This window comes from Mesoplodon bidens (genome assembly GCF_964165515.1).
Source record: "Mesoplodon bidens genome assembly, chromosome: 5".
In the NCBI taxonomy this organism is placed as follows: domain Eukaryota; kingdom Metazoa; phylum Chordata; class Mammalia; order Artiodactyla; family Ziphiidae; genus Mesoplodon; species Mesoplodon bidens.
In genome coordinates this window covers 80,580,617-80,652,705 of record NC_138161.1, presented here as the reverse complement: position 1 = coordinate 80,652,705, position 72,089 = coordinate 80,580,617, and positions in this window count along the sequence as shown.

Here is a 72,089-nt window from a genome sequence, read left to right as displayed (position 1 = left end):
TGTATGGAAAAATTCTTGCTTGTGGAGTCTGTTCCAGGCTTTCCTTTTGTGGTGCAGAATTCAGATTATAAGATAATTCTTCCATAAAATGCAGTATGAAATGGAAACCACTTTGAACATTTCAGAGAACTGATCCATGATCTGGATCAGAGGCAGAGTGTTATTCTGAAGAGTGTATTTTGGATTAGGATCTTTATACTTTTATTTTTATACACATATAAGATATTTTATAATGTTTATAAACATTAACAGGTAAGCAAAATGAAAGTGAGAGAACTTTCTGAGAGGATGTGGAAAAAGAGTTTATGTACTTGCATGAGTTGTTGAAGGCTCAGTGAGAACTAGTGTAAGAGTGAAAAACTCAAGGGGCCACAGTCTTAAGGGGGCCTGTGCTTTAGTGGGTTTTCTTCTAGAAACCCCACAGATTTTGAATTCTCACTATGAGGATCCGAGAACTATTCTGTCCTAGCTCTGGAAAGAGAAGAGGAGAAGTAACTATTGTGAAACAGAGCCAGAGCCTGCTCCATCAATGAAGGACTATTTTCCAGGGGAAAGTACTTTGACAAAGAACATTATGAAACCTTATTCCAGCTGGGAAAAGAGAATTGATCCCTAGTCCAGCTCCTTCCAGCATGGGCTTCCAAAAAGGAGTCAAAAAACAGCATAGTCATTGGAGAACAAGTCTTCAAGAAAATACATTTGGAGCTTTTTTCAGCCAGGAAAGAAAGTAGGAGACAGGGTAAACACTATACCAGTAAGAATATGCTTATGAAAGTCACAGTATTAAAACCTAGACCCTCTAAAACACTGAATCTTAATCATTAGATCATAGAATACTCGTCTTCCTCACCAAATTATCACCACACAAATAGGGCTTCTGTATAATGTAATTATAGTGGGTTTAGTTGAAAGGGGTGTACAATACAGACACTCTATAAAGATTTTATACACACACACACACACAGACACACACATACACAGAGTCAAGACAGAATATAAAAACACCAAAAGAATTTGAAGCCTCTGGTACATAAAGCTGCAACAAACAAACATAGCTCAACTCCTAGCCAGATTAACCTAAATCCTCACACTAAAGGCCTGTTTACCTCATTTCCTATTCCCAATTTCCCAGATAATATGTCTGGTTTTCAATAAAAAGTTGCAAGCATGACAAAAGGCAAGAAAGAAATACAATCTGAGGAAACAAAGCAATCGTCAGAACAAGCTCAAGATATGACACATATGAGGGTTATTAGTAAGGAAATTTAAAACAACTGGGATTAATATGTTAAAGGATCTAATGGAAAGGTTGACAACGTGTATGTATCCTTCTTCCCCAAAACACATTATCCCAATCTAATCATGAGAAAAACATCAGACAAATACAAATTGAAGGACATTTTATAATGTCCAAACTGTCGTGGTCAGAATGCGGGTTGGAAAAGAATTTCCAGACACAAGGCAGAATGTAAAGAAGATAGAATTTATTAGAGGGAACGGTCGCTGCCAGAACAGCAGGCCAACTTCCTAGTAGTCTGGGAGAATCAAGCCTGAACATGTGCTATTGATAAGTTTTTATATCCAGAAAACAAAGGAATGGTCTGAGGTGAAATTTTCGCTTACTGACTGGTCGAGGCACATATAGCTTCCTTCTACAGGGTGGGAGTGGGAGAGGCCAGATGCCTTTCCTTCTTTGGGAGAGGTCCCTTGCCCAGGTGGGCATTGCCCAGGTGGGCTCAGGAATTTCGTAACCATTGCAACATGGTGGGGAGGGCGATTAGGAGTCCGGTAGGGGGTGACGCTGACACTTTTTCAGGCAGAGTCATCCTTTGTCCTTGAAGCATCATTGTCCTTGGAGCACCACACAAACTTCCTCAAAACTATCAAAATCATCAAAAACAAGGAAAGTCTGAAAAACTCAAAATCAAGAGGAGCCTAAGGAGATACAACAACTAAATGCAATGTGATATCTTAGTTGGGACACTGAACGAGAAAAAGGATATTGAGAAAAAGGATATTAAGAAAAATGTGAGGAACTCTGAATTAACTATGGACTTTATTTAATAATGTATTGATATTAGCTCATTAATTATGCCAAATGTCCCATACTAATAAAAGATTTTAAATATTTGTCTTATCCTTCACCTGGGGATATTTATTTGTATTGCAATATGTAAGAATCCTGGATCTTCCCCTTTCTCTTTCCAAGGAGAATTTCTTTATAGTAGGGAGTAAAGGTTTCTCTGTCTGTCTTAGAAGAAAGGGGAAAACAGCTGTCCCACTCCTACATACACTTGTAGATTCATATTTTGGGAAGCCTCTCTGTAGTATAAATGCCTGACATGAAGCTTTTGATTGCTGAGGCATCCATTTCAAAGACATCCATCTAGAATAAGCATATTGACAGCTGTGTGCCTCAGCTACTAGTAAAACAACTAGATAAGGAAGCGGCCTGTCCCCCCCACCCACAAAATTTCCCTTTTAGAAAGCTTGGATAACCTAGATAACTGACCGACCACTTGATCCCTTGAGTGACCTCACTTCTTCCTTCCTGTGCTCTAATTTCAAATCTACTGCTTTAAATTTCACCAATAAAGAATGATCCAGGGAAATCTTAGGTATCCCACCCTTGTACCCTAATAAAGGCAGAGCACCGTAGCTCCCTTCTCTCTCTACCCACCACCTCACTATGTGACCTGGAGCTTGCTGTGTATGCTTTAGTACCTATGGTTTACAAATCTTGTTCTTCTAAGTTTCAGGATAGTTTTCCTGAGGTGTGAAATTAGAACCACAACGTTTGGTCCAGAAACAATACTGGCCTTTGTGGTCGCGGTGGGGAATGTCTGTGGGGCTCCCTATGAGAAATATGAGTGCAGGTGAGTGCCTAATGTATTCCTAGCTGAAAACGTAGCTATCAATGGGCTGACATTCACACAAGTCTCCTACAGTATAATCCTACTACCTGTGTAGACTGTCCCTCTGGCTCATACTCTGCTGCCTGTGGTTTGAGGGACCAATGCAAGAATATTATTCTTCCCCTGTGCTGCTAGAGTCAATGAAGCTCTGATCTCTGACCCAGAGGCCTGGTGTTTCTGCTAGTATGTAAGTGTGTGTTATGTGTGTGTGTGTGTGTTATGCATGTTTTTATATCTTTCTCTATCATCTCTCTATATACATATACACAAACAAGAAAGCAAATTATTCATAAATCCAAACCAAAAGTAGCCACAGTCAATTCTTCATGAGCTTGACTCCATATATACACACACATATATAAACATACACAGATGATCAATTTCTCTATTACTCTCATATTTGGCTCATTTTCTTATCATCTTCTAAGTGTTCCACATTTATTCATGTTTAATAAGTAAGTACTTTTTATCATACTGGTGTACCAGTTAATAATTTCCTTTAAGTTTTCTTGAAAATGACTCAATTTGTTTTTCTTTAGCCTCATTCTAAACAATAATATCCTTGCAGTAGCTAGAATTTATAAGCTACTACTTATAATTTTTCTATTTTACTCTGTTAAATATAAACATTCAATCTTCTAAAGGTTTGTCTAGTTTTTATGAGTCTAATTCCTTTCTTTTTTTCTGAGCACAAAAGTTAGAGCTGAAAGATTTAAACTAAAAACCAAAATTCAGAAAATATTGGGAGATTGGGATTGACATATATACACTATTGATACTATGTATAAAATAGATAAATAATAAGAACCTACTGTATAGCACAGTGCTCTGTGCTACTCAATGATCTGTGGTGACCTAAATGAGAAGGAAATCCGATAAAGAGGGGACATATGTATACATATAACTGATTCACTTTTCTGTAAAGTATAAAATAACACAATATCATAAAGCAACTATATTCCAATAAAAAATAAAAATATAAATATAAATAAAAAAAAAGAAAATATTCACCTCCACAAACAAAATAAAAACCTCGATGGATATAGGGTGTGATCACAGGATTGGAGGAATATGAGATTAACCAGAAGTTAAGAACTGGAAACAGGGCAGACCCATGGATTTCAGCAGCAGGAAATCATGGATCGTCTATGTATGGTTCTAACATTAGATGCTGCTTCTTTGGTAAATTTTCTGTGTCTGGTCACCATTTACAGCCTCAGGTGAGAGATTACAAATAGCCTAATCTAGTCTACATATATATTTTTTACTTTAGGGTCCTGCAATTACCTTTCCTCACGATTCATGCAAAATGGAGGAAGGGTAACTCCCTAATGGAAGAGATTTTTTTTTTTTAATAAAGAAACAGGAAAAAGCAGTGGCTGCTATATTTCACGCCACTGTACATTCAAACTTTCTTTTCATACATGCAAATTCAGAAGAACTTCCCACTTAGCATGCAATTTTTATTCAAACAAACAAAAAATAGATTCACTGCCATCCCAATGAGAGAAAACACAAGGTCACAACTTGCTACTGAATCTCAAGAGAAAGTATCATGAAGCCATTGCTCTCCAAGTCCAGACCACTAGGTGATGGCTCACTTAATTTTCTTTTGAGTTCTCACCACTAACAAATCCTACATAATAGTACAGTGAGAAGGAAAATAATAGTGTTCTTGTATAAGAACAACTTATAAGAACTTTGGTGGCCTTGCCTGTATTGGGTAGCAGTTGTCTTCTAATAATCTTTGCCTCTAAGCATAGGAATACTATGAAGTACGCCAAATTTGTCATAAATATAAATTTCATTCAGATCTTCATTGACTAAACCAGCCCTCTTTCTAATCCATAGTCATGGCCATATACTATATATTTTATTCTCTTTCCAAAGATCCAGTAAGGAGCACTGACCACAATGAGGCAATAACTATTTTAATTTAGGGAAAACATAATTGTGTGCCTTGGTGGAATCATCCCTTCATTGGTTTCTAAGACTGGTAGACTAGGAGGAGAGCCCAGAATCATAGAAGCAAGACATATACCTCTTCAGAATAAGCCACTAGTATAAACTCCTGAGTGGCATATCTCTTAGGAGAAATCAGTAACGCAGTTACTTTGGATTTTCCTACATCATTTCACAAAATCCTTTCCCTCCCTATAGAGAATATTTTTTCCAACAATTAAAGTACCTACTTTGAATAAACATCAACAAATTCATGTTAGCTTATGTTAATGACAAACGATTTGCATTATGATAATACATTCTGTTTGAAACCTGCATTTCATGTTTTTAAATTTGACATTTTAAATACCACTCTTTTAATTACAAAATTAATTAGAGTATAATGCTCTACTCATTAATGATGAAAATTTACATGCCATGGAATATAGATTGCTTTCAAATGTGAATATTATCAGTGTTTACTAAAAACTTAGGTAATTTTCATTTAAAATATGCATACCATAAATGCTGGAGAGGGTGTGGAGAAAACAGAACCCTCCTGCACTGTTGGAGGGAATGTGAATTGATACACCCACTATGGAGAACAGCATGGCGGTTCCTTAAAAAACTAAAAATAGAATTACCATATGACCCAGCAATCCCACTATTGGGTATATACCCTGAGAAAACCATAATTCAAAAAGAGTCATGTACCACAGTGTTCATTGCAGCACTATTTACAATAGCCAGGACATGGAAGCAACCTAAGTGTCCATCAACAGATGAATGGATAAAGAAGCTGTGACACATATATATAATGTAATATTACTCAGCCATAAAAACAAATGAAATTGAGTGATTTGTAGTGAGGTGGATAGACCTAGAGTCTGTAATACAGAGTGAAGTAAGTCAGAAAGAGAAAAACATACTGTATGCTAATACACACATATATGGAATCTAAAAATAAAAAAAAAAGAGTTTCTGAAGGACCTAGGGACAGGACAGGAATAAAGATGCAGACATAGAGAATGTACTTGAGGACACGGGGAGGGGGAAGGGTAAGTTGGGACGAAGTGAGAGAGTGGCATGAACATATATACACTACCAAATGTAAAATATATACCTAGTGGGAAGCAGCCACATAGCACAGGGAGATCAGCTCGGTGCTTTGTGACCACCTAGAGGGGTGGGATAGGGAGGGTAGGAGGGAGATGCAAGAGGGAGGAGATATAGGGATATATGTATATGTATAGCTGATTAACTTTGTTATAAAGCAGAAAATAACATACCATTATAAAGCAATTATACTCCAATAAAGATGTTAAAAAATAAAATAAAATAAAATATTCATAATTGCATCCACTTGTAGGAAAATTTGTTTTTCAGGAAATTACAGTTAGACATTTTTCTTTCTTTGAAAATGCCTCATATTTTTTGAAGAAGTGCTGAAAATCTGATTAAAAACCATGGTAAACTTAGGAAAAGAGATTTTTATCAGCAATAATTCTCCTCTAAGAATCAAGTTAAAACATTGGGATGTTTCATTTCTTTACTTATAAGTTTTCAGCAAATAAATTCCTTTATCAACATTCTTTTCCTTAAAAAAAAAGCCAGCAGGTAAGTTCACAGAAGATTTATGGGTTCATAGTTATAGATGTCAGCTAAATTCTTGGGATATTGGGAGAAGAGATACAGAGTAAGTCACTCTAGTGTTCAGAATCATACAAAGTCCAAAATGTACAAATTCTTAAGAATTGTATTACATATTTGCAGGAGTACTTTTCCATACCTGGTTTCACCCCTACGACCTTCAGGATAAAAAATAAAAATTACAAGTCAAACCAATTTCAGATTAAATGTTAATTTATGGTCAATTTTTATAGATGGTCATTTAATTTGTTAACTCAGTTATCACTGGTTGAAAGAATATATGTGCTAGAGTTTTCTATGACAGTGTAGTAGGCTGATGTCTCCTGTAACAAAGTCAGACCCTAGTTGACTGACCATCTCACCTCTAGAAACACTGTAGATCAAGACACCCTGGTTTCCACTCCAACCTAAAATCTATTTTGGTAATTACTTCCATCTTGCCACTTACCATTGAGTGCCATCTCTTGGTCTCTGTTTTTTGAGAATACTAACAATTCTACCAATACAAAGAAAATCAGCTCTATGCCAATATCATGGTAATTGGAATGCCAAGGTAAATCTGTTTCTGCTGTCAACTCTGGCCTACTAAGCTTCTCAAATACCTTCATGTGTTCTCAGCAGTACATTTCTTATTACCTTGGTTAAAAAAAATTCTTTTGAGCCCCTTCTGGGAATGTAATGCGGTTATTGCCAAATTGGTCTTTGCAGGTGAGAGAAGGACATTGTTGTCTTATAACAAGGAGAGAGTTGTTTCCCTTGACTGGGAATATCAGGGGTATTTTGTTGTCTCAAGGTTCTCATGTTGATAAAAATTTCCACATTCTATGTACCAATACCCTCCTCTTTCCCTATCAGTGTCCTGACTGTGGCATAGATATACAAAGATGTGCATTTGGTGTCCTTTGAAGCTCTGCCATCACTATAATTAAATTTTGGTCTGATTTTTTTTCAGCACACTCTACTTTGCATCTGTAGGTGACAAGGATCTCTTAAAATCTTCTCATGGAGATGTTCTGACATTCGTAGTGTTCCTTGCATTGATAGCTTGCTAAACTGAATCTATCATTTTCTTTTTTCAGTGCTTCTAAAACCAATCTCAAACCATTGACTTTTGTTCTTATAATGTCCATTGTCTCCAAAATGGTCAAGTGTAATCCCTACATTATAAGCCAAAATTCCATACTCCACCTTGTAGCAAGCTGAAAGTTGGCTCTAAAACACAGGTGTCTAAGTCCGAACCCCCTGTACCTGTGAATATTGTCTTACGTGGCATAAGATGTAACTAAAACTCTTGAGAGGAGGAGTTTATCATGGATTATCCAGGTAAGCCCTCAATACATTCACATGTATCCTTGTAAGAATGCAGGAGAGGTTTTACTTTTAGGCCAGATACACAGACAAGATGGAAATTTGAGTAATATGACTAGAAAACAAGAAACACCAAGGAATGCTGGTAGCCCCAGAAGCTAGGAGAGAGGCATGGAACAGATTCCCTCCTTAGAGCACCTAGAGGAAGCACAGTCTTGCCAACTCCTTGATTTCAGACTCCAGGCCTCTGAACTGTGAAGGAATATATTTCTATTGCTATAAGCCATTCAGTTTGTGGTTATTTGTTATGACAGTCATGGGAAACTAATGCATACCTGATCAAAGTATTCCACCAGTAAGATTCTTAATAAGGGTAATGCTTCTGCATGACAGAGGTTATCATGGCCACTACCATCAACATTATTGCTGTCTGACCTTTGGGTTATCTATTTCCAGGATCCCATATTGAAGGCCTGCTTTCTAAGGTCACTACGACATCAATTATCTTATGATACCAATTGTCTCCCCATCTCCCAAAGCAGAGCTATGACAGAGGTTGTCATGCAGGTAGTTCAGGTAAGAATGTTCTCCTAGGGACAAGGTAACAGTGTCAGGGAAGAATAAAACAGGAGTGTCAAACCAAGGAAATGTTATTGAGCTGGTTTCTATTCTGAGCAAATGAGATTCAAACACCATGGGAATCCTACTCAATACTCTATAAGAGCCTATATGGGAAAAAAACATCCAAAAAAGAATGGATACATATACATGTATAACTGAATCACTTTGCTGTACACCTGAAACTAACACAACACTGTAACTTAACTATACCCCAATATAAAATTAAATTAAATTAAAAAACAAACAAACAAATACCATGATGGGCTCCTGATGTGTCAACTTGGCCAGACTGTCATTCTAAGTTATTTAATCATACACACTCATCTAGGTTTTCCTGTAAATGTAGTTTGTAAATGTGATAAAAGTCCACAATCAGTAGACTTTAAGTAAGAGATTATTCTAGATAATCTGGGTGGGCTTGCTTCACTCAGCTGAAAGGCCTTTCTTGAAGAAGAAACTCCATGTGTAGGCAGCAGTTAAGCGCCCTACTGAGGATTCCAGCCTGCCCTTCCTAATGGCCTACCCTATCGACTTTGTGATTGCCTAGCCAGCCCCCTTGATTGCCTAAGCTAATTCTTTGTGAGAAATATCTTTATCTATCTATCTAATCTATATCCTACTGGTTCTATTTCTCTAGTTGAGCCTTCACTGACATGAGCCTCCTGGAAATATTTCAAGCAGCTGTACCAAACGCACCTCAAGATTTTTAACAGAAACAGAAAAAGTATTCATCCACAGACTTCCATTTTCATTTATTTCAAGGTTTCCTCCAGGAGCTGTTAATTATCCTAAATTTCAAGTTTATGCATGAACTAGAAAAGCTAAGCAAATTTTATAGATAAACCATATAGTGATGCAGATAAACACTGGGGAAATGTAAGCAAGAGATACTACATGGACTGAGAAAAGTGACCAGTGGACTCATGCAAACTGCTAGTTCTGAGCCATGGCCTGCTTAAAAAGTGGCTCAAGGGCCTCCCTGGTGGCACAGTGGTTGAGAGTCCGCCTGCCAATGCAGGGGACGCGGGTTGTTGCCCCGGTCCGGGAAGATCCCACATGCTGCGGAGCGGCTGGGCCCGTGAGCCATGGCCGCTGAGCCTGCGCGTCCGGAGCCTGTGCTCCGCAACAGGAGAGGCCACAACAGTGAGAGGCCCACGTGCCAGAAAAAAAAAAAAAAAAGCTCAAGATGATGCAAATATGATGGGTACAAGTAATCGCTGCTTAGCTATCCCTGTATAAAGGCACATTAAACAAATACATTATTTGGAAAGATAAAATTTTAAAAATCCATTTCTACTATTTTTTCTCAAGGATGGTGGTAAAGAAAAAGATGGTTTGGTTTATTATGTTTCTGTTAGACCCAGTTTAGGAAAATATTTATACAAAATGTGAAACACTAGGTACTTAGCCATTTATGTTAATTAAATAAGATTCATTGCTGGATAATACTTCTTTACGTAACCCTCATTTCATTAATGTTAATTGGTAGTAATTATGACATTAATTGAACACTTCATTAAATGATTTATTAGTTTAGCTGTGATCCCTAATACTCAAAAACCATATATGCAAAGAACAAACTACTTTCTTAGATTTAAGAAAAGTGTGTAAAACACATAGTAAATCAAATATTTAAATAAAAAATAACATATATGCATATACAAGCACAATATATACATATATGTATACATACACACATTTGTTGATTATGTGCATTCTCAGAGTAAAAGGTAAGTCAGTACACACACACACAATATACACATATTATGTGTGATATCTGTGTGCACGTATATTCATTAAAAATGTTTAAAGGAAAAACATTTTTCTTAACACAAGCAGAAGCTTTCCTCTGAGCACAATAAAAACGTATTTAGATTTTTACATGATTTTTTACATATTTTTCCTTTTTAAATTAAATAATCTTTCTTTGGACTGTAAGGCTTTTTAAATTTTATTTATTTATTTTTAATTGAACCATATGATCCAGCATTTCCACTTCTGGATATATAGCCAAAGGAAGTGAAACAGGAGTTCAGAGAAATATCTGCACTCATGTTCATTGCAGTTTTATTCACAATAGGCAAGATGTGTAAACAACCTAAGTGTCTGTCAATGGATGACTAGATAAAGAAGTTGTGATGTATATAATTGTGTCACACACACAACAGAATGTTATTCAGCCATAAGAAAGAAGGAAATCTTGCCACTTGTGACAACATGGCTGGAACTTGAGGGCACTATTCTAAGTGAGATAAGTCAGACAGAGAAGACAAATACTGTATGATTATTTTATGAGTGGATTAATCCATGAAAATGCAAATCAATTACTATACTATACCCATATTTATACCAAAGCTATGATGACCTATTTGCAGAGTAATCATAAATGTCCTAGTGATTTTAATAAATAAAATCATTGATTTTCAAATCTCCCAGATCCTAGCAAACTGGCATTAAATGTATATTATAGTTTAAATCATAATGTTATCTCACTCTATTTGCCATTACCTTGATACTTCTAAAGAGTATTGCTGTATCCTTCCCCAGTGATTCTTCAGTCAAAACCATACATTGCTAACTTTTGTCCATAAAAATCAGGTAGAGGGTAAGGTGGTCATGAGTGAATTTTCCCAAATCTGTTTTCTAAAATCCAGAATGAATATTAGCTGAAATGTGGCTTTGTTTTACAGAAATTGTATTCTGGAATTACCAATTATTTCAGGTGGATAAACAGGAGCTGTGTGGAGGTTACTCATACCAATTATGATTATAAATCTAAGACAAGAGCAGTCTTTAAAAATATACAACAGAAATAATACATATATATTATTTAATTTTAATAATGAATCTTATTAATAGTTCCCCTTGAGTGTATATACATGATAAAACATTAAATTAATGCTAAAAAGTATCTATTCTTATCTGATAGGAGTTGTAGATATAAGAGACTTGGTAAGACTATATGTAAGTTTTGAACAGAAAAACAAAAACTACTTAAGATAATTTAAAACATAAACTATAGTGCATTGGTTGATGTTTCTCTAATTCATTAATTATGCATTTTTCTCTGTATACCTCTCTCTTTTTTTTAGGAGGAGGGCACTATAGTGATTAAGAACATATTTGAGACAGTGCTTTTAATTCCCAAGTAAGTGAGAAACCCTTGTTTTATCTTCAACTAACCTCCATAGTGAGAAACAAGATTAGTAAGAAATACTACTAGCTGGTATTGATGAATTGCCATTTCCTGAGGAAGGCCTCTTTCAATTTCTTGTTAAAAAGTAATCAAATTAGCAAACTTTAATTTCTGCACTCAAAATTGAATACAGTTATTCCGGTCTATTACAGAAAGTACCACTGGTAGAGACACCTTTGATTTCCTTGGAACATCTGTAATAAAACTATTGAAAATAATTTAAACTTCTTTTCCCTCATTGGAATGCAAAATGCAGGTAGGCTAGTAATTATGGTTACAATGGCAAATGAAAGTATATTACACAACCTCCTGCTGTTCATGAAAGGATTGTCACTCAAAACTCCAGGGTGATTTCTCCTGGGTAACTTTAAATGGTATCCATCCTACCAATCTTTTATTTCTATTTTATTTCTCTCTTCTTAGAAATGCTACTGCTTCTTAGATTTGCAACTTTCCTAATTTCCATCCTCTGCTTTGTGCTTGATGACAGAGTCTACAGGGACTTTCTCAAGTATCTACTTCTCTTCTCCAACTGAAATAGAACATTGAGTTACTGACCTCTTCACTCCTAAGTGAAGTTCACTCATCTGAAATGCTGGCAGTGATAAACTCCAACTTATTATCCCACAAACTACTAAACCTAAATAATCACTGAAGTTGTTTAAGTCTGTTGAAAGCATAGTAGTATGAGAATTTCACTCCTGTAGGACACCCAGCAGCTGGAAACTGAAACAAAGTCCATTTAAATACAACAAAATGAAGTGGGAAAACATCACAAAAGAGGAAAGGAATGTTTACAGCTTTGTGTAAACCAAGTCTCCAAAATTCTGCAATTTTTATGTCACTGACAAAGGCTCAGTCAGGGTAGAAAAAATGTTACTGGTGACTGATTTGTTTCTGACTTGTTTGTTCTTTGTCACTTGTCACCAAGGCAAAGTAAAACCACAACACTTTCCCTGAAGAATAGCATGTTTCCATTGTTTGACTGTGGCACCATGACGTATTCAAGACTACTCTGTGGCATTGCAAATAACTACCAAAATATATTAACAATAAAATACACTTTAAAACGCACAGAAAAATTGTTCTTGAATATGTCTGCAAGATTTCCAAGATGAAGGTGTCACATCTGCTTGCTTAACTATTATTAAATAGAAACTGAAGAAAAAAGGGAAATGAATAAATATTGCATCTCTTTTTTATATAATTTAGTTGCTTAAATACTACCTAGCAAAAATGTTCATATTCATCCAAAATGTTTTCAAGAACTTGTTAGGTGTCCATTTCTTTGTCAGTTAAACTGGGTAATATGTTCCATTAGGTGGCACTTACATATAAATATTGGTGGTACAGTGGGTATGCCATACTGTTATCAAATTGAAGTTACTGAACCCTCCTTTCATAGTCCAGAGCAGGGGATAATAGCGAGGACTGTGGGACACAAAACTATTTTGGAGAACTGTAGTAAACGTTCAAGGTCTTATTTTTAAATTAATCTCAGTTTCATTAAATGCATTTCCACATTTCATTGGAAGTTTTTTTGGTATGTGAAGAGAATTTAATTAACTACACCCATAGATTCAGGACAGATGATAATGGTAAGTGTGCAATGCTACTTCCTTCTTTTATGTTTTCATTACTTCAAATGTTACTTCCCTTCCCCTTTCTCCACTTCCATACCACTTTCTACATAGATGCTTGTTCTGATTTGTTTAAGCAGTTTTGATAATCCACTTTCACAATAGCTCCTTTGATACATACCTAGTCTCTGTGTATTTAAAATATTAAGTAGTACTGACCTGTATATATTAATTTTTTGATATGTTTCTACTCAAAACATTGAGATTTATTCATTTTGTTATTTGTAACACCTATTTTTATACACCCACCATCCACTAATCTAGTGCTACACACAAATCTCAGGTTGTTATGGTACCACCCCACTTTTTGTAATAATTTCTGTATTGGTTAGGATAATGTAAGTTGGATTTTTTAAAATTTTGATATAACTTCAAACTTAAAGAAACTATTTAAGAATATCACAAGGAATTACCATAGACCATTTTACCCAGATTCACAAATTTCTAATATTTTGCTATATTTGTTTTACCAGTCTCTGTAATTCACTACTGTAGGAACTTGATAATTGTAAATATTATGCTCTTTTATACAAAATAATTCAGTATGTTTTTTCTAAGAATAAGAATCTTAGCACAGTACAACTATAAAAATAACAAAATTTAATGCTGCAATAGTACTAAGATCATACAAATTTTCTAACAATGTTCTTTGTACACGTTTCTCTAGCCAGGAGCTAATCCAGGATTATACATTGCATTTAGCTGTCATGTCTCTTCACTTTCCTTTAATTTGAGTCTGTTCCTCAGCTTAGTCCTGATATTTTTTAAGAATATAGGCCACTTATTTAGTAAAATACCCCTTAATTTGTGTTCTTTGGAAGTTTCTTGCTGACTGAATTTAGGTAATACTTTTTCTTTTTCTTTCTTTCTTTCTTTTTTTTTTTTTTAGAGAAATACTGATTTTAATTCAACATAAGGTAAACTCAGGGCAGCTGTCATCTTTCAGCCTGGAAATTAGCAAAACTGTTGAAACAAGGCACAATTTTTCCCCATATGTGTTATGTGTCTCCAGTTCAAAAAAAAGTATGAAAATGTTAAAAATAGAAGTCTGAGATATTTTTTAAAAAGTGTATTAAAAGCTGCCATGAAACCTGTCAACATCATTCCTTATTCTACAAAATAGCACCAGTAAGAAGAGTAAAATAGTGTTAAAAACCATTACGACAGCATTTCTGAAATTCAGCTTGTCCGACCAGCCGTTCCTGCTAAAAATGATTTATTGTTTTATCGTGGAATACAAAAGGACTTTAAAATCTCTGGAAGTAAGGTCGAGCTTTTATTGCAGTTTTCCCCTTGCAGTCTCTTAGATGAGGGGAAAGTGCGAGGAGTGTGCTTCTACCCCTGGCTGTCACTGCTTGAGTTTAGAAAAGGCTGAGGAATTGGGGTTTCATACTTCTAATCTAGGGACCTATGCCTGTGGAGTAATTTGAAGAGGATGGGGTGGGGAAGTGTCTTACCTAAGCCTCCTCCTCCTCTCCCCTCACATGGGGAAGGAGGGAAGATCATGAGAAGTCATACCTGTCTACATGATACATGGCAGCTTATAACCCAGCCCACCCCTTCCTGAGCTTCCAGCATGTTCTATTGCAGTCACTCAGAGGGATTTAGCTAAGGGTAGCCCTGCCCTTGGGTTTATGGGGGAAAAGAAATAGCCCTGAATGTGACAATGATGTCATCCCTGCTGAAATCATCATCCTTATGGAAAATACTCTAAATGGGCCACGGATCCCAGCCCTTTATACTGAGGCCAGGGGAACATGCCAGGGACAATTGAAGACAGACACGAATATCATGTCCTCTTCTGCTAGCCCTAGAAAAAACCCATCCTGAGCCCTTAAAATGTGCTTTAGCTACAAGTCTAGCTGATACGTTTTGAACTTGAATAATATTATGTCCTCCTCAGTGCATTATTTCAGAAGGCACATGATTTCCCAGTATTAGTGATGTTAACATTAATCAGTTAAAGTTTTGTCTGCCAAGTTTCTCTGTAAAGTTATTTTTCTCTTTTTTTATTAATAAGTAATTTCCTGGGAAAAACAAGAAAATATTTCAATATTCTCTTTCTTATCAAAGTTTCACTGAAAAGTTTAGCATCCACTGATGATTTTCTAACTTCAACATTCATATGACGTTCATTAGTTTCCATTCTACTGTAAGGAACAGATTTCATTTTGTACCAGTTATTTATTACGTCAATATGATTTCATGAATTTTATTTCATTCAATGGGTTATCATTATTTGGTTATTTATTTTCATGCCTAAATTGTCCCAAATTTGGCCAGTGGAGACAAATTCAAAGTAAAACTCTGCTGTCCTTTTGACATATCCTTATAATTCTTTAATAACTTTCTTATTTTAAAGTGCAAAAATAAGTACCAGGTTTATCTTCTACTTTACCAGCCACAACCCTGAAATCAGCTATATCTCTTGGTTTATTTTAGTGGAGAATTTTATTTAGAAACCAAGAATGGAATGCTAGGTATGCTCATTGTCACTGGTGTAGCATTACTTTTGGTCTTTTGTGTAAACAGAGCTAGGAAGAGGTATATAAATGTATACAAATGGCAAGAATCAATAACATGTATATCTATCATAAGTCTATACTGACACCACAATTGCAATGCAGAAACAGGTTTCATTCTAGCCTTTCCACTTTCCATGTCTTTACCTCCTTTCACAATGAGAACTTTTATTATCCTCACTATATTTACTCATTTATTCAAGCCTAGTATAAAAATGGTAGTTTTAGAATTTTCTACCCATACCAATGGGGTAAGCAAACCTAGCAATTAGAGTTAAATGCTTGTTTCCATTCTCTTATGTGAGATTTGTATACACTAAAAAGAACCCATTTAATAGTAAATTCAATGAGTTTTTCATAATTCATATACCTGGGTAAACCACACCCTTATCAATAGAAAATTTCCATCACTAGAAAGTTCTGTCATGTCGCTTCTCTGTCATAATCCCAACCAGAGAGGACCACTGGTTTTTTTTGTTGTTGTTGTTTGTTTGTTTGTTTGTTTTACCCACAGACTAGTTCTAGGACACCATATAGTATGTACTGTTTGGCTTTCATGTTCTCACAATCAGGGTAATATTGTTTGAATCATTTATGGTATTAGTCTTATCAGTAATTTATTGCATTTTAATACTGTAGAAGTACTGAGAAATGATTAGATTCTAGACTTATTCTGAGGTCAGAAGAAAAAAATTATTTATGGACCAGCGATAGAGGAGCTGGATGAGGGAAGTCAAGTTGACTGCCTAGTTGGCTGCCAAATATTTGTTATCAGTGACTGGGAGAATACAGTTAGTCTTTACTGTAATGTAGATGATAAGGTCAGTAGGTTAGAGCCCAGATTTGGGCTCAATGTGAATTTTGCAATCTATATTAGAAAAACAAAATGAATGACAGATTTTGTTTTATTTTAAGAAGCTGAGAGAGATAACAGTATGATAAAGGGACACCAGAATCTGTACTGATCTTTTTTATTTTGCTGTTTTTTTCCCCTTAAGTTCTTATCATGGCCACTTAACTTTATTTTCATAATTTTGTCTTTTTTATATTAATATTTATATGAACTGCTGCATTAGCTTCATTCTATGTATGTTTTTGGATCATTATCATAAGGTTTTCTAATTTTCATTATTATTTAAATAACTCATGGTTCTAATTAAAGTGTGAAGGTATTTAAGTTGAAAACATGGTTTTTGTCCAATTATCTCTTATTATTGATTCATAGTGTCTCTTATTATGATCAGAGAGACTGGATTATATAAGTTCAACTCTATATATTGACACTTGCTTTATGGCAAAAACTATGACTAATTTTTAGAAATAACCTATATCTGACTGTAAAAATCTGTATTATTCAAAATTCAGGATTCTAAATTTACTTGTTATATCAAGTAGGCAGAGACCAGCAGTACTAGTAGAAAGAAAGTTGCTAAGCTATATTAAGTTAAAAAATTAAAAACTAAAATGAGAGAGGGAAAGCACTATTAAGGACATGGCAGACACTACTATTTCTTATTCATTACTAATTGTTTTCTTCTGTGTTTAGTAACAGAATTCTTTGAGTTTTAACGGGCACATAGCTACTCAGTTACATATTACATTCTCAAACTTCTAAGCAGTGATGTATCATCATAATAGTAATTTTAGTCCAATAGGATATGAAAAGATGTGATATGTGAAATATCCTTAAAGATAGGCTGTTTGCCCTAGATTTTTTTCTCAGCCAATCCTTTTGTCTGAAAAGGTGTTAATTAGGGCAGGTGCCTTTGATGATAGGAAGAAGTCATATATTCAAGATAGAACAAACAAACAATTTGATTCAAAGTTCATAGTTTACATCTGGGAATTGGCTTAATTCTGGGAATTGGGTAAATCATGAACTTTTCTCACTTGACTTTAGTAAAAAATTCATATATCTCAAGTCCAGGGTCCCTATAATCAATTATCCACTACCAACAACCTCTGTGTGTCACAGTATTTTGATTACTGCTAGCCCTGCTACCCATTATGATAACCATGCTCATCTAGTTTCTGATGGTGAAGTGATATCTGCAGCCCTGGTATCCTATATACAACTCAAGTCTGAGAACTCAGTGTAATGATAGTATCCTCAGCTGTAATCTTTGGTTTGCTGATAACAGCCAATAAATATAGAGCCTTTTCAACAAAGTTGATACTTCCCACACAAATGTATTACATCAAGGTATTGGTGAAGGATATGTCCTCGGATAATCTCAGTGGACATAGTTAAGGGATGGGAAAAATATCATATATGATAAATTTGTATTTAAACCATCTTTATCTCCTTAAACCTTTAGATTTCTTTCTTTATAGTAAGGAGATTCTGAAATCTGAACTTTGTTTAATTTAGGTTACTTTTCAGCCCAGATTTCATCACAGAAATGAGTAAATTATTAGAGTCATTTTCATATTCTCAAGATAACAGATTTAATATTGCTAATGCCAGAATTTATTGAACAATAAATTAGAAATTCTCACCCATATTCATCAGGTTTGTGTCAATATAACTTGACAAAATTTTGCAATTCTTTGTTGTATCTGGCACATCCCTCCAGGTTAGACTTTGTAACCATCTTTTTGTGGTCTGCTGGGATTTGAATCTAGCTGTGAGTCTAAATGTCAGGAAAAGTAATGGATGTAAGAACTATGAACCATTCCACCTAAAAAGCCACCATCTTAGGTGAGATAGTTATGGGGATGTCAGGCAAGACTCAGCTAATCCTTTAAGTGGGGAGGATCCTGCTACTTCTGCAAACAAGTGAAGCTCAGAGGGAAGCTAAAGGTCTTCATATTCATCAGAAGCCACCCAAATGTCCACACCGTAGTTCTAGACGTGAGTCTCTCCTGATCAACACTGTAATTTTAAAGACATGCTGAGGCTATGCGTTAAACTTACATATGAAAATTCAGTCTATGGGACTTCCCTAGTGGCACAGTGGTTAAGAATCTGCCTGCCAATGCAGGGGTCACGGGTTTGAGCCCTGGTCTGGGAAGATCCCACGTGCCGCAGAGCAACTAAGCCCATGCACCACAACTACTTAGCCTGTGCTCTAAAGCCCACGAGCCACAACTACTGAGCCCATGTGCCAGAACTACTGAAGCACATGCACCTAGAGCCTGTGCTCTGCAACAGAGAAGCCACTGCAATAAGAAGCCCATGCACCTCAACAAAGTGTAGCCTACACTCTCTGCAACTAAAGGAAGCCCGTGCACAGCAGCAAAGACCCAATGCAGCCAAAAATAAATAAATAAATTTATTTAAAAAAAAAAAGAAAATTCAGTCTACTGTAGGATCAAACTTTTTTGGTTATGTGAAACTTCAACCATGTGGTTTCAAGAAATTAAGTATTCTCTCAGGATAATTAGAAAAGCTCCCCAGTTTTCTACTGGAGAGTTTTCCCAACTTGAAGCTGGAAATTTAAAACCTAAGTTTGTTATTTCTTCTCTCAAATTCTTCAGGGGTTTAACTGGTACCAACCCCAAACTCATATTTCTTGTATTCTTATATTCTTTATTTGATCTAATGTTCTTTTTTTTTTTTTTTTTGCGGTAGGCAGGCCTCTCACTGTTTGTGGCCTCTCCCCTTGCGGAGCACAGGCTCCGGACGCACAGGCTCAGCGGCCATGGCTCACGGGCCTAGCCGCTCTGCGGCATGTGGGATCTTCCCAGACCGGGGCACGAACCCGTGTCCCCTGCATCGGCAGGCGGACTCTCAACCACTGCGCCACCAGGGAAGCCCTATTTGATCTAATGTTCTAATTCAAGAGATAATAGGTCTCCCATAGCTTTTCCTTCTATAGGTATTTCACTGTAGGCATTTTTATGTGCTAATTCAAGAAAGTATTTTTCCAGTGAATGACTTGCAATACCAGGATCTCATTTTCCATTAATAATGAATTTATTACTGCCTTCAAAGCTAATCAGAATAGAGAACCCGTTGCAGACTCTACAAATTGAGCTTCTGTTTCCTAGAGCCACTTTTGGTACAAAATGATGTGTTTGTTAGAGTTTAGTTAGGAAAACAAATATGAAGAATTTTAGTATAGAGAATTAGAAGTTTGCGACCATTGGGTCGGTAACAATCAGAGAAAGCAGCAGTTGGTTTTTGAGAACTCTTGCTGCAGAACTCCTGCTATGACAACTCTTAAGAACTTCTGGGAAATTCTCACAGATTTTCACACTGTTTGGCACCTGAAGTACAGCATGAATTTGTATGTAGATTTTCTAGAGGCACAACTGGAAGCTTCTTAGGACATTACATCCACACATCTGTCTACAATAGCTCCAGGGGAGTAATGTCCTCTTTGTCTCTCTGAGTTTCACATGAGAGTCTCTTTGATAAACACTATTGTAGAACTATACACTAAACTAGCTTTGAGAGCAGGCAATCCAGCTCATAATCCGACCATCTGAGCTCTGGATCAGCATGTGAGAAAGAGTTTCTAAGTGCCAAAATTGCCCACTTAATTTTGTAATCTTATGTAAGAGAGAAATAAACTTTTATCTTATTTTAACAGTGATACTGCATTTCTTGATTAGAGCAGCTTAGCATGTATACTAATAAAAATAACATCATTTCTGTTTATTTTTATAGTATTTTTTAAAGTACTTGATATTGTATGAACTTGGCATAAATTTTTGTGAAGTGTTTTTGGATCCAATTGCTTTCCACCTGCTCTTCTGGAATCTCCACACATTTGGGAGATAGAGGTAGGAACATGTACCACTTCACCATCTTATTCTAGCACTTATTATTTTAGTTTTCCTGTGTACCCTTAAGTTCTGATGGCAGGAATATAAATCAGTTCATTATTTCTGAAAATGAATTTAACAATATGCAAAGTGATTCAGTTACACATATATATATATTATTTTTCATTATGGCTTATCACGGGATATTGAATATGGTTCCACTGTGCTCTACAGTACGACCTTGTTGTTTATCCATCCTATATATAATAGTTTGCATCTGTAATCCCAAACTCCCAATCCTTCCCTCCCCACCCCCTCCTCCTTGGCACTTTGTACTTTGCTATACAGCATAAATTGAATACAACATGGTAAATCAACTATACTTCAATAAATTTTTTAAATAAAAGAAAATATGCAGCAAGAACCTTAGAAATGTACAATTATAAATGTTGAGACCTTTGTAAAAAGTATTCTGCAATGTATTTAACTCAGGATTATTTTAAATATAATAATTAAAAATTTTAAATCATGTCCATCAGTAGAGTAATTTTTAGTAATATTGTAGAATATCCCCTTGATGTAACTGCTTGTTATGGAATAACTTGTGTTGCCTCAAAATTCTTGTGTGAAACACTAACCCCCAGTGTCATTTTATTTAAGAGATAGGGACTTTAAAATGGTAGTATATATTAAATGAGGACATAAGGTTGGGCCTTAATCTGATAGGACTGTTGTCCTTATAAGAAGAGGAAGAGACACCAGATCTCTCTCTCTCTCTCCATGTATGCACACAGGGAAAGGTCAGTTGAGGATAGCAAGAATGTGGCCATCTGAAAACCAAGCAGAGAAGCCTCACCAAAAGTCAGCCCTGCTGGTACCTTGTTCTTGGAATTCCAGTCTCCTGAACTGTGAGAGGATAGATAACTGTTGTTTGAACCACCCAAACTGTGCTACTTTCTTGTGACAGCTCAGATGGACTAATGACTATTAAAATCAAGGTTTTAAATAATATTTAATAACATGAAGTGAAGGCATACCTTGGTGATGTTGTGCGTTTTGTTCCAGACAACCACAACAAACCGAGTATTGCAATAAAGGGAGTCACGTGAATTTTTTGGTTTCCCTGTAAATATCTAAGTTATATTTACACTATACTATAGTCTGTTAAGTGTGCAATAGCATTATATCTAAAAAATGTATATACCGTAATTAAAAAATACTTCATTGTTAAAAAATTCTATCATCCGAGCCTTCAGTGAGGCAAAGCAGTAACATCAAAGTTCACTGATCACAGATCACCATAACAAATATAATAATGAAAAAGTTTGAAATATTGTGAGAATTAACAAAATTACAAAGACACAAATTGGGAAAATGATGCTGGAAAAATGGCACTGATAGATTTGCTCAATGGAGGGTTGCCACAAACATTCAATTTGTAAAAAATATGACAGCTGTGAAGCACAATAAAGCTAAACCAAATGAAATGAGGTATGCCTGTAAAAAGGGGAGAGTAAGAATAATATGTCTATATGATTCACCATAATATTGAATATAGAAAAGTAAGTACACATATACTTTTATATTAAAGACAGACTGAAAGAACTACCGTGAAATAATTATGTGTTTAGGAAGAGTTCATGAAAACCACTCTGCTGCTGGGAAGCAAAGTCTTGTTTTCCAAAAGAGCTGCACATTGATGAGTCATGAGAATTTAGCACCATCCTGGCTAACAACATCTGTTCAGAACACCCAAGTTAATTTTGTGCAACCTGTGGCCACTGTGTGTAACCTTGCTCAGAGGAAGCTAAGTTGGTTGAATGACCAGAGGGTGGAGGGAGGGTGGAATGGTAAGAAAGTGAAAGATGGCACTGTAAGTAACCACTGAGGAAGCAAAAATTGTACACGACTCTAAATTTAGATTATGAGATAATGATAAAAATAGATGATAGAGTCTTTATACTTAGAATGCTTCCAGTAGTAAACCTAAGATTTATATTAAAACATGTTCTATTTTATAGCCATTTTAATAGTTAAATAAACATGTTTATTTTATAATTATTTTAATTTAGAAATAAAGAAGAACCTTGCCTGGCCTCTTTGGTTATTCTGTCATCTGTCCAATTTTTGTTGATGCTTATTTAATGTATATTTAGAGTTTTACTTTGGAAGTCTTTTTATCTCATTCTTTTCAGTAATTCAGTTTTCAACTTTAAAATATGTGTAATTTATTTTTAAAGAAGAGTTTATTTTATGAAGTTAATTAGAAATACCACAGCCAATAGGGAGTATTTTGAAATACACATATACCACAAACATGGTGTTGCAATGCCAACTCACACTGCACTATCCTTTTGTATATCCAAAAGCAGGTAAAATGATCATTCCACACAAATGTATTGACCCTAGTCTCAATCAGTTGACACTACTCTGGAGACCCATTTTCTATCCCTCTAAGAATTTACACAGCCTAAATCTTATTCTCCTATTTTCCAAGGCTACTTGGCTATCCTTTGAAATGTAGTCTGACCTTCATAGAAGGGTCATGACTTTAAATGGAGGAGTGCACAAAAGAGTTAAAGCAAGCTCACCAGGATTTCTTTTTTGGTTATTGTACATGCTCTCAGAATTTATTGAGTTTTTTGTTGTTGTTCTAGTTTTGCTATTGTTCTTTTCTTGTTTCTTTAACACAGAAAGGAAATGCTATTTCCTCCAGGAACAAAGAGGGAAGGACTAGAAACTAAAGAACTACTAAAGAACCTTTTTCTCCATACTAGGATCTACTTCATTTAGGAAACATGTAGATGAACATAGAGCAAGTTGACTTTAAATAATACACTCGCATAAGTGTCCCTTCTATGCTCTCATGCAGACTTACATCTTTAAAAGGAGTGCCTTAATATTTTCAATCAGCTACGTTTGCTACTATTTATTTATAGGCATTTCTGAAAGATTTATTTTACTGTGTGTATGAAAACCTAATAGAATAACTGAAAATCAAAACTGAATGAAGAATTCAGGTATGGTCCTGGAAGATTTGCTCTTTTTGTTATGTGACATATTATTTGATATGTTTTTCAGATAGCAACCAGGCAGTATATCTTACATAAGGATTAATAAAACACTTATATTATGAAAACTAATGTTTAAGAAACTTCAAGCCCAAAGAAAAAACATGAAAATATTCCTCTGACTTAAATGTACCATGTCTAATTGATGCATATCATAGCTTAATGTTTATTATCCAATCATAGAAAGAAGCACCAAAAAATGAAAATACTAGAGAAGTGCTATCACTAAGACTGTGACATAGGTCATTTCCAACTTTTCTCCCCATCACAAGGAGAATAGCTAACAATCATTCATGAATAAGACACCACTAAGAAAACTATGGAAGAAGGGTTGAGGCTGAGACATACTCTACCACCTCAGAGACCAAGACAGACTGCATTAGAAGCATAAGAGGAGTGGAAACAAGGTGACAAAATTGCCCCTTCCCTAGGCTGATGCAGCACCACACTAACTGGTCTCCCCTGAGCCTATGGTTACTCCAGTGAGAAAAGAGAAGCCAGGGTGGACAGGCAGCTCCTCAGCACTTTGTGTCACTTCTTGGGAGTCCCCAAATCCAAACTCACCCTACAGGGATCATGAGGGAATCTGCAGAGCAGACCACTGGGAATTGAATAGTGAAGAAGAAGTGGGGAGGGCTTGCAACAATCAGCACTTGGGTTTGGGCAGACTAAGTAGTGATTGGTAGTAGTCCCAACCAGCAGCTTTGCTCATTTGCAGAGCCAAGACAATGGAGCAGTCTGACCAGGGGAATTGGCAGGAGGCATGTTTGCCTCATCTGTGTTCTCAATGAAGAATTTAATTTGTTTGGAGCCTGTTCTGCCTTTGGTTTGCCCCCAGCCAGGCAGGGGAGCTAACTCATAGTCCCTCCCACTGCTGAGCATAGCTGCAGGCCATGCCTGACCAGAAAGCCTGGCCAGAACTCCTGGAAGCTGCACAGCCAAGCAACACTGAAGCAGAGAGTCTGGTAGATAGATGTGATTATCCAGAGAAAGCTCAGTGACTCTGTTTGGTCAGGGAACTAAAAAGTAAAAACTGTTATAGTATTTTTTTAGCTTGCTCTCATTCTTATTTTATGATTTTCATTTTTTATGGGTCTGTTTCTATGGTTTATTATAACTTACTATGTAACATAGGCTTTGTATGCATGCTTATTTGTCCTTTTTAAAATTTTATCCTAATTTAAATTCAGTTAAAGATTACTTTTATGTTTTCAAATCATCTCTAAATATTTTGACATGTCAACTCAATAAATACATTACCTTTTGAATAACTATTTCTAGAACTTTGGCAATACGGTTGAGAATTTTAGAATGTTGTTATTTTTTTCGAACATTGAATAATAGCTTATTATTATTTTATACATCTGTATTTTAACTCATTGATAAAAAAACTGTTTTGCTTAATTCCTCTTAATCATTCATGTAAACAGTATTTATTTGTTTTCTATTGACAGAAATCTAACTCAAAGTAGCTTTAAGATAAGAACATTACATTGGCTCATAGAATAGCTTTTGCAGCAGAAGTACAGGAACGCTAGAAAATTTAAGAATCAGCAACCAAAACAAAAAAAAAATACTGCTAAGACTATTGTCTCTCATCCTATCTGCATTTTTGTTTGTTTTTGTTTTCCTTCCACATTGAAAGCTTTTCCTACACAGTGAAAAACAGACATTGAGAATGCCTAAATTTTAAAATGTATGGCTCTGCTACTAGAGAGGACTTAGTCTGATTTTATCCTGACTTCTAGAATCCCAAGGAAAGGACTAATTGGCCCAGCTTTCACCAATTCACTAGGTTCAGGGAAGATAATTTTTGAGTATCATTTTCATGTCTGTCACTTAAATAACTGCTATGATAACAAGAAGTTCTCAAATTATATGGAAAAATAGGTAAACAATTATAACAATCTGATAATTCTATAATAGAGATATCACAAGGTATTTTAGACTTTTACCTCTGTGTGGGATATGCAGTAAGCATTTACTGAAATTGCTATTTTAAATGTATTATGTGAAATTCATACATACATTCTAGATCACAAATATTAAAACAATTGAAATAATGTTTTATATGCATTTAATAAATTAAATTTTTGCTTAATTTATTTTTCCTATATACCTATAGGTCATTTGTGGGTCTTCTTTTGAGAAATATCTATTCAGATTCTTTGCCTACTTTTTAATCCAGTTATTTATGAGTTGTATGAGTGCTTATATAGTTTATATATTAACCACGTATCATATATATATAGTCTGCAAAGATTTCTCCCATTCTGTAGGTTCCCTTTTTATTTTGTTGATTACTTTCTTTGCTCTGCACAAGCTTTTTACTTTAATGCAACCCCGCTTGTCTATATTTGCTTTCATTGTCTGTGCTTTTTGTGTCATATCCAAAAAATAATTTCCCAGATCAATGTCAAAAACTTTTTGCCTATGAGTTCTTCTAGTAGTTTTATTGTTTCAGATGTTATGTTTTTAAGTCTTTACTACATTTTGAATTGATTATTGTATACAGTGTGAGATAAGAGTCCAATTTCATTCTTCATGTGGATGTCCAGTTTTCTCAATACTATTTATGCAAGAGACTAGCCCTTCCCCGTTGTGTGTTCTTGGCTCCACTGTCAAAAGTCAGTTGACCGTAGACTTGATGCATGGATTTTTTTCTGGGTTCTCTATTCTATTCCATTGGTCTATGTGTCAGTTTTTATGTGTCAATTTTTATGCCAATATGATACTTTAAAAAATTATTATAGCCTTGTAATATCAGGAAGAGTTTTGTTATTCATGCTCAAGATTGCTTTTGCTATCTGTAGTCTTTTGTGGTTCCATGAGTGCTTTAGATTATTAATTTCTGTAAAGAATGACATTGAGCTTCTGATAGGGTTTGCATTGTATCTATAGATCACTGTGGGTAGTGTGGACATTTTATCAATATTACTATTTCTAATCCATGACTATAGGTATTTCTATTCATCTATGCCTTCTTTAATTGCCCTTATCAATGTTTTATAACTTTTAGTGTTAGATGCCTTTCATCTCTTTGGTTAAGTTCATTCCTAAGTATTTTATTTCATTTCTTGCTATCTTGAGTGGGATTTTTTTCGTAATTTCCTTCTCAGATCATTTGTTATTTATGTACAAAAACACATTTTTATATCCTTTAAACTGATTTTTCTATCAGTTTATATTGATTTTGTATCCTGCAACTATACTGAATTTATTAGTTCTCACACTTCTGTTGAGCCTTTAGGATTTTCTATGTATATGATCATATCATCTGCAAACAGACATTTTCACTTTTTCCTTTCTGATTTGGATGGCTTTCATTTCTTTTTTCTTGCCAAATTGCTCTGACAAGGAATCCAGTACTATATTGAAAAGAAGTGGTTAGAGTGGGCAAACTTAAACTGAAAGTTTTTAGGTTTTTTTCCCCTTAATTATGATATAACCTGTGGGCTTTTCACATATGGACCTTTTGTGTTGAGGTCAGTTCATTTTATACTTATTTTGTGAGGGTTTTATTCATGAATGGATGTTTTACTTTATCAAATACATTATCTGCATCAACTGGTATGATCATGTAGTATTTTTCTTTAATTTTGTTAATGTGTTATATCACATTTATTGATTGCATATGTCTAAACATCCTTGCATCCCAGGAATAAATCCCTTTGGCCATAGTGTATGATCTTTTTAATGTGGTATTAAATTCGGTTTGCTAGATTTTTTTTTTTTTTTTTTTTGTGGTACAAGGGCTTCTCACTGTTGTGGACTCTCCCGTTGAGGAGCACAGGCTCAGCGGCCATGGCTCATGGGCCTAGCCGCTCCGTGGCATGTGGGATCTTCCTGGACCAGGGCATGAACCCGTGTCCCCTGCATTGGCAGGCGGACTCTCAACCACTGCACCACCAGGGAAGACCCGGTTTGCTAGATTTTTTATGTAGAATTTTTACATCTATGTTCATCAGTAATAATGACCTGTAGTTTTTTTTACTTGTAGTATTTTTGTCTGGTTTTAGTATCAGGAAGAAGCTGGCTTCATAAAAGAATTTTGGAAGTCTTCCCTCTTCCATTTTATGGAAGAGTTTAAGAAGGATTCTATTCATTCTTTGAATGTTTGGTAGAATTCACCTGTAAAGCAATCTCATCCTGGGCCTTTCTTTTTGGGGAAGGTTTTGATTACTGATACAGTCTCCTTATTTGTAATTGGTCTACTCAAGTTATCTATGTTTTCTTGTTGTGTGGTTCTGAGAATGTATCTATTTATTCCACGTTATACAGTTGGCATGTAATTGTTCATAATAGAATCTTATCATACTATCTAGTTCTTAGGTATCCATTGTATTTTTTTCCATGTCTGATTTTATTGCTTTTTCTTTTACCTTGGTTAGTCTAGCTAAGTGTTTGATGATATTGCTAATCTTTTCAATAATATCTTAGGTGTGAAATTTTTTCTATTTATTGGTTTTCTATTTGACTTATTTCTACTCTTTTATTCTGCTAACTTTGAATTTTATTTGTTCTTCTTTTACTAGTTCCTTGAAGTTTAAACTAGGTTGTCTATTTCAGATCTTCTTTTTAAATACAGGTTTTTAGCACTGTAAATTTTCCTCTTTGTAGTACTGCCTTTGCTAAATCCCTTAACTTTTGGTATGTTGTGTTTTCATTTTTATTCTCAAGATATTTTAACATTCTCTGTTAATTTCCTCTTTAGAGAGTGTGCTGTTCAGTTTCCACATATTTGTGAATTTTCCCAATTTTCTTGCCATTACCAATTCCTAGTTTCATTCAGTTGTGGTTGGAAAAGATACTTGGAATGATTATTCATAAATTTGTTAAGACATGTTTTCATTTATACTGGAGAATGTTCCATGTGTGCTTGAGATGAATGTGTATTCTTCAGCTGTTGTGTAGAAGGTTCTGTGCATGTCTGTTGGGTCCTTTTGTTCTGTTGTGTTGTTCAAATTAGTTGTTTATTGATTTTCTGTCTAGATACTCTATTTAGAATTGTAAGTGGGGTATGGATGTCAATTTCTGCCTTGAGATATGTCAATATTTCCTTTATATTTTTAGGTGCTCTGTCAGGTATGGTCTGCATTGATAAAGACTGTGGGAGATCTTGGTGTTGAATGTGGTGGGTTTTTACCAGTGGTATAGGCTGCTGGTGTCCTCCTGGTCCCCCCACCACATACACAGGGAGATGTCACAGAGGAGGGAATACATCTTGCCCCTGAGCTATGCTGAACTAGGGCATAGAGTGACACAGATAAAATTTTTCCTACTCCTTTCTATTTGGTTTTTGTGCACCAATGAGTGCTGCAGCTCTTACTTTGTACTCCAGAGCTCTCCCAGAGCTATTTTCATTGGTAGGTAGTTGCTTATGCATTGTTTTTGTTGTGGTACAAGCACTGGGAACTCCTAGTATATCATCTTGATGATGTCACTCTGCTTAATCTTTCTGATTCAGAAATATAACTAATATATTTTAAAGAGCCATATAGTTTTTATTTAGCTTTGGTTATTAGCAAAGATATATTATTGTATAATAATAAGTGGATAAGGTATAGATGGATGAATGAAGAATAAGTGATGAATAAGGAATTACATCATGAAAAGCTAAAGTTTACCAGCTTAAATATGTATCCGGGCCTTGAGAAGGTTTGTTTGCCAAGGTGTAGTCATGAGAATAATTACCAAACCCAAAGGGTGATGATGGAAAAATTTACCTGTAAGACTATTTACAATAGTTTCTACATTCATGAGTGTTAGTCCTCTGGGGCCACTGCCTCCTTGACTCTTTAAGGATTAAGATTCAATTAGTACTTTTCCTGAAATATCTTTGGTCCTCAATATGAACCTCAAAATAATCATTCTCGTATCTATATTATGGTTAAGTGAGATTGTACAGGTTATTAGATTTCAACATTTACATCATCTAGTCTTTCATGGAGTTTGCCATGAATGACTCTCACAGTAATGGAGGTGGCAGACTTGGCTGGTGTTGCAGTGGTTAAGAGTCTGCCTGCCAATGCAGGGGACATGGGTTCGAGTCCTGGTCTGGGAGGATCCCACATGCCGCGGAGCAACTAAGCCCATGCACCACAACTACTGAGCCTGCACTCTAGAGTCCATGAGCCACATCTACTGATCCCACGTGCCACAACTACCGAAGCCCTCGTGTCTAGAGCCGGTGCTCCACAAGAGAGGCCACTGCAATGAGAAGCCTGTGCACCACTAAAAAGAGTAGTCCCTGCTTGCTGCAACTAGAGAGAGCCTGCACGCAACAATGAAGATCCAACACAGCCTAAATAAATAAATTTATTTTTAAAATTTAAAAATGAATAAATAAATAAATATGGAAGTGGCCATATGCTTAAGAAGAAAAAAAAAACAGTGGTAAGAGGTAGATTTCAGAGCTCACAATTTTACTTATTACTGAACCTGTTTGATATTTGAGAAGATTTTTAGTAGTGATAGAAAAACACTGTACAAATTTGGCAAATTAAGTAGAAAAAACTCAATATTTACTGATCTTTTCAAAAGTTATTACCTAACTCATTTGTCTTGATTTCAATAGACCACCTTGTAAAAAATGTTGATTCTCTAGGATTTCCCAACTATTATCTATGAGAATATATTTTACACAGCTGTAATGATAGTATAGGCACAATTTTTATATATTGAAAGGATTCAACTGGATTCCTACATAAACTTCATAATGATAATATTAAGAAAGTATATTATGACACAGATTTGACTATCCATAATTTTATATTCAGTGTCATAATGTTTAATTTTAGATATTGCTATATAGGTACCAGAGGCACTATTTAAAACATGTTATTAAAAGAATATTTAATAATTATTGAAACTGATAGTATATTCCAAGTTTCTAACCATAATTATTTTCACATCTGAAGTTAAACAACTTTTCTTCATGCAAGCACAGTCTTAATATTTTATTCACAGATGATTTTCAATGACTGCTTATATTGATCTTCATTATCAAGTGTCATTCTTGCTTTACTCTCATATATATAAAAATAACTTACTTATAGAGTTTCAATCATGTTGAACAAAAACATTGATTTTCTCTACACTTCTAGTCATATGAAACATTAATGTCAATAAAATTTAAATAAGTGTGGGTTCTATTTTCAGTGATGCTTAAAAGAAAAAACTTAAAAGAAGTTTAAAACTTAAAAGAAAACCAGTTATATTTCGTATCCTCCCAATAAATTTATAAAGGGAGCAGTGATCTTGATTTAAAAAGTCAGTTTTAACAAAACTAGAATTTTGACATGAAACACAAGTATACCCATATAGCATACACAAACACATGTATCCCTTGTCTAATTGCACCCTCAGGAATGGAACATATGACCTAAGCACCAGTCTTTTGACATGCAATGAGGAAGAATAGCCATAGGTAGATATCCACTTGTGGATGGTTAGCAATTCAAAATTTCACATTTTGAATTCATATTCCCCAACTAGAGATTTCAGTTTTTAACTTTTAAAGTTCAATAGATGTTTATATGATTTTTAAAACATACAATCTCCTAATAAAAAGAGAACAAAAGCCCTAAAAAGGTTTTATTTGAATTATAAGGCAGGCAGTCTCAGATAGAAATTTAGACTTTTTCTCTGTGTTGAGTCAGATTCTTTCTGTACACCACAGAGAATCATCTTTTATATCCCTGGGATGATATGCCAAGGTAGGCTCATGTCTTCTCTAAACCATGTACAAGCTGGTGGGCTGCTTAAATACTATATTGGTTCTTAACACTAGAATGAGAGGGATGAGCCCAAGTTGAATTATTAAAGTTCAAAATCATTTATAAAATGCCATCACCCAGAGCATTTTCTTATCTATAATGCCAAAAATCCATTCACATTCACAGCTCAAACATCAAAGGGTAACCTATCGTTACTCCCACTAGAAAAGAGAGCTGTTAGAGATCCACATTCCTCCAGAGATATTTCATGGATTTGTGACTATCAGAGTATAAAAACTCTAAAAAATGTAATAACTAGATTAGCTAGTTATTACGATGACAACAACAGCAAGGCATTTGTTAGATCGCAAAGCTTATATTTAAAAAATTAAACACGTATAGTGAAGCTAGAGCAGTGTAGCAGTATTAAATTTCTGAATATATTGCTTAATCAAAATTTTCAGTTAATTTTTATTCTGTGAATTACTATTTCTTTGAGTACAATTTGTTTTATGGAGACATGACTGTATAGGCCTTATACCAAAGCAAGTTATAATTTTATCAGCATCCATGCCTAAGAATTAAAATTAATAAAAATTATAAATTTGTCTGTACACAAATGACATGAAAATAATGATAATGTTATCTGTGAGTTTAATCAACAAGCATTACCAACCAATGCATGTTTTCCTCACTAAGTGCAAAAATATCCTAATAAGAAGGAAAGAAAATGAAAACTATTGCAGAATACAGTTGTATAAAGGGAACTTTAGACAGCAACCTGAAGTTGCACTAGATGTAGCATGCTGTAAAATTGGTTCTAGGGTTTTGACATACGATATAAATCTGTCTCATAGAGAGACTGTGGGGATTCAGTATTGCTGGCTGCATGCTATTGTAAGAAGCTTTTAGGGCTATTTCGGCTTTTTGAAATGTTTTCTTACCTTCCTACCAAGTTTGAGAGAAACAGCTGGAGTGATCCTGATTGAAGGCAACATGCCCCACATTTGCCAGGTTCATTCTGAAGTTTTAAACTTTTCTGTGATAAAGTGAGATGCTTCCTGGTATTTGTCAATTCTACTTTGAAAAGCTTTTTCTTCTGACCTGTACGTTGTAAATTTACTATTGATGGGCCAGAAGAGGAACGTTTTAAAACTTGCAGGTGTTTAAAGATTTAGTATGGGTTGAAAGGAGCCTCAAAACTCTCATATTGGGGCTTCTCTGGTGGTGCAGTGGTTGAGAACCCGCCTTCCAACACAGGGGACATGGTTCGATCCCTGGTCTGGGAAGATCCCACATGCCGTGGAGCAACTAAGCCCGTGAGCCACAACTACTGAAGCCTGTGCACCTAGAGCCCATGCTCCGCAACAAAGGAAGCCACTGCAATTAGAAGCCTGGGCACCACCCCGGTCGCTGCAACTAGAAAAAGCCCACGTGCAGCAACAAAGACCCAACGCATCCATAAATAAATAAATAAATAAATAAATTTATTTAAAAAAAAAGAAAAAAGAACTCTCATATTGTCAACAAAAGGGGTCCAAGAAACTACAGCAGCAGGTATACAGAATGAAATGATAATTCCTTCAGTAGAGTAATTACTGAACTCTGTTGCCACCTATTTCATGAAGCATTTCCCAGCTCCCCACATCAGAATGAATTGCTTCCTCTGCTCTGCTTCAGGAGCACTCTGGGCATTCTCATATCTCTCTCTCATTTGTTTTATACTTAGTTGCATACACTTCTGTTTCCTTCAACAGAATGTGGATAGCGTGTTATTCATCTCTGTTACTCTTGCATCTAGATCAATGCCTAATACTTAATAGGTACTCAGTGAATGAATTTCATTGAGTGAAATGAATTTCAGAAGGCACTCTGAGAAGGATAAAGAAAACAGACGCAGAAGATGTTAAAAACTAACATAAAAAATCACACATAATGAAAAATAGTTAAATAATATCAAATATGAGAGAATCAGTATCCCCATAGAAGTAGAGATAGTAGTTTTCTAAAATTATGCAATATGCATGCTTCCAAATTTTAAAATGATTAATGATGTAATGGAAACCAAAATGGAGATGCTGTTCAAAAAGAGCCAAGAGGGCTTCCCTGGTGGCGCAGTGGTTAAGAGTCTATCTGCCGATGCAGGGGACATGGGTTCATGCCCCGGTCCGTGAAGATCCCACATGCCGTGGAGCAGCTGGGCCCGTGAGCCATGGCCGCTGAGCCTGCACATCGGGAGCCTGTGCTCCGCAACGGGAGAGGCGACAACAGTGAGAGGCCGGCGTACCACCAAAAAAAAAAAAAAAAAAAAAAAAAAAACCAAGAAAAAAAGCATTTAGAAACAAAACAGCAGAGTGAGCTGAATTAAGGACTAATGGATAAGATACGCATCAAGTTAAACACATTAGAAAAGAGGAAAATCAGAATCTCACCTTCAGGTAGTGATGGACTAGAAAATTAATGTAAAATCTTCTACTGAGAATAATTAGAAAAAAACTACACATATATATTTTTAAAATATTTCTGCATAGGCAAGGTCAGGGAGATGACTGAATAGAAGAAGCTTCACCTTGTGTATTGGGGATGTTTTCTCCCTTGGGCTGTCTGATGACTCTAGCTTAGAGTCAGCTGAGAGTATAAAGAAATTAGCCAAGTTTTAACAGACCTTTGCTTTAGTGGATTTACAAGTGGAGTTAAAGTATGGCAAGGAGTAGAGAAGAAGGCAGATTCATTCTCGTAAAAAAACATTGGTTTTTAGGTTGGCAGTTAGGATGAAGGAAAATGTGAACTGGAAATAGATTCTTGCTATTTCAGGAACTCAAGTCCATCTTTAAGTTATTGCAAACATGAAACTGGATGCAGAAGATCTGGAAATACTAACACTTCCAATCTTGCTCTTGCCCTGCAAAGAACAAAAGTATACTGTCTCTGGAGAAAGTAGACATTATTTTAGTCATAAATGTATAAAAAGATTCATAAAAATAAAATAAAAATAATTTTCAATAAATTTTCAATAAAAATAATCAAGACTCAAGGTTACAAGAAAGTTAGCTACAAATTCCAGATAATCAGTAACTATTGTAAATATTGATTTTCCAGATGCTCCACTGACAAGAGCAAAGACTGTCAGACCAGATTAAATTTCAACAATATACAGCTTAGAAGAACCTTATCTTAAAAATAAAGATGCAATAAACTTAAAAGGACAGGAAAAAAGGATTTACTGTACAATCAAGAAAATTTAGTGTAGCTTTACTAACATCAATTAAAGTAAGCATTAAATGTGTACTGGGTCCCTTCAGACAGACATGCATTGCCTATACTAATGCCTCACAGCTCTCTCAACTGCCTTTATGGGTCACAAAGGGCCTCTAAAATTCACTTTGATGACAATATCACCATGTGCCTCTCACCCTTCTGGTCTAGTGCTTAGTTTGCTTTCTAAGGAGGCACTTCGACTCCCTAAAAGTCTCAGTCATCACCAAGGTTTGAATTTATGTCAAGGTACCAGTCAACTGTGGTATAAAGCATAAACTAAAAGGTCAGTAAAATGTGGTACCTTACGGGATAAAGGGCCTCAAATGGCCTAACCTAAATTTATCCTCCCTAGTCTGTTCCCATGGATAAGATCCCTTAGCCCAACAATCTGCCTTATAAAGAGTACTAGACACAAGTTCCTGCTTGTTTCAGAGTAATAGGTTTCAGAATTAAACCACAGAATTACTCAAATAAGCCAATCAAACCCTGTCATGGAAACCAGGGGATATCACATCCTCTTGATATTGCAAAATCATGCTACCCACAGCCCCTAATCTTTCACTCTGTTCCTCAAGCACAACCCTGTGTGGCCTTGCATGGAGCAATGTCCTTCTCCCCCTGGCTATCACTGTGTGACTAATAAACTCTATCTCATCTGTCCAGTGTCAGATGTCCTACGTTTGTCTATCCCCTTAACTTTAGGGTGTGAATCCCTCCCTCACCAGTGGGGAGAAGAGGACATGATTAAAACAGGAAAGTAAGGAAGGGAGGTAAGGTGGAGATAAACTAGGATAATAAGCATAGGATTTAGAATATAAAATAATTGTGGCTTTTTTGTTCCCCAATGAATTAAGAACGTGTATTACCTATATTTGGTCTTAAATCATTGATCCTAGAGCAAAATTATTTTTTGTTACTCAGAAAATAAGTATTGTTTCCTAAATACTTGTTTGATTGCTGTATTGATTTTTGAGATCTATTACTGTATCGTTGCTACAATATATTTCTTTTCTTTTGAGGATGTGGGGAAACTGTACAATGATTTTTTTAATGGTGTTTAAAATATAGTAAGTACATTCCAGAAGAAAGTTTAGTCAGTACCACTGGCTGTAAAATAAAAGTCAGAGCTCTTTTATGAACATTAATAGCATCCTTATGGTTCCTGTCATCAGTATTTTACTGAGGATGTCAACACAGTCCTATTATTAATGTTAGAAGAAATCTAGTTTAGAAATCTTTGGTTCCATAATGGAACACCTGAAATGCTTAGATATTAAAAGTCTACTTTCTAACCCAAGAAATTATATTTAGAATTTATATATAAGTAAAAATAGAATATATATATATATATATATATATATATATATAAGTTCTAATAGGACTCAGATAAATCTTTTATAAAGGGAACTAGAAGTAAATCAATCATACTTGAGGCAAAACCCTGGTCACAGGTGTTCTTTAATATATCATCCCCTGCCTTGTCAAAAATATAAAGAAACCAGATATCTATTTTTTTCTTTGGCTCTTCTAAGCACCCTAAATTTCTTCAAGTCGACCACCTTCTGAAGTGAAATGGTAGTTATAATTCTCTATATTTCTATTGATGGCAAAGAGACATACTAAATGAATAAATGAACAAACTAATTACTGAAGGTAGAAAATAACATTTTGACTTACTTGTTTACATTTTATTGTTATTGCTCCTAAAAATCATTACAACCTCTGAACTTGTAAAGTATGAGAATTTGGTTATAATAAAGACTATAATGAGGCACATATCTGCTTATTTTTGTTCTCTTATCGAAATGTTGTCTTTGAGGTTTGAGTGGAGATCTTATAATAGTAATTATAAGTTCAAAAGCATCAAATGGTAATCATGTTTCAATAAAATAACAGAAGAAAAGCCTTGAGCACTAAGAGATAAATTCTAAATAATATGACATGTCTTTAAAATATATTGCCATCATTCTTGATCAGTAAGAATAAACAATTTTTAATGGGAAATGATCAAATTAATCTTATATTGTTGTATAGTATAAGAGCACTATGATAGTATAACATTTGTTTTACTGGATAAGGGGAAAGTATAAGGATTGGGCCAATGAACGTATCTAAAATTAATTAGATGAACTTATTACTTTAATTTTAGGTAGACTAAACATTTATACTTGATTTTATCCATCTAAACCAGGAGTGGGCAAACTATGGTTCATGGGCCAAATCTGGCCCACCATTTATTTTTATAAGTAAAGATATATTGAAGCACAGCCATGCCCATCCATTGGCATACTGTCTATGACTGCCTTTGCATTATAAGGCAAACTTGAGTAGTCATAACAGATACCATATGATCTGCAGAGCCAGATATTTTACTATCTAGCCCTTTATAGAGAAAGTTTGCTGATACCTAATCTAGATCATTAAATTAGATTAAAACATCTTAAAGTAAGTAGGATTTGAATAAATACTATACTTTTATTTATATACTTTGATCTAATATCTGCGAATCACTCTCCCTATTCTCTTTATCCCATTGGCATTATAGTCAAAGGATAACCTAGAGGGTTTTGGACTGGAGACACATGTCTCATTTTGCTAAACCATAATATAAACAATGGTGTTCCAAAATATACTGGTCAATGATCTTCCACAAATTTTAACAGGATGTTGTCAAACAGGGATTAATTGATCCTAATCATTGATCTCATATGGTATAGCATAGCATCTCTTTCCCTCAAGATTTCAGATCAATTCAATATAGTATGTAAGAGTAAATAAGAAGAAAAAATGGTATTGAAAAAGAGAAGTATATTAAATCAAGTTTGGAATGGAAGTTGCAAAAACACTGAGACCTTGAACTTGCATTACTGCAGTGTGGATAAAGAGACTAGGAGGGCAAGGTCAGAGGATCTTGGTTGATCTCTTAGTGTTTTCTTGAACGAAGTCAAGTTTGAAACTATTTGTATCCTGAAAAGACTTTGGAGGCATTTGCTGGCATATGTCTGACATGTATGTAAGTGTAGCCTTCAGTTAAGCCAGGTTACAAATGGTAATAAAACATCATTTTGATTTATATCCTTTTTCTTTTATTTAAGCTTTGGTTATAAGGGAAGAAAACATTTTTAATTGTCAGATTGTGTGCAACTAATTGCATACTGTCATTCACTTTAGTTCCCTAGAGATGATAAGCATGACATCTATGATAATCAATTCCTATTATTTTATTATTATAATTAATCTTACAATCTACAAGATAATGGGATGCATTGTTCCAGGAAGAGAATATATTGTAGGAGAGAGTATTTAATTAACTAACAAATATTTAAAATACATTTTTAAAGATAATTTGGTTAACTGTGTGGTTATATAAGTTTTGGAATTTGGGTAAAAAGAATTTAAAACATTTCTTTATTAATTGACAGCAAAACACATAGAAATTTAGGGATGAAAATAGGAAGGAACAATTCTGACATACTTTTAAACACAGTAAATTGGGAGGAAATAAAATGGAGTCTAGCACCATTGTGAAGAGGATTAAAAATGTCTGAGAATGTATAAGGATGTTTTTAAATAGTAAATACATTTTATTTAATAAGTAGGTGATCCCAAGACCCTCTTAAGCACTGCCTCTGTTATTCTTCCTGCTATTATAGTGATGAAAAGCAGCAATAAACTACATCTTTCCTATCTATACAAATCACTGCATAGAATAAAACAACAGGACAAAACCTCAGGACCTGGTGAACTTCATTTACTGGTGGCATCCCTAGGGTGGCATCACTTGAGTGGAGTTAGTTGCTGCACTAGTTGCTCCCCACTCTCTCACTCTTGTGCTGACAAATAGGGTTTAATGACCAGTGAATGTATAATAGAAATAGCTCATTGTTCATATACCCTATGGATGAGTGCCCACTTTGAAAGCCTTTAGCTACTTGTAAAAGATAAAACTACACTAAAATTTTTTTAAAACATGCCAAAAACAGCTATTTTAAAGAATATTCAATAAGCTCCAGAGCCAATTCCAAAGGAATATCTCAAAAAGATAATTAAAGTAAGAATAATAGAATGGGTAAAAATTGCATAGTTCAACTAAAGTGACTATTCTGAAGATAAACACACATATGAGCTGCATAAGGTCTGTTGTGTTTGTTACAAAATCAGTCTCATTAACAGATACACATGAATATATTTTCACACCTCATATACCTCTGAATCTAAATCATAAGACTATCTGCTTCAATTAATGAAAGGCAGATTACAAAGGGAAAGAGGAGCACCTAGAGAATTCTATTAGAACAACAAAGCTATTAGTAACACTCAGCACAGAAGCACTGGAGTGTTTTAAGTAAGAAGCGCTGTTTATTTTTCTAGTCCCTGTTCTAAAGACAAAATGAAACCTTTAAGTACATCTTCATACATTAATACCAGAAGGGATTTTAGGAAAGATTAAAACCAATATCTATTCTAATATTTAATCATCCTCTTCCTTGGTTGTCTCTCCAATGACTTAAAAAAAAAGGTATTTATAGTACCAAGAGAACTATTTGTAAAGAAAATAAATACCCTTTGGCTAATGAGTTATTTACTGAAATGAGGTCATCTGACACTACCTATCTCAGATAATTATATCGTTTGACATTCTAACTCATAAAGTTCCCCCATCATTTTAAAAATAAAGTCATGAGTATGTTTCTATCTGCTGAAGCTTACATTTGGTTCACTTCTTTCTAGACTAGATATTAAGACAATCAACATTTTATTTTTCCCTAGACTCCTATTCACTGATATGAACAGTGCTCCAAAAAACATGCTTCATTTACCAGGAGAAAGAACCCTGCAGTGTATCTCAAACCTGAAGGCACTGATATACAGCACTTCATTTGGAGACCCAGTTAAGGGAAATGATTCTGGGGCACACTGGTTTCTTACAGGTATTTGTTGCTAAAGAAAGCAGTTTTGGACTCAATAGTAAATCCAAGAGAAAACCAAAGCCTTTTCAAGTGGTAAAATAAGGACTGAGTGATCAAAAATACATTTTAAAATCATATGTATGCATGTGTGTGTGTAGGTGTATGTGTAGTTGGGAAAAAACTAAATTAGCAAAGAATATCTGATTCCTCTATTGTAAGGGAATTTAATTTTCATTCCAATAACTTTTCAAAAATAGATATTGTTCAGATGGAGTCCAGAGTTGACTCTGCCTATGCATTTAAGGAGTTATGTTATTGAACAAATGACACAAAGTATAGAAAATAATTAATGCAGCTATTACTAAATAATTATCTTATTTCTAGTAAGTGACTTTCTTGGGCAAAATTGTCAAAAACATATACATGAAATGGTTATAATTTCATGATGAATCTTTTGCCTAGCATCTGATATGTTATATCCACACATGTTTTTAACTGATCCTGCAGCTATGTGTTCAGAGAATGGATGAGGAGGAAAATGGGGAAAGAAATAACACAACTGCTCTTACAAATCCAGTCTTTTCTTCTGATTGAAGTTAAAAGGATTACTTCCTATAGCAAATGAGCATCTTTTGGCGAACTAGAACTGCACACTCTAGTGTGTTAGTATCAGTATGATACTAATGCTCAGTGATTACATTTCTGCCTCTAAAAATGCAGAAAAACAAGTTTCCAACTCCACCTGGATGTACAATAATTGAATAATACCTTATCCATCCCCTAAATAATTGAATTAGCCAAGTAATCAAGGCAATTTATTTAAACTCCTTCCAAGCACAGAACTCTTAGAAATACTCAAAAATGTTTAAAATATAACATTTTCCACTACTTAATTGCCAACTCTTTTTCCTGTGACACTTACTTCTATAAATCAACCCCAGTTTCAAAACTTCAAAGTATTTAACACACTCCTATATAAAAAAAACAAACCTGAGGATTCAAAATATTGTTTAATTTAAATTTTTTCATGCATTGAGGAATATACACATTACATAAACATAAAAATATTTAATACATTAAATATTTTAATGTTTTGGCTAATATATCACTGACTAAATGTGAAGAGAAATATGAAGTCCCAGCACCATGGGGTGATTCCTATTGTACTAAAAATTATTTGTACTAAAAATTATCTTCTACTATATATTTAACTAATGTTTTAATTTTAAAAAGCATCCAACAATGAGCATATGAAGCCTGAAATTAGACTTCCTTGGTGGCATAGTGGATAAGACTCGTGCTCCCAATGCAGGGAGCCCAGGTTCAATCCCTGGGCAGGGAAATGGATCCCACATGCATGTCGCAACTAAGAGTTTGCATGCCACAACTAAAGAGCTGGTGAGCTGCAACTAAGGAGCCCGCCTGCCAAACCAAGAGCCGGAGCAGCTAAATAAATAAATAAAAATTCATGTCACTTACAAACTCTACAAAGGAAATGAAAAAGTTATGTAAAAACTTTAAAAACATGCGGGTAATCGATATGCTACAGTTAAAAATGCTTATGAAAGAAATGAAAATTAAATATATCAAGAGATATAATATGTACATGGATTGGAAGACTCAACATAAAAGTTAACTTTCCTCAAACTGAGTTACACATTTAATGCAATTCCTATCGAAATATTAAAGTTTTTGTAGACATGACATGCTTATTCTAAAATTTATATGGTAAGACATAGGTCCCAAATAGCTAAAATAATCTTGAAATAAAGGAATAACATGGAAAGAATCACTCTGTCCAAGATGAATTCTTATTATATCTAAAGTAATCAATAAAGTGTGGTATGGGCAAAAAGATAGATACATAAATCAATGGAAAATAATACCCCAGAAACAGACCCACAAAATATGTTCAACTGATTTCTTTACAGAGGTGCAAAAGCAAATATTGGAGCAAGGATAGTGTTTTTAACAAATGATGCTAAAGCAATTGGATGTCCATTAGCAGTGGGTGGGTGGTGGGAAGAAGCTTGACCTAATTCTCACACCTTGTACAACAATTAACCTAAAGTGGATCATGAGTTTAGACATTAAATGTAAAACTAAACAAAAAACACTTGAAAATAAGAAAATATTTGGGTCTAAGGTGAAGTAAAGAATTTTTGGACAAACAAAAGGAAAAATTAATCAATCAGATCTCATCAAAATTAAAAACTTTTTGCTCTGTAGAAGACTCACTTAAGGAGATGAAAAGAAGTACAAACTGGGAAAAATATTTGCAAACAATATATCTGACAAAGAACTGGTATCTAGAATACAGAACTCTCAAAACTCTACATTAAATAAATAATTCAACAAAAAAATGGGCACAAGAAATGAACAAGCATTTTATCTAAGAGGATATAAAGATGGCAAATAGACACATGAAAAAGTATTTATCATTAGATAATAGGGAAATGAAAATTAAAACTACATGACATATCAATACATATATAACAAAATTGCTAATGTAAAAACAGTGACATCATCTAATGTCACTAAACATCATCTAAACAAAAAATATATTACTAGTGGGAATGTAAAATGGTTCAACTACTTGGAAAAAGTAGATTGGCAGTTTCTTCTAAAACATGCAATTACTGTACAACCCAGAAATTGAAATCTTGACCATTTATCCTAGAGAAATGAAAATTTATGTTCACTCAAAACCTGAACATGAATGCCCATAACAGCTTTATTTATAATAATCAAAACTGGAAAAAGCCTAGATGTCCTTACAGAGATGAATGGTTAAACAACTAATGGTATACACACGCCATGGAATACTAGTAAAACAACAAAAAAGAATAAACTCTTGGTATACACAGTAACTTAGATGAATCACAAGGGAATTATGATGAGTGAAAAATCCCAATTCCAAAAGTTGACATACTTTAAGATGCCATGTAACTACTTACTGTATAATAATATTCTTGAAATGACAAAAATTATAGAAATAGACTAGCAGTTACTGTTATAGAACAGACTAGCAGTTACCATGTTTTGGGGGAGAGGTGGGTGGGGTCATAAAATGGCAACAGAAAGGATCTATGTGGTAAAAGCACTGTTCTATATCTTGACTGTAGGGGTGGATATATATACACATCTGATAAAATTGCATAAGACTAAATGCACTCAAAAGTAAATACATAGATAACTGGGAAAATTAAGAAAATTAGTGGTTCATGTTAAAATCAATTTCCTGGTTGCAATATTATAATATAATTTTGAAGATGTCATTTGTGGAAACTGGGTAAAGAGTACATGGTATCTCTTTGTATTATTTCTTACAATTGTATGTTAATCTCAATTATTTGAAAATGAAAATTTGAGTAAAAAATTATTAAATCCATTTCATCTTCTAGCAGTGGAACTACAGTAAGGATAAACTTGTGCACTGTATTCAAGTTCTATAAATTTCGTACTCTTACTAGTCAATCTGCTTTTTCCATAGCAGGTAAGAGAATACTTCTTGGGATAAAATGAAAAATCTAAATCCTTATGCTATTAATTTTAAATCTGTGAATTTCTGCTTCTGGTATGGAGGAGTGAGTTTCTGAAACACTGTTTCTCCCTCAAATAAGTAATAAATTCTGGAAATATTTTTAGAAATAAAAACTACTCAAGGTCTCTAGATATGAAAATGGAGGCAGATTTTGGAGTGGAAATGTAATTTGCAACAAGTTCATTTTTGTACTTAGCAGTGGCATAGGCAGCTTAAACACTGCTAGAACATCTTTATTTTTCTGGACAAAGGAAACAGAGAGAGGAGACCAGAAAAATCTGGGTGACTGGAGAATGAGGAAAGGAGAAAGAAGTAAGCCAGAGAAGGAGATCCCTTAAATATGTATATATAAAAAACACAAAACTCTGGCAAAACACTGAACCAAGCATGCATGGGGCCAACTGATTATAACGTGTGTAAAAGATGAAGATATGAGTTGAGATCTCAACATTTACCCATAACAGTGTGCATTTGACCCTAACCAAGTTAATTTCCTGCTAAAACTCTGCAATAATGTACCAAAATGCAAAATCTCTACAATTTATCACTCAAAATGTCCAGCTTAAAATCCCAAACTATTTGCCATATTAAAAGCCAAAAAAATAAAAAATAAAAAAAGACTGATTTTCAAGGGAAAAACAATCAATACATGTCAACCACAAGATAACACAGATATTGGAATTATCAGACAATGACTAAAGCAGCTATTAAAATTCTGGTCAACAAAGATGTATGCTTTTAATAAATAAGAAAAAGAAATAATAGCAAATTATTGGAAATATAAGAAAATAATGAGATGAAAAAATTTAAGTGAAAATACAATTTGTGACATTAAAAATACACTGAATAATTTTGATTTAATTATAGAGAGGAAAGAAAAAAGTGTCAGTGAAATAAGATGGAATAATTTAAAGTACCAACTATGTTATAATGAAGAACAGAGTCTCAGGTACCTGTGGGACAGTTTCAAAGTGTCTTACACATGGGAATTGGAATATTATAAGGATAGGAAAATGTGACAACACTTTCTGAGGTCAAAAAACTCCTCCTAAATATACTTGAAGATAAAAGTTTGAAGATTTAAGAGACTCAGCTACCATAGAGAATTTCAGATCCTCAAAAATGAATGCAGTGAATTATATTGTATATGGTATGTATACACACATGGCTAAATAAAGACAAATTTTCTTTTAATATCTTTAAAATCCATATATCTATACAAAGCAAAAATATAGAATTGCCTTTAAATATATGTTAAAAATAAAGTCTAAAAACTAGTGGCCTAAGGGTTTCTTTAAGTAGCTAGGGGAAAAAAAAAAGAGCAAGTTTAAGACATGCTAAGTAGAAAAAGGAAATAACAAAGGTAAGAGTAGATTAAGAAATTGATAAATTCCTACCTAGAATATTCCAGAAAAAGAGATATAAAACAAATCATCAATATTAGGCGTTAAATTTATAATACCAAATCCTGCAACCTTGAAAGGTAAATAAGATTATTTTTTACCAATTTTATGGTGATACATCTGATGACAGATGAAATGGACAAGCTTGCTAAAAGATAAAAGCTAACAAAGTTTACTCAAGAAGAAATAAACACCATGAATAGTCATATTTATTATAGAAATTGAATTTTTTTAAATCAATGTATTTTATTTTATTTATTTTATTTTTGGCTGTGTTAGGTGTTTGTTGCTATGTGCGAGCTTCTCATTGTGGTAGCTTCTCTTGCTGTGGAGCATGAGCTCTAGGCACGCAGGCTTCAGTAGTTGTGGCTCACGGGCTCTAGAGTACAGGCTCAGTAGTTGTGGTGCATGGGCTTAGTTGCAGCATGTGAGATCTTCCTGGACCAGGGTTCAAACCTGTGTCCCCGGCATTGGCAAGCAGATTCTTAGCTACTGCGCTACCAGGGAAGCCCCCAGAAATTGAATTTTTAATTACACTTCTTTGCATACAACCCCCTCCCACAGTTCCATATGCCTTCATTTCCAAATCCACCAAACACATAAGGAAGAAGTAATATCAACTCTACACAAACTTTTTTTAGTATAAAACTTATCCCTTGAAAATACTTTAGTTATAAAACAAATGCATATAACTGTATTGTATATTTGAAAATCGCTAAGAATATGTCTTAAAAGTTCTCATCACAAGAAGAAAAATTTGTAGCTATGTGTGGTGATGGATGTTAACTTATAGTGGTGATCATTTCATAATATATATCATCATTATGCTGTACACCTAAAGCTAATACAAAGTTATACATCAGTTATGTATCAATTAAAACTTTTTTAAAAAAATTGTGGTAAGAACACAACATGAGACCTACCTTCTTAACAATTTTTAAGTGCACAATATAGTAATATCAACTATAGGCACAATGTTGTACAGCAGATCTCTAGAACTTATCTTGCATAACTGAAACTTTATACCTGTAGAACAGTGCTCCCTGTTTCCCCCTCCACACCCAGCCTGTCAACCACCATTCTGTTTCTATGAATTTGACTATTTTAGTACCTCATGTAAGTCAAATAACACATATCTTGGCTATTGTGAATAATACCACAATGAACATGGGCAAATGGCCAACAGGAATATGAGAAGATGCTTAGCATCACTAATCATCAGAAAAATTAAATCAAAACCAAAATAAGATATCATCTTACACCTGTTAGCATGGATATCATCAAAAAAATCAAAGTATTAAAAGTATTGAAGAGGATGCAAAGAAACTGGAACACTTATACACTGTGGATGGAAATATAAAATGGTGCAGCCACTTATGGAAAACAGTATGGTAGCTCCTCAAAAAATAACAAAAAAAGAATTACCATATGATCCAACAATCCCATTTCTGGGTATATATCTCTTACTAACTCTTTAAGAAAGTAGAAGATGTTGGAGCAATTCCAAATCACTTTATGAGTCCAACATTAACTTGTTACCCAAATGATACAATGATATTGCAAAAATAAAATATATTCATAGACCAACATTCCTCATGAACACAGACACAAAAATCCTCAACAAAATATTAAGTTAAACCAGCAGCTTATACAAAAGATAATGGATTTTAACCACTTGGGGTTTATACAAGGAATTCAAAGCTAATTGAACATTCAAAAATCCATTAATGCACTTTATCATATTGAGAGAACAAAGGAGGAAAAACTTATATTTCTATAGACACAGAAAAAACATCTGACAAAGTAAGCAACAATTCATGTAAATATCTGTAGCAACCTAGAAATAAATATGAACTTCTTCAATCTGAAGAAAGATACCTACTAAAATCTTACAACTAACTCATATTTAATGGTTAAATATTGATTACTTTACCCAGTATTAAAATTAAAAGGCAAGAATACACACTGTGAGCATTTCATTCAACATTATACTAGAGATCCTAGACTTTACAGTAAAGTAAGTGGAAGAAAGTCATAAAAATTAGATAAAAAATAAAACTTTCTATTTGCAGATTACCTAATGATTTACATAGAAAATCTCAGGGATTAAAAAAAATACTTGAATAAGAGAACTTATCAAGTTTGCAGGCACAAGGTTAATATAGAGAGATCAATAATATGTCTATATACTAGCCGCCAAAAACATTAGAAAATGAATTTAGAAAAATAGTTCTACTTAGTATCAGAAACCATCAAATTTTAATGAATAAATTCAGCAAAATATGTGCAATGTCTCTATGCTGAAAACTACAGAACATGAACAAAAGAAATTAAAGGAGACCTAAATAAATTACTTGGTTAGACATAAAACTGCACCTTCTAATCAATGTTCATGGTATATAACAGGGACCATCAAGCTATAGCCCATGGGCCAAATCCGGAACCACAGCTTGTTTTTGTAAATAAATGTTATAGAGCACAGCCACTCTCATTCATTTATATACTATGTCCACTTTCATGCTACAACTTCAGAGCTGAGTATATGACATAAGGCCTGCTAAGCCTAAAATATATACCATATGGTCCTTTGTAGGAAAAGTTCACTGACCCTCTGTATATTAGATTGTAATTATTTTTTGCATATTAACTGTATCCTGTGACCTTGCTAAATTCATTTATTAATTCTAGTAGTTGTTTTCCAGATTCCCTGGGGAAATATTGACTCTCCCGAAGAAAGAAAGGTATCAGACAATGAAGTAGCTGCTGGGCCTACTGAACACATTTCCATAGTTACCAGGAGAGTAAAGGTGGAATTAGATCCTGGGTGTCTTGAATAAAGGGGAGTGGAACATAAAGTCTCAGAGTGGAAAATGTATTGATACAGGGATACTATCCAATTATATGGGAGTTAAGTCCGTGATAAAGAGTTCAAGAGACAGCCCTAGTATTCTGCTAGGCAAGATATAATGCTCTTGGCATCAGTATGTGTATCAGTTCCCTTTGCCCCCAAGACCCACTGTGATGATGCCTACAGTCCCAGAAGGATGCTGCACATGGAATGGTTTTTCATTGCAACTGAGGGACATGAAGTTTGGGGAACCTGCTACTGTATAGCAAAGGATAAACAAGCCTGTTCTTTGTCCCAGAAGAAAAATCATCTCTCAAGTTTGCTTGCTGCAAACAGAACACTGACAAAGGTCTAGAGGAGAGTGGTCAGGGCTGTGCACTGTTGTCAAGAACATGCAGAGGCACTCAAGGCCATGACAAAATGCTGTAGACTGAGTGGCTTAAACGACAGAAATTTGTCTTCTCACAATTCTGGAGGCTGAAACTCTGAGATCAGGGCATAAGCATGGTTGGGTTTGGTGAGGCCTCTCTTCCTGAACTGCAGACAGCTGCCTTCTTGCTGTATTCTCATATGGGGCTAGGCAGGCAAGCAGGGAGGGTGTGGAGGTGTTGGTGGAGAGAGAGAAGGAAAGAAATGGCAAGGGAGGGAGGGAAAGAGGGAGAGGGAACAAGTTCTCTATTGTCTCTCTCTCTCTCTTTTTTTTTTTTTTTTTTAACGTGGGCCTCTCACTGTTGTGGCCTCTCCCGTTGCGGAGCACAGGCTCCAGACGTGTAGGCCCAGCGGCCATGGCTCATGGGCCTAGCCGCTCCGAGGCATGTGGGATCTTCCCAGACCGGGGCACGAACCCATGTCCCCTGAATCGGCAGGCGGACTCTCAACCACTGTGCCACCAGGGAAGCCCTAGTGTCTCTTCTTTTAAGGAATTTAATCTCATCACGTGGGCACCACGTTCATGACTCTTCTGAATCTGATTACCTCCCAAAGGATTCATATCCAAATACCATCATGTTGGGATTAGGGCATAAGCATATTAATCTCGAGGGGACTGAAAATGAGTCCATAGCAAGGCCTATGACAGACTGTCATTCTCAACATTCAGAGATCAAATAACAGTAGCGAAATATATTCCCTGGATTTAGGAACTCTGCAGTTAGTAGTAAACTTGGAATTTAGGTTTCAGTGGTGCTTTGTAGGCAGAAAGCAGATTAGAAGGGAGTAAAATGTGAATAGGGGGCGGAGAAAGTAGAGACTGGAATGTGAGTTTAGAAAACTACTCCAAGCTCAATGAGCTCATAGTGTAATTATGCAATTAATTCTATGTTTCTAAGATTATTTAAAAGTTACAGTGAATCCTTGAGTCATTGTCGCAATTCTTAAAGCTTTGATGTGAATATTATTTCTGTTAAATAAAGCATTCCACATGTTGCAGCAAGCTCAAAAGTCAAAGGAAAATCTTTTGCCCTTTGTTGTTCTTCTGTTTGTTGTGTTTGATAAACATAGAATCCTTTTGTAATGACTCTTTGATAATTAACCCTACTTAATTAAGCAAGAAAATGATCAATTATTTAATGTCCCCTATATGCTAGGCTCAAAATTTTTCTCTCTTTTAATCCTCATAACAATCCTGTGACATGCATTTTTTTAATTACTATTTTATATACCCCATTAATATGTGGCAGAGTCTAACTTTGAAGCCCATCATTCTCATTCCTAGCCTAACATTCTTCTTACTACTGCATACTGTTTTGGAGGAATACGCCATGGCTTTTACCCTGTGCATTAAGAAAACCAACCAACTGAGGATTCAAGGAAGTAGAGGTGGAGAAAAAGGGAGCTCAAAGATTCCTGTAACGGCATTGTGAGATACCTGTCACAGTGGTCCTTGAGAAAAAGAGAAAAACTCATAGGCTATGTTATTTTTATTTTTAATAAAAATAAAATGCATAACTTTAGAACTAGCAAGAAACTATCTAGAACTGAAATTTGGGATTCCAGCCAAAATGCCTCACGAATGCTGCTCCTGGAAACTCACCATCTCTATTCTTAAGAATGAAAATATTGGGCTTCCCTGGTGGTGCAGTTGTTAAAAGTCTGCCTGCCAATGCAGGGGACGCGGATTCGTGCCCCGGTCTGGGAAGATCCCACATGCCGCGGAGAGGCTGGGCCTGTGAGCCACGGCCGCTGAGCCTGTGCGTCCGGAGCCTGTGCTCTGCAACGGGAGAGGCTACAACAGTGAGAGGCCCGTGTACCGCAAAAAAAAAAAAAAAAAAAAAAAAGATTGAAAATATTGTTAATTGACTGGCATATAAAGATTGTATATGACACATTAATCATTATGAAAAGTCCTGAATTTGAAATACTTGGGCCTCAATTTTAAAGAAATCTTTGCTAGAGCTTTGAAGGAATAATTAGCAAAGCTGATTAGCCAATACTTTAACAGAAAGAAATGATTTTTTTTAAGATATGGAAAATAGCATAGCTTATAACACTACTGAGACTTATAATGCACTATTTAAAAATGGAATTGTTGAACAATTCTGCCAATATTACTTCTAGGGTCTCCATCGGGGGATATACGTGAAAGGACTAATTTCACCCTTATACATTGTCCTCTCTCTCAGTCATTCTCTCATATATTGAGAGATAACATAACTTCTCATACATTGAGATAGTAAAAATTTGTTGTATCGGGAAATTGAAGATTCCGTGATGTAGAACAATTACTTTGGATGCAAACCCAGCAGTGTTCAAATTGCAGATCTTCATCGTAAATGGTATGTGACATTTGAAAAATTACTTAACCCCTCTCTAAATGTTAGTTTCCTTATCTATGCAATGTGTATAATAAACACTAACATATTTCATTAGGATAAAATTATCATTAGCATGTTTTAAGCACAATACTTTATCTTTTATCATTAAGAGTGAGTCAAATATTTTATCTTAACATAGATCAGGAAGCTCAGAGGCTCACTTGAAATCTCTCTCTAAACCAGCCTTGCCTCCTCCTGAGTGATAGACTGAAAAAACAAACTCCCCCAAATAAAGAAAATATTAAATATGAAACAGCAAGACACCTGTCAATAGGAGATACTATCACCTTTCAACTATTTTTTGGCATGGTAACAAAAAGAAATCGGGATGTGCTTAAGAGAAAGAGAATTCTTTTAGAAGCCTCTATTTAAAAAAAAAAACACAGGTCAACCTAAGTGAATTTTTTTATGACTTGAATAATGATTTTTCTCATACCTGCTCTGAGTTGTGTCTAAAGGAAATTAGGACTTGACTACATCATTTCTTGTTAAATTAGACATACGAAGGAAACAAAATGTAGGACTCTTAGAATAATTTTTCTCCTTTTCTTTCCTAAACTTGTTTTTTTACCAAGAGAGCTTAAAAATGGAAAATATTTTATAACTGACTATGATTTTAAAAATACCTCACATATCTTCAAAAACAGGTCAGCATTTGTGAAATAGTATCTCTCCTGAACTATTCCCAGACTGGATGCATTATTCTGCCTTAATGTAAAACTCCTTAGATCTACAAGTCCATTACTTCAGAGGACTGATACACAGTTATATATGCCACTAGTAAAATCCTATAGCCAGCTAATCCTTGAAAAAGAATACATTGCCAGGTACTTTCTTAATTCAATGATTTAGTTAGTGTCCTTTATCCTTCCTCAGGTTGTATTAGCTTACAAAGAACTTATACTTTGTACTTGTGTATAGGATTTTCTCCCTTAGACTACCTTGAAGCCTTAAAATGTAACCAGTTAACCATTAAACAAGTACTGGGCTTCCAGGTCAAACTTGAGGCAGAGTCTATGGATTGGTCTCCTCTACACCTCAAAGATCCATAAAGAGAAGGATGACAAAAAACAAAACAAAACAAAAACAAACACACACACATACACACACAGCAAGGAGAATAGGAGAAAAGTGAGTAGCAAAATAGAGAGGATGGTGAGTCTCCAGTAACAACAAACAGAAGCCACAGTCTCAGCAGGGACTTGAAGTAGAGATGGGAGTTGTTCTCTCTGCAGAGAAATGAAATGGCTACAAACTAGGAATCGGTGAGGACAGAGGGTAGGTTAACAATGTGGGACAGGAACCTGTAGCAATTTGTCTCTAAGGAATGTCTGTGGATTAGCTCTACTGCTTGACATCTGTCTATCCATGCATGGAACTTACTTCCAGGCAAAATCAGTTTCCATTTGGCCTTGATGACTGCAGAAGATGCCTGGAGAGATCAGGGACATTTTTGGGGATAATGATACTCCATAGAGTTCCTCTCCATGTTCTTGCACAGGGGATGAGGATGCCTGATTACTGGCCATTCATTTATTCAGTCTTTCTATAAATATCTGTTCAGATAATCTTCTAGGTAATGGGGATACAGAAGTGAATCAACCAGACAAAAATCCCAGGAATCCATGTACATGCTAGAGGAGGATGGGAGGGAAAGCCAATAAGCACACAAAGAGACAGACAGAGTATATTGTGTGTATGAGTAATTGATATGGAGGACACAAAGCACGGAAGAAGGAATGGGAAGTGTGTGTATGTGTGTGTGTGCGTGTGCATGTGTGTGTGTGTGTGGCGGGTTGGGCAGGTGTGGGGAGACCAGTAGAAGCACCTCAACTACAAGTGGACATCAGACTTTCCATTCAGGTGTAAGGCCTATTTTAAGTACTCATACTAGCTACCTATCTTATAAAAGAAGCAAAAATCAGTAGATATATAAAACACATACACAACATAAAAATGGACTACCAAAAGAAACAATTAGTATTACTGAAACTAAAACAAAAAGTGATAATTTAGGAAAAAGTGTAGAATGTTTTAAATTCTTATTAATAATCTTAAAACAATAAAGAAGTATATAGATGCTCAGAAACCTTGAGCACAATTATTGAAAGAATTAAACAAAGATGTACATGACTATGATCCCTGTATGTGGTATGAGAGACAAATGCAGTTCACCCTCAAAAGAATACATAGCAAATTTATCTCTAATGTTACAGAATGCTAGAAGAAAATTGAACACTGCCTTTAAAGTTATGTGGAAAAATAATTCTGAACATGGACTTTTATATATAGCCAAACTCAATTGAGAAAATTTTCAGACAAGCTAGCATTCAAAAGTTTCCTGAACATATGCAGTTTCTGACAGATAAAATATTTTTGAAAAGAGAATTTATTTCAGCCAAACAAAAATGGTACAATGAAAAAACAGAAAATATCTTGAATTTTAAGAAACCTTGACAGTAATGCAAGAGGGCAGAGTACAGAGGCCTCATTTACAATAATATCTGTGCCCAGGCTGGAGCAGAAGGTCAGAGGGTTTGAATCTACACCTGGGCAACCTCATCATCTGATGTCTTTCCCACCTGATTGCTCAGCCCCCTTTGATTACTGTCACTCTGAGAATTGAGGCAATATTCCCACTTATCAGCTCCCTAGGTGTGCAAAGAGGTACAAGCTATAAACCAAAGGGATGTGTCTCATGAGCAGGAAATTGATGTTAAGTGGCCCAGTTGCTAGATCTGAAGATATTTTCAGAAATATTTATGGAGTCATAGAACCAGTAAAGCTGCAAGGAAGGTAGAGCTGTTTAGTTGAACATGCTTTATTTTAACTCATGTGCCTATTTTTTTTTTTCCTGGAGGAGATGTCACTTTAGAAACAAGGTTTATGGGCTAATAGAACATTAGCAAATTTTTAAAACCTATGTAAAAACAGATGTATTTTCAAAATTGCAATAATCTCCACTGCCATCTTATTAACTGGTTGTTCTATATCAGGCTATTGTGTGTGAGGTTAGATTACTAAGTCACATGAAGACCTAATAATAACTTATGTACATTTTCCTCAACATGTGGGAAATGAAATATGTTACTATAAGTACGCCTTAAATAACACTTAAATAATATTAAATAAAATGTGTTTTTAAAAATCAAATGCAATGCAATCTTATCTCTTCAAAATTTTTTTCTCTTGGAAATTTAAATGAACTTTTCTTTTTAATATAACAAGAGCAACCTACTTAAATACAAAATTAAGTTCAATATGCTTAAATTGAATAAAACACATTCAATTTATTATGGCAAAATTAATTTTCCATGGTATGAAATAAAAAAAGAATCAAGCATAAAACTAGGGCTATAAAATTCCAGCATTCTGATCACTTATTTTCTATAATTGTTTGAATTCCTCCAATATCTTTATGTCCCAAATTATTATTTTAGATGCCATTTATAGAAAACAAAGAAACAAAAAACAATACTTGAAATATAACCAGAAATGAAAAAAAAAAATTGTTCACTAAAGTTACATTCATTTCATAGATGGATCAGTATGAAGAATATTTTGAAGTTCTCTGAGAATATTAACTTTTTAAAGTGATTAAATATGTATATTATTTAAATAAAAAAGAAACTGATAGAAGCCTTTGCTCTAAACACAAATTTAAACAGAAAAATACTCATATATCTAATTCTAAAAATGTACTTTAGTTATGACATATGTAAACAAAATTGGGTGGGAATAAATCATAAAAGAATACATAATATTCAAAGTTCTGTGTTGGATAAAAGAAAAGTGATGCCCATCCTTGAACTTCTATGTACTACAATATGCCAGGATTTTTTTGTCAGTTTGGTTTGACTTATTAAAATATAAATCCCTTTTCCCTCAACCTAATTCCTAACTTCTCCTCCTGAAAACTGGAGCAAATTGCTCCCTTCCTGTAAGTCTTACCTCAATACCTTAGGATGAATCTAAGCGTATAATTAGTGTGAAATCCACATTCGGTGACTCAGCATCCTATCATATCAAAACCTGCACACCCTTTTAAGAAACGGGTTTTGCATGTTCTGAGGACCAGATGCTTTATACAGCCTTGACACCATTATTTGGTCAATGGCTTTATAAATGGCCTATTAAACTGTCTAGTCTCCCCATTCCTAGGACTTAGCCTTGTTCTTATCAGTTTCTCTTAAGTGGATTAGGACCCTCTTCTTAAGTATTTCTCTTGGGTTTAATGCTTTTTACACTGACAAGCCTCTTTAACAGACTGTTTGCCTCATGATTTCCAAATATTGCACCTTGTAGAGTCCTGGTCTGTTGATAGTTTAGCTATTGGAACACAGTATAAAATCATCTTAGACCATGTGTCACCTACTTACTTGTACTACAGTCTGTTTTTGTCATTTTCTATAGATATAATTCTTGTTTGACTAACTGGATTCTAAGGCAGGAAGCTGCTTTTTTTTTCCCTGAAAACAAAGATCATTCATAATGCCTGAACTCTAAATGACACCAGCTTGGGTTTTATCCTGCAGAAAGTAATTGAACAAAGTCTATTTAAGACTTTGATATGCCAGTCCCTGACTATGCATATGCATGCATTCAGACATTCACGAAACATAAAAACAACCACTTCTATTAAAATGGCTTTTTCAGACGTCACAGAGAGCTTTTTTTTTTTTTTTTTGCGGTACGTGGGCCTTTCACTGCTGTGGCCTCTCCCGCTGCGGAGCACAGGCTCCAGACGTGCAGGATCAGCGGCCATGGCTCACGGGCCCAGCCACTCCGCGGCATGTGGGATCTTCCCGGACCAGGCAGGGTACGAACCCGTGTCCCCTGCATCGGCAGACGGACTCTCAACCACTGTGTCACCAGGGAAGCCCCAGAGAGCATTTTTTATACAGGATTATGAGTTTTAGAGTATATACTGTGAGTTTATCATACAAGTAAAAAACACTCATATGGGCATATTCTTTGAAGTATTACTCTTTCTAATGAAATTTTGCTTGTGGTACAAAAATAAATTTGATGTATTTAAAGATAATGAACCCGGACCAAATAGCAATGAAATAAAAACAAACAAACAAAAACTAGGGACAATTTTTTCTTCTTACAACTTACTATTTTGCTGGCTTTTAATTGTATTCTCCTATCAGGTAATAGGGAAGCATTCAGGGAAACAGAAACCATGATAGGTTTTTCAAAGGGAATTTAATAGAGAGAAGTGATTACACAGATGTTGGAAGCAGAAAGAACCAACAGAGTAAGTGGAGGAATCTCAGGTTTAACAACAAGAAACAGCTAAAATCACCAGAGCTGAAGTAAGAAAAGGTGAGAGGTTCTTACACTTTTGCATGAGGCATGTGGACTAGCATTTGTACACGAACTGGAACTACTGTGAGGCTGGTGCACAGACCCCTGGAGAGCGAGGCACTGCATGGATGCTTCTCAGACCACTGAGATGACCACCGAAGGCCTGGCTAGCTGGATTGGTGCTGGGACAGCAGAAAGAAGCTGGAGCCTGAGAATGGTAAAACAGCCTCCTCTTCCCCTTCCCACTGCCTCCGTGGTCAGATTCTAAGAGGAAGCCCACTTAAAAGGGAGTTTGGAGAAGTGGTTTTCAGATTCTCAGGTACCATATCAGCAGATCCAAATGGGTGAGGAAAGGGCTGAGAGATGATGTATAAATAACTGATATACAACAAATGTGTACAGACAATATGTAGATAATGGATATATACACCATAAAAACATAATCTGGCTCTCTAGAATATGAGATTGCGAGGCATGCAAGTTCAAATCCCATAGCTTGGTGTATAGGAATTTTCATCATATGGTTCTTATTTATTTCTTCATAATGTACTTTCACTATTATAATATCTTGTCAAGATCAAATTTTCTTTATGCTCAGGTGTAGTTCACTGATAGCATATTAAATATCATTACAAAAGAGACTCAAAAACAGATCAATTGAAAATAACAAATTTAGAAACAAAAAATTATTTGTGATTATCTCAGAACACCATTTTCTTCTATTTTTTAATTCAGAAAGTAAAATATGTATTTTTTTACTTGTTCTTCAGTTATTGGGCCTCATTTCACATACAAATATGTTTGCATACTTTCAAATGGACTTGTCTTTAAAAGAATTGCATACTTTCAAATGGACTTGTCTTTAAAAGAATCTACATTGTAGTAATTTTTTAAAGCGCTTCTGTAAGAAAATAAAAAACAACTTTAAAATGGTATACACCCATTTCCACTAATTTAAAGGATCAAATAAATTGTTTATTTTTGCTGAGGAGTTGTTCAAATTATAAAGTGTCTCTCATCCCACTGCCTTCAAAAATCAGTGTTCTGTTGTATTATGCATACCAAACAGCATTTCAACAGATTAGCAGTTTAAGTAAGAATAAAATTTTATAAATATTCCAAAAATTTTGATTACACTGTTGGAAAAGACCTGTAAACATTATGGGTTATGATATTTTACTGCCATCTTCTGATGAAAGCACTTTATGAAAAAAGAAAAATGTTTAGAAACTATTCAAAGGAAATGTTCTCAAATTTACGTATGTTTGGGAATGGGATGCTGGAGGAACATATGGAAATGAGTTATGTTAGTAACACACGTATCATTTCCTTACTGCTCCATTTTCTCAAACATGTTACTACCATAGTGCCAATTTCCTTTTTGGCCATTTTTAAACAAGAGATTCAATATTCCCTGTGATGAGTTGGAATATAAGCAATTGGAAATATTTAGGATGCTCCCTTTTAAATTGGTAAATTTAAATATTACAGCTAATGATTTAGCTAATTGCACAGGTTATCAGTAGGGTTTAAATCTGGATGATCATTAAATATTACATTTAACATAAACACAAAGATCTTCACATTTACTGCCCTCTTTCTGAACCAAAGTACTGTTTAAATTCTGTTCTTTTTACGTTTTTTCTTTAATCTTAAACTCTGAAGGAAAAAATTAATGAGATATTATCATCCCATTTTACAGATGATTAAATTGGAATACAGTGTTTCATTCTACCATGAGCTTGCAGTATAACTTTATGTTAGTCACACTTGAGTCCTTAGTTCAATTTGAAGTCGTTTCCTAATGACCAGCTCCAGAACATCACAGCTGTACACTATTTTATAAACTTCTGAGGTGACAAAATGCTGGATTCCCTTCTTATTTCCCAACCTTTTCCCTTAGTTTTGAAGTTATAGGTTGAGGTGTAAGAAAGCTCATTTGCCTATAGTATAATTTGGGTTAGAAAACATTGGATAAAATGATCATAAACTTCAAGCTCTGATATACAAGACCTGTGACTGTTTTAGTGGCTGGACAATGCCTGAAGTATGGACTAGAGCTTGATGGAATGCTCATCAAAAAATTTTGAAAATTCCTTATTTAGGCACCCTTTCTTCTTTTTTAGCTTTACCATTAACCTTTTCCCCTGTGTCCTATAATCTCCTCAATTCTCCCATATTTACTGAATAGTGTTTTAGAAGAATACCCAATATGTTAATTTAAATTTAACTGTTAAACATGGACAAAACTCATACTTTTCCCAGGTATATTTTCATTTTAATAATTGTGGTATTTTAAATAGTTAACTCGAATAGTAAGAATTAGCTGCCTGTCCCACTTGTATATATATAGCACAGCCTTTTCTTAGCCTTGAGAAAACAAAACTAGACCAATGATGGTGAAAAGCACGTACTGCATCTTTGTATAAATGACAGTAAGTGCTCCCTATAGACATATGGCAAAAAACTCATTTCTTTGGCTGACAGACCCCCTAACCAGGGGCCTGGGCTTGAGCTGGAGGTCATTGTTCAATGCTTAAACAGTACAAACATATGCAGTGACTCTGATTAATGTAGGATCCTCAGAGTTCTCTTGGGTTTCTCAAGTTAACTACTGCCTAAGGTAGATCTTTATGGTATCTTTGTCTACCACTTCCCTGCCTATCAGCAAATGAGTGGATGTGAGAAATTGTCAGGGATATGTCCTAGACCCCTTCTGTGCTCGCTCTACACTCTTTCTCTTGGCAATCTCATAATCTCTTTTACACCCATGTTTTCTATGCTCCCAGATACACCCACTGTTATATTCCTTCCCGGTTTGTGCAGTACTCCAGACTGAAATGTTTCCTTACCTTCTTGAAATCCACACTTGCACGTTTTACATTTATCTCAAACTCTAAGTACTCAAAACTCAACTTATGATCTTCTTTCCAAGTCTATTTCTTCTACAATAGTTCTAATTTCAATAAATTGTCGCTTTACCCACCTAGAAAATTCAAAGTAATCTTTGCTTCCTTATCTTCTTTCTCTCAAAACTGCACATTTATCTTCATCTCTACTGCTACCGTCTTCATACATTATCCTCGTTTCTCACCAGAACTATGACTTAAGTTGTCTGAATCTCCCCATGAACTTTTGTCCATCTCCATTCTCCCCTCCTCATTTCTGTCAGAGGGTCTTTTAAACACAGGGGTCTGGTCACGTCATTTCCCTGCCTAGAAACCTTCCAAGCTTTCCTTTGCTTGGGACATGTATGATTGCCCACTGTCCATCACTCCTACCCTGGGCACATCTCTCTCTCTCTTGCCCTTTATGCTGGATTTCCTGCATTTCCCTGAACACAGAGCACTCTCTCACTGGAGGGCATACAATTACACATAGTATTCTCTGCCATTAACAACTTATCCTTGCATCTAATTAGTGCTGACTTTTCTTCAGCTCTTAGCTGAAAAGTTACTCTTCTGAGCCTGAGATTAAGTAGTTGCTACCCCAACTACTTACCCCTCAGTAATATAAAATCCTCTAGTACCTTGATACTGTTTGTTTGTTTTTACCTTTACCATTTGAAATTATTTGATTACTATGTCTATCTGGACAGATTGTAAACCTCATGAGGACAGGGACCTTTTCTGGCACATTAATGACAACATCGTAACCATCTGACATTGTGTCTGCCAAAACCGAGACATTGAATATGGTTGATTAACTATGACACTCATTCACTTGCTTATCCTACAGGTGTTTATTTTAAAACTACTGTAAACAAGGCAATGTGCTGTTACTTTTATAAACAAATTTTACTGAATATAATACTTTGTATTGTACTTTGTATTATATACTTTGCATTATAAACTTTCATAAACTATGAAAGCAAACAAGTAGGACCATATTCTATCTTTTATGCTGACTTTATTAAAAATCATTGTCATGTGATTATTTACAGCCCTACTTTGAACTTCCCATATTTTGTGATACATTCAGCTGACAAAATGTACCATAACCCATGGAAATTCTGTATTATTTCTATAGTGAGGATAGTTAAAGTACTCTCTCAGAAAGTTACCTTCTGGTTTACATTCATCTGGTTTATTAAGTTTCAAGATGTAAGTATGTCATTTACTAACTGACATATAGTTTCACAGGTTTGTGTTGAACTTTGAACTTCCTCCATTTCCTCATCTAAAGTGTCTTCCATGTTTTGAATACTTTCCAAAGATTGTGAACTTCCAATTATATTTAATGCAGGCAATTTCTTTATGATTCTTAGTTAAAAGTTTTAAAAAGATGCTGGCACTGTCTTATCACCTGTGATACTGATAAAATGAATCATGTTCTCCACAAAGTTATATTTCTAAATACCTTCTGAGTAATACTTCTCATCTTTTATCCTATGCCAGAAATAGTTTCATCACTTAGTTGATATATTCACAGTTTTCATTTTCTTTCTACAGATATTTCCCAAATTATTTGTGGAGTACAAAAAATTAGCTATATCTGCTGTTACTAATAAAAATTATAAGAATAAAATAAGTTGTTTGTATGGTTTTATGAGAATGACTAGAGGCTTTTTTACTAATTAAAATGTTAGGCTGATTAAATCAGTTTATAACCAGATATCATTATACACACAGGATGCGAGATATCTCCTAATTTAAGAAAATTCTTGAGAGTGCAAATCAGTGAACCATCCACTTTTCAGTAATGAGTTTCACAAAATTAGATTAAAATTCAGATGACAGAAATGGCAGAATATCCATAATATCCTGTGATTATAGCTGAAATGTGTTTATTTGGGAAAATCTATTACCAGCAGCTTAATTTTTAATGCTTACTTATTATAATATGAGCTTGTTCAAACATTTGAAAATGAGGTTGAGTCCTCAACAGATGATAAACTTATGCAAATCAGTCATATCTTATAAGGTAGCCGATTGCACTGTTTAGTAAGAACTAAAAGCCTTAAACATATTAATGTTCAGAGTGGCACCATGTCACAGTGAAGATAGTTACCAACAAGAGTTTTAAGTACATAAACATGCACACACAGATGGTCACAGTTATATGTATATATTTCCTATCTGTATCTGATGAGCTTATTATGATGCTATTCTGAAGTACCCAAGGCAAAGCTGCCAAGGTCTTAGCCTTGCTACTGTTAGAATCACAGAGACCAGCCTTGAGTCCCTGAGCAGACAAAAACAGTTTAGTCATGCAAACAGAGCTTAAATCTAGCTTATTTTGCAAGGCTAACTTGACTTGGGTCATTTCTTGCATATGACTCTGAAAATGATAAACAAAACTTAAAACTTTTTCCCAAGGTTGATATGGGGTAACCACTGACCAATTCCCTAAGAAACCCAGGGCAACTATTCACCTTTCTGCCCGTTCTCCCTCTGAGAGCATATTCTTGTTTAAATAAATTCTCACTTTACTTTCTTGATCTCCATGTCTTGTTTCTGAATTCTTTCTGCAATGGGACAAGAATCTTGCCTCCCCGAGAACACAATCACTATCCTATCCTTCCACTCCAATGGTGACCACTACACTGATCTCAAAAACCACAGATTAGTTCTGCCTGTATTTAAACTTTATACAAATAAAATCAAAACCATGTATTCTATTGTATCATGTTCCTTTAATGCAACAAGTTGAGAGATCCATGTTGCTGCCTGTAGCAGCAGTTTGTGCATGTATATTATTCTAAGGTATTTTATCTTACAGATAGGCCATTTTTCTGTTGATGTGTTGGTTATTTCAATTTATAGCTATTATAATGTTGTTATGAATATTCTTGTAGATGTACTTGGGTACAGATGTTCATCCATTTCTTTTGGGTATCACCTAGGAGTACAATTTCTCTCTCACGAGGAGTGCATATGTTCATTTGTGTTCCAAAGTTGTTGTACATTACATCAGCAGTATGTGAGAGTTTCAGTTGCCCTATAGCTTCTCCACTACTTGGTGTTGCCTGGGGGTTCCTTAATGAATGGATAGTGTCCCTTTGTTTGTTATATTTGTATATTACAAATACCATATGACTAACTACATCTTGTCTTTTCATTCTCTAAATAGTGTCTATTGATGAACAAAAGTTCTTATTTTAATGGAGTCCTAAATATTGGTTCTTTTCTTCTTGATTAGTTTTCTTGGGGGATATCCTATTTAAGAATTTCCTAACTAGGTATCAGGAATATATTGTTCTTTTAGCTTTCAAAAGCTTTGTGATTTAGTCTTTTATATTTAGATTCACAATTCACCCAGATTTGATTTTTGTATATGGTTGAGATATTTTAAATTCATAATACATTTAAAAATATGTATTGAATATAACTAGGTGACTCAATTTCATTTTTTAAAAGTCATTTAAAAAATCTATTATGTCACTATGGTCACTATTCAAATGCCTGCACATGAATGCTTATGAACTCTACTCCATTCTATTGATATATCAGACAATCTTTGCACCAATACCATACATTACATTCCTTTAATTACTGTAGCTTTATAACACATCTTGTTTCCTGAAAAGTTAAATCTTCTTAACTCTCTCTTCAAGAGTGTCTTGGCTCTCTTGAGTTCAAAATTATACTCACATGTTAGAAGTTTCTACCTCATCCTCTGTGACTCTTAAAGCCCTTTGCTTTATTTCTCATTTACTGTATATTTATCTCTTTATTTCTCATTATCCATGCTGGTATTATTTTTCCTGTCCTGTTTTTTAGCTTAATAATTCTGTTTTAAGTTCTGTCTAATTTGCTATTAAATCCATACATTTGATTCTTAATATCCATTATTATATTTTCAACTCCAGAATTTGCTTTGTTTCTTTTTATTGTTTCCAGTTTTGTGCTGAAATTACCAATTTTATTTTCTAGTCCCTGGTAACCATCCAGCCTAATTATTTAAAAGAATGGTTTGGAGTGACATCAGCAACATGAGGGCATAAGACATTTCTCCTTTTTATTCCCCCTTTTAATCAACAAATTAGACACTCATACACAAACAAGAGAGCTTCTGTGGGGGGTTTTGGACTTTGCACCTTGCTCCAAGGGACTCAGAAGAAATCTCACCTACTGGTCAGCAGGCAGGAAATAGACAAATTTCTATATGGGCTGTAAAGCCAGTGGAGCCAGCAAGACTGCCTGGGCTGTCCTCACTGCTGTCAGGCAAGAATTAGATTAGTACTGAATCAGGCAGCACTCACCCTTGAGAGAGAACTTGCAGAAGCCCAGTCCTTCTGAAGGGAGGCTCATACACAGCACTGAAGAAAAAAAAAGAAAAAGAGAAAGGAAGAGAGGAAGGAAGGAAGAAAGAAAGAAAAATACAAGCTTGGTTGAAGCATAGGAGATAAGAGAAAATTTCCTATGCTGCCCCACCCCCAAGGAGGGGATGACTGGTCTGATTTATCTGGCAAAGATGATTTCTCCCACCAGGAAATAAGATGACATTGAGGGAGGGCTTGACTAACCTAACTGGGCAGGATGTGGCTGGAGAAACCCATTTCTCTCTACCAGTACCTGGAGTACTAAGGTAGGAACTCTAAGACTTGTGGGAGGAAAGACATAGGGAAAGAGGCAGATGAGAATTTCAAACAGCCTTGAAGACACTGTACTCAGTAGAAAGTCCACCCATGAGCTTCTGGAAGTGCCACCCATAGGGATTTCCTGACTGGGTTTTCATGTATCCCCACCACACTGAGTGCTAGATCCATATCTCTCCCACTGGGCTGCTGGCCCCTTGTGCACAGACAGCAAGCTCAGAAAGGCAGTTATCTGTGGGCAAGGGAGAAACCACAAACAAGTTATAGCACCACCTTCCAGAAAACCAATGAGAGCTTTCTAATAGCCAGGCTGGTGAACTGTAAGAACCAGAGAAAGCATAAAATCTAAGTTAAGGAGGTGCCTGCTATTTCAAATGCAAAAGCAGAAATGTATAACTAAAAGCAATATGAAAAATCAAAAAAAATAATGTATCACAAAAAGAAAATGATAATTCTCTAGCAGCTGAGCTCAAAGACCTGGAATATTGTGATCTGACTAATAAAGAATTCAAAGTAGATGTTATGAAGAAACTCAATCAACTACAAGAAAACTCAGAAAGATAATTCTGTGAAATCAGGAATAAAATTTATGAACAGAGGGATATATTTACCAAAGAGATTGAAATTATTTAAAAACAGAAATTCTAGAAGTGAAGAATTCAAGGAATGAGATGAAGTATGCAAAAGAAAGCATATGAAGCATGACAGACCTGATGGAGGAAAGTGCAAATGACTTGGAGGATAGGAATATAGAAATAACAGAAAAGAGAGAGAACTAAGATTTTAAAAGAATGAAAAAATCCCATAAGAACTATTGGATACTATCAAAAAGGCAAGTATCAGAATAAATGGGATTCCAAAAGGAGAAAGTACGGAGAGGTAACAGAGTGGTTATTTAAAGAAATAAAAGTGAGAACTTCCCAAGCCTAGGTAAAAATCTGGACATAGAAGTCCACTGGCTATACAATTCCCTACTATCTCAATGGGAAAATATCTTCTCCAAGACACATTACAATGAAACTGTAAAAAAATTAATGATAAAGAATCTGAAAGGCAGGCAGGGGAAAAAATAATATACCCTATTCTTTAGGCCAGAGAGAAAGGAATGACATTCAAAATGTTGAAAGATAAAAATTGTCAGCAAAGAACACTTTATCTGGCAAGTTATCCTTTGGCTATGAAGAGAAATATAGGCTTTCCCAGACAAACACAAACTGAGGGAATTCACCACACTAGAACTGCATTGCAAGAAATGTTGAAAGGAGTTCTTCAGGGTGAAATTAAAGACACTATTCAGCTTCATGAAAATATATTAAAGTAACAACACACTGGTAAAGGTGGAAAATATATAGCCAGTCTTAGAAAATGGTACCTCTGTATTAGGATAGTGTGTTAACCACTCAATTATAATATAGAAGTTAAAGGAAAATAATAGTAAAAATAATTATAGTGACTATAAATTGTTAATGAATATACAACATAAAAAGAGGTAAATTGTGACATCAATAACAGATGTTTTATGTGAATCACAAGGTAATCACAAAGCAAAAACTCAGAGTAGATCCATTAAAGACAAGGAAAGGAGAAACAGAATATACCACCATGGAAAATAACCAATTAATGAAAGTATGCAGAGACAGAAAAAGAAACAATGAAAATACAAAACAACCAGAAAGCAATTAAGATGTTATTAGTATGCCCTTATATACCAATAAGTACTCTAAATGTAAATGGATTGAAATCATGAATCAAAAAGTACAGAGTGGATGGATGGACAAAAAAATAAAATCTTACTATATCCTGCCTATTCTGGATATAGAGACCAATTTCAGATTTAAGGACACACACTGACTCAAAATAAAGGGATGGAAAAAGATACTCCACACAAGTGGAAACCAAAAGAAAGCAGGGATTGCTATACTTATATCAGACAAAATAGATTTTAGCCAAAAACAGTAACAAGAGACAAGGAAGTTAATTATATAATGGTAAAGGGAACAATCAATCAAGAAGATATAACAATCATAAATATATAAGCACTCAACATTGGAACACCTAAATATATTAAGCAAATACTAACAGACATAAAGGGAGAAATAGACAAAAATACAATAATGGAAGGGGACTTCAGTACCCCTCTTTTAACAATTAATAGATCATTCGGACAGAAAATCAAGGAAAAAAAATCAACTTGAACCAGACCTTAGACCAAATGGACCTAATAGACATCTCTAGGACATTTTATCCAACAGCAGCAGAATATTTTCTTAGCTGCACACAGAGCATTCTCAAGGATAGATCATATGATATGTCAAAAAACAAATCTTAGCAAATGTAAGAAGACTGAAATCATACCAAGAATCTTTTCTGCCCACAATGGTATGAAACTAGAAAACAACATGAGGAAAGCTGGAAAATCTACAAGTATGTGCAAACTAAACAGCAGACTCCAGAACAATCAAGGAATCAAAGAAGAAATTAAAAGGGAAATCAAAGAGTATTTTGAAACAGTGAAAATGAAAAACAACTTACCAAAACCTATGGGACACTGCAAAAGTGGTTTTGAGAGGAAAATGTATAGCAATAAATGCATATATTAAGAAAGCAAATCACAAACAACTTAATTTTATATCTCAAGGAACTAGAAAAAGAACAAATTAAGCCCAAAGTTAGCAGAAGGGAGGAAATAATAAAGATCAAAGTGGAAATAAATGCAATAGACAGCAGAAAAGCAATAGAAAAGATCAAGGAAATCAAAAGCTGTTTTTTTTTGAAAAGATAAACAAGATTAACAAACCTTTAGTGAGGCTAAGAAATTAAAAAAAAAAAGACAAAGTCAGAAGTGAAAGAGGAGAAATAGTAACTGACACTACAGAAACATCATAAGAGACTACTATGAATAATTATATTCCAACAAATTAGATAACCTAGAAGAAATGGATAATTTCCCAGAATCACACAACCTAATGAGACTGAACCAGGAAGAAATAGCAGTCTAAAGAGATCAGTAATGAGGGAGGAAATTGAATCAATAATCAAAAACTTTCCAACAGAGAAAAAACCCAGGATCAGATGGCTTCGTGGGCTAATACCACCAGACATTTAAAGAAGAATTAATGCCAATTTCTTCCAAACTCTTCCAAAAACCTGAAGAGGCAAGAATTCCAAACTCATTCTAAAGGCCAGCATTTCCCTGATACTAAATTCAGATAAGGACACTACAAAAAAACTATAGGCCAATATCCCTGTTAAATATAAATGAAAAAATTCTCAATAAAATATTAGCAAACTGATATATTACACTATGATCAAGTGGGATTTTTCTCTGGGATAAAAGGATGGTTGGATATACAAATCAATAAATGTGATACACCACATTACTAGAATGAAAGATAAAAATTTTGATCATCTCAATATAAAAAGAAAAGAAATTTGACAAAAATACAACACTCCTTAATGATGAAAACTCTCAATAGATTAAGTGTATGAAAAGCATACCTCAATATAATAAGGGGCATATACAACAAACTCACAGCTAACCTTATACTCAGAGATAAACAAAGCTTTTCCTTTAACATCAGGAACAATACAAGGGTGCCTATTCTCACTACTCTTATTCAACATAGTACTGGAAGTCCTAGCTAGAAAAATTAGGCAAGACAAAAGAATAAAAGGACTCCAAACTGGAAAGGAAGTAGTAAAATTGTTGCTGTTTGATGGCAATAGATCTTATATATTAAGAATCCCAAAGACACAACTAAAAAACTATTGGACTTAATCAATGCATTCAGTAAAGTTGCAGGCTATAAAATCAATACACAGAATTCAGTTGCATTTCTATACACTAAGGGGTTTATAAAATATATAATTAAAAAAATTTACTCTATAAATATTTATAAAAAGCTCATGCAACTCAGTAACAAAAACCATGACCAATACAATTAAAAAATGGGTAGAGGAAATAAATACATATTTTTCCAGAGAAGACATCCAAATGACCAAAAGGTACAGGAAAAGATGTCCAACATCACTAATACTCAGGGAAATGAAAATCAAAACCACAATGAGATATCTCCTACCTGTAAGAATGCCTATCATCAAGAAGACAAGAGCTAACCAGTGTTGACAAAGATATGGGGAAAATGGAAACCTTGTGTGCTGTTGGTGGAAATGTAAACTAGTTCAGTTACTATAGACAACAGTATTGGTTACCTTTGTAACCAGGTATGCATTTATTCTCTGTTTACAAATTTTGTATATCAGGAATAATATAAAATTTGTATCTTTTCTTATGATCATCCCCACTGCTATCACTGCCAACACTTAATTTTGATTTGTTATATTAATATTAGTTCTTTTATTGTTGCCTTTAAATCTTAGGTACTCTTAAATATATTACATGCTTGATCGTATTTTACAACTATAGTTTTGGTCTTCTGTTTTGAAATATAGGGAAATCAATATTACACAATCTCCCATATTCTCTTATTCCTGACTCTTGCAGTTATTAGCATAGCACTGCCTTCAAAGTTTATAGCATAAAAGTTCTGTTTAGAAGCCATATTTTCCACAAGTTTAGTTCTTCAATTAAATTGATGCATTGCAAGTTATTTTATCACTATACTTCTACTGCTTTGTAAGTTGGTGCCAAATTTATTATTTGTAGTATTTTTGAAAAAACTTCATAGGAATTATATGCCCTAAATTCTTACATTTGAAAATATCTTCTGTGGCCTTTATGTTTGAAGAAAAGTTTGAAAAGTATAAGATTCCTAGAACATACTTTTGCTGAGAAAGTTATAGACAAAGCTATAGTATTATATAGCATTAAATGTTGCTATAGTGTACTATGAACCTAAACAGTTTCTAATCATGTCACCTGTTTTTATTCCAATTGTGATTATTCCTTGGGTTTCTATGGAATTCTCTCTTTAGTTTACAATCAATTTCATTAAGATATTTCTTTATATTAGTGAATCTGTGTCTATTTTTCTTAGACATAGAATAGCTTATCAATACAAATATTCATATTTATTTCAGGATAGTTTTCTAGTATATTGCTTTGAATATTTTATGTATTCTATCTTATTCATGGAAAAATGCATCTATACTGTTTCATTTTTGTCTGTATTATACATGATTTGTAATATAACTTACTACAGATGAAGATACAGATTCATCTCTTTCTCTCTGAATAATGTGTTTCTAATATATTACCAGTTAAATTAAATCAAGTTGATAGATCAGGCACACAGATTTTTATTGTTTATGCTGTATTTTTGGAAGGGCTGCCTGTATTACACAAATCTCACTTCATCCTCATGCTTTCAATTAGAAACCAATAATGAAGGTAAACTAATTGTAAGAAGAATAAAACCTAATCAACTAAATAAGATTTTACACATATAAATAATTACAAAATCTAATTAGCATAACTAATAAGAATAAAATTTTAAATTGATCTATTCTATATTTATGTGAATAATAATTTTTTTAAATAGTACATGGCTCTTGTGAATTCTGCTGTGTGGATCTGTCCTACCTGGATAAATAACCAATATACATGAGCACTGAGACCTGGCCACCAATTAGTTCCTTAGTTTTTCATGAGATTTTATTCAATTACTTAATGTAAAATAAAGTCCAGCAATCATACGATATCAAAAAATCTATATAAAAGAGATTATTTTCATTTTAAAATCACCAAAACATTCTTGATAACAATGCTTCATTCTCAATCAAAGAAAAATATAATTCATTAAAATACTTTATGAAGGTCCATAACACACTAATTAAGTGTTGAATGACCATGAGAAACCAATTCAGTCTATACAAACCTAAAAGAAATGTTTGTAATCTTGTTTCTGTAGTAAACTTAATTACTCTATAAAGAAACCTGAGGAGATCCGGAGGAGGATGGCAGAAGAGTAAGACGCGGAGATCACCTTCTTCCCCACAGATACATCAGAAATTCATCTACATGTGGAGCAACTCCTGCAGAACACCTACTGAATGCTGACAGAAGAACTCAGACCCCGCAAAAGGCAAGAAACTCCCTACATACCTGGGTAGGACAAAAGAAAAAAGAATAAACAGAGACAAAAGGATAGGGATGGGACCTGCACCAGTGGGAGGGAGCCGTGAAGGAGGAAAGGTTTCCATACACTAGAAGACCCTTCGCGGGTGGAGACTGTGGGTGGCGGAGGGGGAAAGCTTCGGAGTAGCCGAGGAGAGCAAAGCAACAGGGGTGCAGAGGGCAAGGCAGAGAGATTCCCGCACAGAGGATTGGTGCCCTCAGGCACACACCAGCCCGAGAGGCTTGTCTGCTCAGCCGCCGGGGCGGGTGGGGCTGGGAACTGAGGCTCAGGTATCAGGTTTCAGTCAGAGCGCAGGGAGAGAGGACTGGGGCTGGCAGAAGGAAGAGAGCCTGAAGGGGTTGGTGTGCCGCGGCTAGCCCGGAGGGAGTCCGGGGAAAAAGTCTGGAGCTGCCGAAGAGGCAAGAGACTTTTTCTTCCCTTTTGTTTCCTGGTGAGCGAGGAGAGGATATTAAGAGCGCTGCTTAAAGAAGCTCCAGAGACGGGCACGAGCCACGGCTGAAGGAGCGGACCCCGGAGACGGGCGTGGGACGCTGGGGCTGCTGCTGCCACCGCCACAAGGCCTGTGTGCGAGCGCAGGTCACCGTCCACCCTCCCTTCTGGGGAGCCTGTGCAGCCCGCCACTGCCGGGGTCCCGGAACCCAGGAACGACTTCCCCGGGAAAGCGCACGGAGCGCCTCGGGCTGGTGCAACGTCACACGGGCCTCTGCCACCGCAGGCCCACCCCACACTGTGCCCCTCCCTCCCCTCGGCCTGAGTGAGCCAGAGTCCCCGAATCAGCGGCTCCTATAAACCCATCCTGTTTGAGCGAAGAACGGAGGCCCTCAGGTGACCTATGCGCAGAGGCGGGGCCAGGTCCAATGCTGAGACCTGGGAGCTGTGAGAGCAAAGAGACAGGGAAATCTCTCTGTGCAGCCTCGGAGGCAGGAGATTAAAGCTCCACGGTCTGCTTGATGCGCCCTGCATCTGTGGAGTGCATGAATGGACAGCGAATCATCCCAAATTGAGGAGGTGGACTTTGAGGACAAGATTTAAGATTTTTGCCCTTTTCCTCTTTTTTACAACGAATTATCCCAAATTAAGGTGGTGGACTTTGAGAGCAAGATTCCAGACTTTTTCCCTTTTTCCTCTTTTGACAACGAATTATCCCAAATTGAGGAGGTGGACTTTGAGAGCAAGATTTCCAATTTTTTTCCCCCTGTTCTCTTTTTGTGAACATGTATGTGTATGCTTCTGTGTGAGATTTTCTCTGTATAGCTTTGCTTCCACCATAGGTCCCAGGGTTCTATCCGTCTGTTTTTTTTTTTTTTCAATAATTTCTTTTTTATTTTTAATAATGTTACTATATTTTACAGTTTATTCTATTTTACTTTACTTCTCTCTTTCTTTTTTTTCCTACCTTCCCTTCTTCCCTCCATCTGCCCCTTTCTTTCTTTCCTTCCTCCCTCCCTCCCTTCTTCCTTTCACTCTTTCTTTTTCTTTGCTTCCTCCCTTCCTCCCTCCATTCTTTCTTTCTTTCTTCCTTCCTTCCTTGCTTCCTTTCTTTCCTTCTTCCTTTCTTTCTCTCTCTCTTTCTTTCTTCTACTAATTCTTTCTTTCTACTTTTTCTCCCTTTTATTCTGAGCCGGGTAGATGAAAGGCTCTTGGTGCTGCAGCCAGGAGTCAGTGCTGTGCCTCTGAAGTGGGAGAGCCAACTTCAGGATATGGGTCCACAAGAGACCTCCCAGCTCCACATAATATCAACCAGCGAAAATCTCCCAGAGATCTCCATCTCAACACCAGCACCCAGCTTCAGTCAACGACCAGAAAGCTACAGCGCTGGTCACCCTATGACAAGCAACTAGCAAGACAGGAACACAACCCCACCCATTAGCACAGAGGCGGCCTAAAAACATAATAAGGCCACAGGCACCCCCAAAACACACCAACAGACGTGGACATGTCCAACAGAAAGACAAGATCGAGTCTCAACCACCAGAACACAGGCACTAGTCCCCCTCACCAGGAAGCCTACACAACCTACTGAAACAACCTTAGCAACTGGGGACAGACACCAAAAACAACGGGAACTACGAATCTGCAGCCTGCAAAAAGGAGACCCCAAACACAGGTAGATAAGCAAAATGAGAAGACAGAAAAACACACAGCAGGTGAAGGAGCAAGATAAAAACCTACCAGACCTAACAAATGAAGAGGAAATAGGCAGTCTACCTGAAAAAGAATTCAGAATAATGATAGTAAAGATGATCCAAGATTCTATTTCCATGATCCAAAATCTTGGAAATAGAATAGAGAAAATGCAAGAAACAGTTAACAAGGAACTAGAAGAACTAAAGATGAATCAAGCATCGATTAAAAACACAATAAATGAAATGAAAAATACTCTACATGGGATCAATAGCAGAATAACTGAGGCAGAAGAATGGATAAGTGAGGTGGAAGATAAAATAGTGGAAATAACTGATGCAGAGCAAAATAAAGAAAACAGAATGAAAAGAACAGAGGACAGTCTCAGAGACCTCTGGGACAACATTAAATGCACCAACATTCGAATTATAGGGGTTCCAGAAGAAGAAGAGAAAAAGAAAGGGACTGAGAAAATATTTGAAGAGATTATAGTTGAAAACTTCCCCAATATGGGAAAGGAAATAGTTAATCAAGTCCAGGAGGCACAGAGAGTCCCATACAGAATAAATCCAAGGAGAAATACTCCAAGACACATATTAATCAAACTGTCAAAAATTAAACACAAAGAAATCATATTAAAAGCAGCAAGGTAAAAACAACAAATAACACAAAAGGGAATCCCCATCAGGTTAACAGCTGATCTCTCAGCAGAAACTCTACAAGCCAGAAGGGAGTGGCAGGACATATTTAAAGTGATGAAGGAGAAAAACCTTCAACCAAGATTACTCTACCCAGCAAGGATCTCATTCAGATTTGATGGAGAAATTAAAACGTTTACAGACAAGCAAAAGCTGAGAGAGTTCAGCACCACCAAACCAGCTTTACAACAAATGCTAAAGGAACTTCTCTAGGCAAGAAACACAACAGAAGGAAAATACCTACA